Source organism: Dipodomys spectabilis, unplaced genomic scaffold, assembly GCF_019054845.1.
Source record: "Dipodomys spectabilis isolate Male_0828 unplaced genomic scaffold, ASM1905484v1 ptg000094l, whole genome shotgun sequence".
Taxonomy (NCBI): Eukaryota; Metazoa; Chordata; class Mammalia; order Rodentia; family Heteromyidae; genus Dipodomys; species Dipodomys spectabilis.
The window spans coordinates 17,483,949-17,556,037 of NW_024870771.1; the positions used below are offsets into that span (position 1 = coordinate 17,483,949).

Genomic DNA, 72,089 nt, shown 5'->3' on the forward strand with positions numbered 1-72,089 from the left:
CTTATAGTGAAGCTGCCTCTGACATTGAAATCTCTCTATAGAGGTGAAGGTCAGGATGGGTACTGAAGAGTAGGAGCTTGGGGCTGTGCCTAGCTGACTGACAGAGGTATTATAGTAGATTCTCCAGAGGGTAAGAGACTTTGCCTTGGTGGGGCCACAGTGGGACCAAGCAGGAAGAAGTTGCCCAAATGGTCTCCCTACATCAGTGTGCCTCTCCTAGGATCATTGCAATCTAGCCTGTGTGCATGTCACATGCTGATGAATTGAGTTACAGTTCCATTTGGTTCTAGACCTTCATGGACCTGGGAGATACTGAGACGGATCATAAATGGTCTCTGTTTTTTAAAACCTAGAGTGGTGGAAAAATATATATATTACATATAAATATATTATATATTTAAATTATATTAACATCTATACATCTATCTATCTATATATGTATATATATATATGGAGAGAGAGAGAGAGAGAGAGAGAGAGGCAATGTCATTGGGTGGTGCAGACCAATAGTTTAAATGGGTTAAGGTTCAGCAAAGACAGTGGGAATTTGCCAGATAGAATATGGAACAGAGACTTCCAGGCAAAGGAAAGGCTGATGTAATCTTGGCTTTGAAAGTCTCCAAATTCCAAAGGCATGATTGTTGAAACTAGAATGACTGGCTTTAATCGTATCTCTGTTCATCATACTTCCAACAAGCTAGACTAATGGCATTCTCTCTGAGCCTTAGTTTCTTCATCAGTGAAAAGGGAATAACCACAGGTACCTGACAGCAGTGTTGGCACTAAGTGAGCTGCAGCATGGAAAAATGTGTTATAAGCTCTTTGCTGCTGCTTCTACCAATGCTCATGGATTTTGTCATTGTCGGAGCTATAGGTATTAATCAGTGGTTCAGTGCCAGGGTTGGTTGGAATCTGAGGGTTCAGAAATGAATAAGACAGATCACTCCACCTTCAGGATAATCACAGCCTAATAACAAGAAGTGCTACTCACGTAGGAACTGCCATGCATGGTGCTCCATTCCCAGAATTTCCCAGATAGCAGCTCATCCCATCTTCACAGAAGCCTGAAGAGCTATTCCTACTTGTTTGCACTTTAATATTTCATTTTACTTAGCACAATATCCAATATAAACTGTTGTAGTATGCTTCACTGAAAGATTGAGATATGTAACATTCTAGAGATATTTGATCATTCTATCTTCTTATTTTTAGATTACAATTCTATGCTCCATGTAGAGGTTGTTCTTCAAATGCAGCATGATTCCAGTTGTTCTACTCACATTTTTCTCTTTTTCCAAACTTTCCATATTAATGTTTTATTGTTTTCCAGTTTTTGTAATTTTTAATTATTTATTTTTTTTGTCGGTTGTGGGGGCTGTTCCTCAGCTCTTCAGCTCACTCTACCACTTGAGACACAGTGCCACTTGCAGCTTTTTTCTGCTTATGTGGTGCTAAGGAATCGAACCTAGGGTCTCATGCATGCAAGGCAAGCACTCTACCACTGAGCCACCTTCCGAGCCCTCTTAATCCTGGTGGTCTTTCTCTGTTTATGGGCATTTGATTGACAGGAATAGAGTCTCCAAAACTTTGTGAAATGAAGCTATAAAGTTCTTGAGTCGTACAGCATTTGTAATCTGCTTTTTTCCTTTGCTATTGTGAAAAAGCAGTCTTTTCTGTCAAACCAAATGTCTCCATCTTGTAACAAGTCACTATTTTGTATTTACATTTCCTGCAGTTATTTGTTTCTTGACTTTAAACTGTAACCATCAGCTGTGTTGTTTGTAAGCAGCCAGCCGTGTCACAGATTTGAGTCCTTTCCAAGGGGGTTAAAAGAACATATCCCCCTGAGCAGGAACTTTTTCACTGAAAGAATGCTTTCTAGCTTCCTTAAATCACCCCCATGATTTCCAGTCATAGTATGTGAGCCCAACTCCTACTTGGAAGGAGGCACACCACCACTCCAAGTGGGTCATGCTGCCTGGTGTCCCTGCTTAACACTGGGTAGAGTGGCAGAAGTAAAATTCCTTGATGAGATCTCTTTTATCGTGTGTGTGTATGTGTGTGTGTGTGTGTGCGTGTGTGTGTATGTGTGTGGTGTGTGTGTGTGTGTGTTTGTCTGTCTGTCTGTCTGTCTGTCTGAGGGTTAATTTCTTGAGTGTCCCATTTCAACATTGAATGATCCTGGGTTTCTAAATACTGGGGAATCATTTTGAGATCCTCATTCTGAGACATCAGGGGAAGTTGTGTCAGATCTCCTTCTGTGGATACTCTTCCTTCAGTCCAGTTTCAGCAGCCTCAAGGCTGCAGTGGCTCCAGTGATTTTCCAGATCAGCAAACGAACCCTGACTCTTAGAGATTTCATCAGTGTGGATAGAAGAGCACCAGTGGCTGTGAGATCTAAGGATGGCAGTTCAAAGCCAGCCACTGACCACTAAGCCCTTGCCCTTCTGGGCCAGGCCAAGGTCTACTGCACCTGCTCTTAGATCTGCAGGCTCTTGGCCATTTGGTGGCTGCTACCTACCAGCTTCAGTTCGGCATGCAGGCAGTGCCAGGCTGGAGCTGTCCAATTGTCTCAGGGTCTGGCCCAGGATGGTCTGGATGTAGCCTAGGGCTGCCATGGCATCATCATGGGCCAAGCCATTTCCTGTTACAGAGGAAATCTAGGCCCACAGAGGTTACAATGTCACATGAATCCACACAGCACATGGATGGCAGCTCTCAGATATGAGCCCAGCTGGGCTGGCCCAGAGACTCATTCCACTACTCCCAATCAGGAGATGGTAACCCACTAAAAGGCAACTGTGATACTATGCCCTAAAGACAACGAGTGAAATATAATGGTAAGTGCACTCAATGCATGGGAGAATAAAAGGAAGTTGAGCAAGAATTTGGGTAAGTTGGAAGCAAAGCCTGCTTAGGAAACATGGTCTCTGAATGGAATTCTAACTAGGAGATGGAAAAAGAAGTACCAGACAGAGGCCATTGTGAGCAAAAACCCCTGAAGGTGAGTGCAGAGTTTCCGTCCTTTGCCTAACAGGGACCAGGAATTAGGGTGAGGATACAGATGGAGAGATGGACAGGAAGCACATCTTGAAGGGCCTTGGGATCCAAGCTGAGACGTGTGACTTTCTGAGGTTAACAGAGACTGCATCAGAAGGCTTATTCTGTCTGAATGGGGATGAAACATTAGGAAAACTAGGTAAGACAATAGCTGAAGGCAGGTATGCAGTTGAGGATCTGGTAATAGAAAGTCATCTGTGATTATTGCTGTCTAAAGATGGAATGGTCAGTGATGGCATTTGAGAACTACTTGAGAGCAACCGATCCAAGAGAGAGGAAGAGGGATGCTTCCAGGTCCCTAGCCTGGGTGATTCTGAGAATGAAGACCTGGGAAGAACCAGCATTCATGGAAGGGCAGAGGAAATGAGTCACTGGCTCTATCTCATATTAAAAAATAAGTGCCTGAATAATTTTTCATGCTTACTCTATGTGTTAGGCAGGTTTCCATTACTGTGACCAAAAAAAAAAAAAAACCCATGTAATTACTTAAGAGAAAAAAAGAATTATTGATTTTGGCTACTAGCTTCGGAAGTTCCATCATGGTTGCTCTTGATACCCAGAAAACAGACAGAAAAGGGGCAACTGCCGAGTGAACAGATGGGAAGGAGGAAACCAAACAAATGCATTGCCAAGAATTCAAGAGAAGGAGAAGGGCAAAAGATTCAGATTAGATGCCAAGATACTCCCAATAAGCACCCTGTGCCCTTAAGCCTAGGCTTGAATATCTAACGGAGAGTGCTTTTCCTGTGATACCAGAAGGCCTTGTTTTAATTTCTCTGTCTTCCTTTGCCAAGACTTCACATTTCATTGCCCCACTCATTTAGTACCATTTAATTAATTTTTCAATATTTCAGTGTTCTCATTACTGTTCTCTGCACACATAGACATAGGAGATGACAGAGGAGGTTCTGCTGACTGGTATTTGCAATGTGCTGAGACTGATGAATGGGCCACGAAACACACCATTGCCATCACCAATAAGAACAGCAATGGACTTGGCTCCCATTTATTGAGCATCTATGATGCACCAGATATCCTTTTATGAGTTGTAAAAACAAGGCCAGTAAACAAGGTAGATGTGCTTTTTATCTTTTTGAAGAGGCAGAAATTGAGGTCTGGAGAAAATACATGGGCACCAAAAATTACACAGTGAATGGTAAGTAGCAGTGAGATAAATATGTGGAGTTCCTAACAGTCAGGGACAGTACCAACAGGCAGACCTAAAATAGTTTCCCCTGAAGACTCTTTCCATATCAGTCTTTGCTTTGCATTTCAGGCAGAGAAGGATTTTGTATAAATAACAGAGTGCAGAGAGGGTCAGAGCAAAGAAAAGATAGGTTACGAGGCCCCGGACAATGTATTACTATTCCCAAGTCCAGTATTCTGAGTCACTGGCTCTACCTTATACTGAAAAATAAATGCCTGAATAACTTTTCATGCTTACTCAATGGGTTAGGTAATTTTCCATTCCAAAAAAAAAAATCAGGTAATTACTTAAGAGAATTATTGATTTTGGCTACTGGCTTCCGAAGTTCCATCATGGCTGCTCTTGGTAGCCAGAAAACAGACAGAAAGGGGTCAACAGAGTTGCAATATTCAAGAGTGCACACCCAAAGACCTAACTTCCTCTCACTAGACCCCACCTCCTACATGTCTCACCACTTTATCTCATTAAGACAGGTTAACGGTTAGACTTCAATACATGACCTTTGTGGAATATTTAAAATTCACACCATACCATCCTAGGACTAACTGAATGCATCAGTGTGAAAACTTCTGAATAGCTTTCCTTCAAGAACACAACTCACAGATCATGTTCTCACTTAATAATTACCAAGCACCTACTGGATTCCAAGCATTGGGTTGGGTCCTAGGAATACAATGGCAAACAATGAGCAAACTAACAGTAGATGAAAGAAAAGAGTAGAGGAGGCCACCACTGGTTTTCTCTTAGGAAGGGACACTTACAGGATGAGTGTAGACAGCAGGGTAGTTCAGAGGGGGCAGCTTGAACCAAGGCTTCAACCTCTCTCATGGGGTTCACCACTCTTCCTTGCTGCTTTGTCTTACCAACTTAAAGTCAATCCTTAAAACCCTTAGAGGGTTTGTCTGAGCTCTCCAGCTAAGACATCTCCTGCTTATTTCTTAGCTATTATGTGCCAGGCTGCCTGTTATGGGTTTTAAAAGCCTTCCCAATAAACAACGAATCTAGTATATCTCTACCTCAGGTGCTAGGGGACTTCCAGTGGGGTTCCTCTGCACCTTGTGGTGAGGGTCCAGTGGTGTGGTACGTGAGGGGTACCTCTGCAGTGGAAAATATGAGCAGGTTTCTAAGCTCTCTGGGGAAATGTAAGGTATCGTGTTGTTCTGTGTCCCCAGCACTGACACAGAGCAAGTCTTCAGTGAACTTAAGAGCATGAATAATGAATTCCTGCAGCATGCAGCATGGGGGCTCAGAGTGAGTCCAAATGACTTCTGCCTTGAATGTTCCTTAATAGCAGTGTGGGACCAGCCCTGTGAACCTGCATGATGTGATTATCAAAGCCCATGCATTCAGTCACTTGCACTAAGACAAGTCCAAGCCTACCTTATATCTGTAGTCTAGGCGGAGGAAAAGAAAACCACCCTTAACTCTACCCTACATTTCCATGACGTAACTTTGTTTTTGTCTATGATTCACTTTTTCAACAAGAACCAAGTTTAGAGTATCTGGCATGGGATAAACTGATAGCTAAAATATAGAACTTTAATCTTCTTGGTAGTACTAGGGTCTGAACTTAGGATGTCATGCTTGCCCAGCAATTTAGTTTTTGAATAAGGAAAATGATCTTGTGGAGGGGAAGGGAAAAACAAATCATTTAAATAGGGATACAGGTGGACCCATTGCAACAATGAGATGTACAAGTTGTTATGTCGAAAAACGAACTTTACAACTTTGGTGTGGGAGGGGGAGGATTGGGTGGGGGGAAGTGAGGGTATGGAAAAGGATGGGAAGGGGAAACAAAGAAGAGGCAACAATGCTTGCTAAGAAATGTACTCGTAAGTAAATTAATAAAAATCTCAAAGTGATAAACCATTATCATGGCATATTCCAAGTCAGAAATTGTCTTAAAAACTTGAACAAAGGAGACATCAGTTTCTGGTAAATGGATCTTCATTCCCAAAGTAGCTATAGACTGCACAGAGATGATCTTTAGAAGAGAGCACTAAACATCTTTTTGTTCCTACCAGAAGTTGTATTTGCTTTACAGTTACAAATTTTTCTGACATAAAGAACTCAAGGGACTTCAAAAAAAAAAAAGAAAAGAAAGAAATGCACTCGTTATCTTGCCCATGTAATTGTAACTCCTCTGTCTGGTATTTTCACAATTTAAAAAAAGATATAAATAATAAATAAATAAAATGATCTTATAGCCAGAAAATGAAATGATACAAAATAATCTATGTGAAGAAAGTTGTTCTTATCTAGAATTTTATCTGTTCTCCAATGTGGCCCTATTCTGCCCCCATGATACAGCTGTATCATTAACTCCTTAACAGTCCTTCTAGAATTTCATATGCAAATACAAAAACACCTTAAGATCTATAGAAGTCATCAAAGGATTTTTCTCCATAGATCTGTTTTGATGACCTGACCATGCATTCATAGAAAGAGGAGAACTTGGTCAATAATCACAGTGGCCCTTTGTATCCACAGGTTCCAAATCTACTGATTCATCCAACTGTGGATCATATATGTGTGTGTGTGTGTGTGTGTGTGTGTGTGTGTGTGTGTGTGTGTGTGTGTGTGTGTGTGTGTGTGTGCGCGTGCGCGCGCGCATGCATCTGTATTTAACCAAACTGACTAGCTGACTTCTTGTCATTATTACGGAAATAAGTCAATGAAAGTACTATATACTGCTCACATTGTGCTAGGTATTATCAGTCATTTAGATAATTTAAGTACACGGGAGGATACACACAGGGCTATAATGCAAATAATACTACTTTGTTTAAAGGACATGAGCATGTACAAGTTTTGGTACATATGGGATTCTTGGAATGAAGCCTTTGTGGATACTGAGGGATAATATCATTGTGCTTTCAATATGCTGCTGTGCATGCTAATACTTCATTTGGGAATCAATATTCATGCTTGAGACTGATTTATAATTTCTTCTTATACAGCAATTTTTATCAATATTATCTTTGCAGGATTAAAGGATTTGGAAACAAATTCTGATCTTTGGATCAGTTTATATAATGGGAATCATTTATCTTTAATGGTTTCTTTGCCTGAGAAAGTTCTAGCACTCATGCTTTTAATCATTAGCTCCTGAACAATAATTTTAGCTCTTTCCATGCAAATAGGTCTATTTAGATGTTCTGAAGTTGGTATTAGTAGATTATGTTCTTTTGGAAAGTACCCAAGTCATTCAGATCCACAGTTTTATATACATAAAGTCACACAATATAGTTTTCATTTTTTTGGTTCCCCCATAGTTTTGTTCTTGTTATTTATTACTTTTATCTTTGTCTTTGTCTCTTGTCTCTGATAAAACTTTTCCTTTTTTTATCCTTTTTGTTTCAATTCAACATATCAGTTTATAAATACAACGTGTCTTGATCCATCACCCCTTTCCTCCTCCTTCCCCATCTCTCTTAAGCATACCCACCCCTCAATTTTCCTAGTTCCATTTTCCCTTATTTTTGCTAAATATTATAACTGCATTCTTTTCTATTTCACTTTTCCCCCAATGACCCAGTCTCTTGTTTATTATTTATTTTCTTTTACTTCCTGCTATTGGATTCATTAGTTCATGTTATTTGTATCTTATTTGTTTTTTATCTCTCTGTTACCTTTTTATTCTTTATCCATTTTTTTGCCCAGTTTTAATCCCCTCAATGTCATTCCTTTTGTAATAGTGTGGGACTGTGGCATTTCCTTTGGGTCCTGATTTAATTTAATTCTTTAAATTCAGAACATAAAGGGTTATTTAGAGTATTTCCATTATTTTTGAAGAAATATACAACTTGGACTGGTATTTTTCTCTTTTCCCAAAGGCTCATTTAAATGACAACTGTCTCAAAGTTCTCTAACTATGTGTGTTTTTCATTTTATTGCAAAATGAACACAAAAAAAAATGCCTACATTGTTACTGCTTTCCAAAATTGTGATTTTTTTTAATTTTTTTTAAAGTTTTTTTTTATTTAATTTTATTTTATTTGTGAACATACTGTACAGAGGGGTTACAATTACATGGGCAGGATAATGCGTACATTTCTTACCAAGCATTGCAGCCTCCTCCTTTGTTTACCCTTCACATCCCTTCCCAGCCTCCTCCCTCCCCCCCCAATCCCAATCCCAATCCTTCTCCTTCCCCCCCTTCCCTCTCCCCCTCCCCCCACCTCGCACCGACGTTGTAAAGCTCGTTTTGGACATGACAACTTGTACTTCTCATTGTTGCAACAGGTCCACCTGTATCCTTAAACAACTGGTTTTTCCCCATCTCTTCCACAAGTTATACTGACATCAAATATAGTGAAAGCAGGGGTTATACTGTGGGGGAGGGACATACAAAGCAACAAAGAGATAATCTTATAAATGCATTAAAAACACATGCATGAAAGAAAAAAACCTTAAAATACATATCTAAGGGTTCATTTTCCTGACATCACATTATCTGACCTTTTCCGCTTGACTCATACATATACTAGATATTGCAAATAAGGGAAACCATGGGACCTATGTTTCTTTGGGCCTGGCTTACTTCACTTAATATAATTTTTTCCAAGTTTTTCCATTTCCTAACAAATGGGGCAATGTCATTCTTTCTGATGGAGGCATAGAATTCCATTGTGTATATATACCACATTTTCTTGATCCATTCATCTATGGAGGGGCATCTGGGTTGGTTCCATATCTTAGCTATGGTAAATAATGCTGCAATAAACATAGTTGTGCTGGTAGCTTTAGTGTGGTCTTGTTTGTAAACATTTGGGTAAATGCCCAAAAGTGGGATTGCTGGGTCATAGGGGAGTGCTATGTGAAGTCTTTTGAGGAACCTCCATACTGCTTTCCAAAGTGGCTGAACAAGTTTACATTCCCACCAACAATGACGTAAGGTTCTTTTCTGTCCACATCCCCTCCAGCCTCTGTTGATGTTAGAGTTCTTGATTTTTGCCGTTCTAACTGAAGTGAGGTGATATCTCAATGTTGTTTTGATTTGCATTTCTTTTATGGCTAGGGATGTTGAACATTTCTTCATGTGTCTATTGGCCATCCTTCTTTCTTCTTCAGAGAAGTTTCTCTTTACGTCTTTCGCCCACTTATTTATTGGGCAGTTGTTTCTTTGAGGATTTGTTGTTGGGGGGTTTAATTTTTTGAGTTCCATGTATATTTTAGATATGAGACCCTTGTCCGTTGTATGGCTAGTAAAGATCTTCTTCCAATCCGTGGGCTTTCTATTGATCTTGCTAGCTGTGTCATTTGCCCTGCAGAAGCTCTGCAACTTTGTGCAATCCCATTTGTCCAACCTTTCTTTGATTTGTTGTGTTTCCGGGTCTCTATTCAGAAAATTTCGGCCTGAGCCAAGGAGACCTAGGGTTTCTCCTATTCCATCCTGTAATGTTTTCAGAGTGTCTGCTTTGACTTCAAGGTCTTTGATCCATTTGGAGTTGATTCTGGTGCAGGGTGAAATATAAGGATCTAGCTTTAGTTTTCTACATGTAGTTAACCACAAAATTGTGATTTTTATTGTGGTTTCTTGTGGGCCATTATTGTGACTACTCCCTTCTGGACATATATCCAGCATATCTACATTTATGATTATGTTCAGTAAGCCTTTTATATTATTATTCATCTTTAATCCAACTGACCTAAGAAGATATATAATTTCCTGATATGTAGAAAGGCTAAGGAGGAGTTCACACTAGAGTAGGTGAATGGGTTCAGAAAACTCCATTGATGTCTGCATGTCATTTGCAAACAAAGATAATCTGAACAGAAGTAAGATACTCACTCCCAAATTCATCCAGTCTGTATTTCTTAATTTTATTAGTATCATTGGAAAATAAAAGTCAATCTCCTAATTGTTTATATATTGAGTCTAATGTAATTAAAAGGTCATTAAAAGTCCTTCAAAGCAAGCTCACAGTCAAGGGCCCTCTGAACTTGTCTTGCTTTTCCTCAAGCTTGGTAAACATAGGAAGAGGCTTTCTGCAAGGTGTCTTATTTGCCCCATGTCAGGATATACCAAAGAAACAGTCTGGGGTCAGCCCTGAGTATTCACTAATTAGAGTGATACCGGAGAAAAAAGCTGAAATCTGTCAACCCACTTGTACGGAACAGGCTTCCATCATACACTCCTATCTTTATCTCAGTCCCATTAAGATCATTTACCCATAGTCCCATCACCTTTTCCAGGGCTTTTGTATATTATACTTCAAGTTCTCTGAGTTCTCTTGAAAATCATTCATTGTTCCCCTAAAAACTGACTCTCAGCCAGGCACCAGTGGCTCACCCCTATAATCTTAGCTACTCAGGAAACTGAGATTTAAAGATCATGGTTCAAAACCAGCCTAAGTAGAAAAGTCCATGAGACTCTTATCTCCAATAAACCACTCAGAAGGTGGAAGTGGCACTGTTGTTAAAGTTCAGGAGTACTAGCCTTGAGCACAAAGAGGCTTAGGGATAGTGCCCAGGCCCTGAGTTCAAGCCCCAGGACCAGGAAAAAATAAAAACCAAAAACTGACTCGCTTTCTCCTCTTCCCCCTTCTTAAATTAGTATGTCTAAGTTCATTCCAATCAATATTCAGTGGGCAGAAGAAAAATTTCCCTCACACCTACATATGTATGTAGGCGATTTTGTATTGTGCATTAAAGTCACCATAAATTTTATTTCTCAAATCACATTGGAAAATTCTCCCTTTTCTTTAGCCATGGCTGAGGGAGGACAAGGTCCTATTCTTGCCTAAATGATGATTAGTGGCAATAATAACATTTGAGTGTTTACTATGAGCCACATCCAAGTACTTAGTAAGTGTTAGATTACTTAGTCTTTATATCCACTGCTAATGTCCCCATTTTACAGATTGTTTTTATGAAAGCAAGGCAAGTGGAGATAAGATAATGTGTCTAAGGTCATACTAATAGAAAGTAGTAGAGGCTTCAAAGGAATACAATGGATTCCTACTGTAGAGAGTATCCTACTATAGAGTAGAATTCCTACTATAGAGAGATCCTCCTTGCACTCTAATCTAGTATTTGATGAATGCAAATGAAGATGAGAGAAACTGAAATTTGAGATGAATTTCTTTCTGGAATTCCTTTTCTGGTGTTGCTAGTTCTCATTTCAAACAAGAGACTGAAACAGGTTCTTGTGGTCCAACTCAGATTGAAGGACATTTCTTCAATGGTGTCTCACCCCACTAGCCTCAATGTTCTGATTTGAAAAGGAGGAACCTATTTAAAAGAAAGTGTAGCCAAATCATGCTTAGGTATACTGATTAATCAAAAGTTTTGTCATTTACACCAAGTGAGAGAGCAGAGCTGAGTGGGATAAGGGTTGAAAACAAATGTGAGTTTTGCATGGAAAGGGGTATAATATTGTCTGAAAAACAGAAAGGTTCAGATCTGTAAGTTTCATGGACCTCAAGATCACTTAGTTTGTGTTATACATTTAACCTTTGGATGATCTGTTTGGAAAGCATATTATCTTTCCCTATTGGGGAATGTATGGCACCTATAACACATATTGCCCGGAATCCAGCCTTAATAAGAAGAGGAAATCTGGAGAAAATGTCTTAGTCACAGTCATTTGAAACCAAAGAACAGAAAATGACTCTACTTGAATCATTTTTAAAGATTTTAATAGAAGGAAAGGATAGGTTTTTCATCAGACAACAGATGCTCTCCCTCTCTCTTTTCTTCCCTCCCCTCTGTTCCTCTCTCCTTCTGTTCTCCCCTCCTCCTCTTTCACTCTTCCTCTCTCTCTTCCTCCTTTCTTCAGGGTCAATTCTTTCATTTTCTCTCTATATTTTGTCCTTTTTCCTCATTCTTGAAGTTTCTACTTCACTATGACTTTTTGGCTCTGATATAGAACGTTAGTTACCATGTTCGATTTTCTCTGTGTAAAACCAGCCATGTGAATTGGTTTAGGGCAATGGACCTTGGCTTCCCCAGAGCCAATATGCTGATAAGATTGGCTGAGGCTTTTGAGAAGTGGGACATGAATGAGAGAGGACATGAGCCAAAGATGTTGAAACTGCCCTGCTTCTGTGGAGCTCAAGACTAACATCAATTCAACAGAAAAGGTGAAGGCATGGAAAGAAGGTAAGTCCTTATGGCAACTTTTGAAATCTGAATCCCAGCAATGTGCAACACCAATATTTGCTTTCAGTTTCATGAGCCAAAAATTTTCTTCTTTGCTCAAGTCATTGAGTCATATATTCTGTCATGCACAGCTCCTAAGATTATTTGGAAACTAATAGAACTGTCATATTGGATTACCATTGAGCCAACCTGATTTCTCCACATGAGCTCACAACTCTAGTTTCCCCATGACCTTGTTAGACAGGTCATGCTCAGGGAATGGTGGAGTTTGGAGTGTAGGAGGGAACCACACTTTCCAGAACTAATAGTGAGATAACATGGAGGCAATAATTGGCATTTTCTATGTCTATTCATTAGTTATGGTACTTGATCTGACAATTAGCCCGATTATATTTTCTCTGCCCTGTCTTCATTAAAGTAAAAAGTATTAAGATGTAAGGAATAAAAATAGGCAGATATCCCTTCAAAATTCTTCAGTAATGTTTGTGGGGGACAGGTTTGATCATATGTAAGTCTAATGCAAGCTTGGAAAATGGCAGGTACATTTCATAGTTATTCTCTTGTGGGCACATCAACTTCAATTTTTAAAATGAGAACATTGGAGTAGTTTAGAGGTTCAAGTTTAAATTAAAACTGAAAATATCCAAGTCACTCCTTATGTAATTGTATAACTCAAGCATTTGACTTAGAAATATTTATATTTTAAAGTCCTGATTCAAATAATCTTTTGTAACATCTCGTCCTTTAAGGCATCCAAGGTACTGGTAAATCTCTGGCTTAGAACTAAGCTAGTTCTATTTGATCCTTTGCTAGTGAAGTTGTTCATTGCTCTAGTGAAATTTGAAATTTGTATAGAAAGGACAAAGGAATAGCTTTCAGGTAAATGCTTAAGTTCCACATTGAATATAGAAATAAACCAAATCCCACCAAATTCTGTGCTGACACCCATAGTCAGCACAGCAGTCTGGGCTCCATCCCCAGATAAGGGTTCTAGTTGTAGACCATGGAAGCTCTCTATGACCTCTCCTATACTGTATCTTCAAATATGAGGTAATGACTTTAGACATGATGGATAATACCTTTATACATTATAGCTAATATTAGAAGTAAATAGGTTACTAAGTGTGGAATGTATAATATATAGAGTTATTTACCATCTACTAATGAAGGTAACAAATTGTCCTTTGTAATAGAAACTTTCACAATTAATGAATGCCCATTTCCTACCAGTTTATATGCTCCCTTGAAATAATTTTTCATAGTTTAAAAATAAAATCTCCATCTCTTATGCACTGGAATGTTAACATTCAAATTAAGCAACTAAAATATCAGCTTTTGTCACTGTCTGGTTGTAGGATGTGGGACAGGCGCTTAGCCAATGTGTGCCTTTGCCTCTGCATTTGTAGAAATGATTGGGACAGACTGTCCTTGATGAGTTTTCGTCTCCTCCCAGCTGTACTGTTTTTTTTTTTTCTCTGGGAGTCTTGTAATCAGCCAAATGGCTGTGGGATATATGAGCTAATTACATCTTAATTTTAAAGGAATCTGTATTCTTCTCTAAAGAAGAAGAACTGCTGCTAGCTAAAACTAGTCACTCGAATATCAGCATTAGGATAAAAAGAAAGAGAAAGAGACAGTACATGAGAACTAATGATAGAACAACTCAGATGCTCAGATCTTGGAAATCATGCGTTCCTTAAAATGTGAAGGTGAAAGTGACTCTTTAAAAAAATATTTTGTTGCTATTGTAAAGGCGATATACAGAGGGTTTCCAGCTACATAAGTCAGGTAAATGAGTACAATTCTTTTTTAAACATGTCACCCCTTCCCTTGCTCTCTCCTAGTTTTTCCCTCCTGTTCCCATCCACAAGTTGTATAGTTCATTTTCCACATAGTATCCAGTGAGCACCACTGCTGACTCTTGAGGCATAGGTCTAGTTAAAGGAAAATATATTCTGACCATGCATCCTCTAGACATATAGCATAGCTCCCTACGCAAAGCTCTGAACTCAAGTTGCCTCCATTACTGGAAATGCTAGTGACCAATAGACTTCTATTCTGTAAAAAACAAGTCTTGCGCAATTAACAGTCCTGTGGTATTTATTTTGAAGCCAATTGCTCATTCTTGGCTCTCATGTACATGTCATGCCTACTCCCTTGCAATTCCACAGAATGCTAGTCCAGTTCCCACTTGTTCTACCCACTTGTTTTTCTTGGCCTCCTTTCCATTACCTCATGAATGGTGAATATCTCAGAAATCATAGTCCCTTAACATAGAGATCTTTATATGTTCACCTCTAGTACTGTAACGGAAAAATCTCAAAAGATACCTTTGCATGAAAGGGTAAAACAAGGCGTATACATTGCATTCTTAATTGATATTACAACACAGGAAAGCACTTGGCATGAAGAGTCAGATTCGCCCTGACAGATGGCATGGGGCACAGGCAGCTAGCTGGGCAGTGAACAAGGGCTTGCTCCATTGCAAATACAGAAACAATAAAAATGCTTATTGATTTTAAAGAGATCAGTAATGTAATTAAGTATGACATTCTAACTGATAGAGCTTTACCAAGGCAGAAACAGGCAGTCCTAAAACAGGACACTGTTTATACAAGTGTTGATCCTTTGATAGCAAAACTTCAAGAATTACAGTCTGAATTTCCTGTGTATGTGGTGGGAGGTCAGGATTAGGTCTCATGTGTATGCACAATTAGACCTAGAGTTTGAGGTGATGTGTGCCCACTGGAAATTCTCCTAGAGCTTAGAAAGCAAATGTCACAATCCTTACATTCAGTTGCCTTGGGCAAGCAAGAAAAATACCTGTCAAGCCTGGGTCTCGCCATTAAGGCTGGAGTTGAGAAATGCCCTCCAAATGCCTTCAAGTCAACATTAGCTATGACAGAAGCAAGACTATTATTTAACAGTAGCAGAAAATGTCAAAAACAAACTGTGCCTGGCGTTTTGACAAGACACTATTGAAAGAGAACCACTTTTCAGAGCACTTGTGGAACGGGTAACCGTGGGGGAGAATGCGACAATTAATATCCTGAGGTCTAGGTAATAGGATTTCCAGGCAGCTTGGTGGTTTCCTTCTGATACACATGAAAGGAGCAAGCAAGTGGCGGACATGGGCAAAAATAATCCAAATGATGAGGTTTGTAGGAACAGGACTGATGTGTCAGAAAGCAGGCACCTTGTAGCTAATTAAAATGTAATTCCTCCTTCAGGAAAGTGTACTCTTGCAGAGTGACACTATAAAGTATGAGGACCATCATCATCCTTAAGCAAAATAAGATGCAGACAGAACTCATCTCCTGTCTCTTAGCCCCTTCCTTCCCTCTGGTGAGCTCAGTGCACCCTGTGTTACTTTATCTGAGCATCCCTCTACGAGCAGCAACCCCAGAATCTGCACTGGCCACACTGCCTCCAGGTTTGCTAATCAGTATGCTGACAGACGGCCAGTTCCCAAACCTCCATCCTTAGGGACCTGCTCTTTGTTAACTAACCTGGTGAACGAAGAATGGCAAGGTGGTCAGCAGGTACAGTCGATTTGTGTTTTAGACACACATCATTTAGACAGAAACTTGAGCAAAGAGTTGGAATCCAAAGGAAGTTCCAATGTGCTAGGTCATTGCTCATGCTTTGAAATGAAAAAGAGAGAGGGAAAGGAAAGGAGCTACTATTTTAACTGTGCAGCACTTTGAACTAAGCCTTTTACATGATCACCTTTAATATTGAAAGCTCTCAAAAGGTGTTACTGCATTTCCATCTTATTGGTGAGAAACCAGAAGTTTACACAACTAGAGACACTTGTCCAGGATCCCATTCTGTGGATCAATTCACTCAAGTCCTAGTCTAGGTTTGTCTGACTCCCAAAGCCTACTCTTCTCCTTACTCTGATAAGGATCACACTTTAGTGAGACTCAATGTTTGTTGGTGTTCGGCTGTACAAGGATTTGATCTCAGTAAGTACTCTACCATCTAAGCCATACCTCCAGCTCTTTGTATGTTGTTTTCAGATAAGGATTGTGGAGATTTTGGGGTGGGGGGTTGTTATTGTTTTCTCTAGGCCTAACATTGGACTGAGACCGGGCTCTTATATAGCTGAGATCATATGCATGCATCACTATGCCCAGTTTATTTGTTGAGATAGGGGGGTCTCACTTTTTTCCCCAGACCCTTTAACTTTAACCCTTCTTATTTCTACCTCTGAAGGAGCTGGGATGACAGGAATGAGACAACATGCCTGGCCAGAATGTTCTCAATAAAAGTATGACAGTAATAATACTTACTAATTGAAGAAACATAAGCTTTGCTAGATGCACAGTCTCAATTCACAGGTCTCCTAAAAGTAACCCCTATGGGCAGTTTTGTATTATGCCAGGAGAAATGTGTCCTGCTTGGAGATGTTACAAAAGCCATTAAATTCCAATGGAAAGCCAATCCCTATGTGTTAAGTTCTACTTTCTCTCCTTCCCCGTATGAAGTTTTTCCTGCTACTAGACCAGATGTTTACCTTTCTGTCTATGTGGGTTTCCTGTCAATCTATGCTCACCCCCACAAAAAACTTTAATCCCCAAAGTCTTATTTTAATGATACTTGGAGATACTATACCTGACTATGGTATATACAGATTGTGCCTTTGGAAAGTGATTAGATTATTAGGTTAGAGGTCTCATGATTGAAGCCCACTGGCTTTATATGGAAAGGGAAAGAAACCACTGAATGGGAGCTACATACATGCTTCCATTATGATGTGATACAACCCTGTGGAGGGGTATCTTCACTATGTTGCTTTGACTTCCAGACCCTGAAAGTGTGGTCCAAAATAAACCTCTTTTCTTTATAAAGTATCTCATCTTAGGTTTTGGTATAGTAACAAAAAGTTGATTGAGTTGGGTGCTGGTGGCTCATGCCTACTAACTATTCAGGAGGTTGAGATCTGAGGATCATGGTTCGAAGCTAGCCGGGGCAGGAAAGTCCACGAGACTCTTATCTCCAATAAACTACAAAAAAAATGCCAGAAGTGGAGCACAAGTGGCTCAAGTGGTAGAGCACTAGGGACAGCACCCAGACAGACCCTGAGTTTAAGCCCCAGGACTGGCACACACACACACACACACACACACACACACACACACACACAATGTTGATTGGCATGCCATCCAAGGGGAAGGGCTATGGGTGGAGGACCCCTCCTTTTCTGTGTTCCCACCTTTTGATAGGTTTTCCTGACCTGTGTGGGAATACTGTTCTTCCTCTTATACCATCTATACAACACAACTATCTGCACAGCTCCCTCAGGCCACTCAGGATAATAATTCACATAGGCTTCTTTCTGTAAGATAGTGCCTTTGAAAAGGTCAGAAGTCAAAACGTGTTAAAATTCTTTCCTGGTCTATCAGATTTCCATATGGAACTGAGTCTATGGAGGTTATGGTGGAGTTTCTGCCATGGAGGGAGGCTTGATATTCATATTGAAGGCACTCAAGGCAGTGCAAGGTCATTACGCTTGCTAGGAAGGTTTTTCCTAACTCCCTATAGAAAACTAGGTCACAGGTGGCAGAACAAATTAATCTAAGTATGCCTGCAGAGTCCTTCATTTTTCGACTAGAAATGTAAGACTGCATTCATTCACCAACAATGCTGGCTATACTAAGCTATTTATTTTCAGGGATGGTATTAGAAATCCTCTGCATATGCACACATTCACAAACAGCAGACAGACTTGCAGGGACAGTACTATGCAGTGACAAGACACTCCTTGGCCAATAGAATGAAATCAGACCAGGTCTGAAACTGTTATACTATTCAGAAATCATGAACCTGGCCAGCAATCAAATGGAGTCTACACCTAAAATCAGAGTGCATAGAGGATATTCATAGCTGGTACAAAGGAAATGCTTGATTTAGCCCTTCATCTCCTCTTCTCCATTTATATGATAGAAAAAAGCAAAAGTAAACTCTTCTTTCTCTTCACCCTAGGACTTAGATATAAAGTTTGTATTTTATATATTTAAAAGACATTAAATTTATTGTCTTAAATCTTACAACATAAATATTTTCTTAGCTTGCTCAAAGTGAAACATTAAGAACAGAGTTCTGCTTCCCTCCAACACTGGTGGGTATTACCAGGGATCGGCAATATTTTGCTATTCTTTCCTTCCAGAGACAAGACTGCTAATCCCCCCCCCCCCCCCCCCCCCCCCCCCCCACATACACAGTTAAATCATCCAGGATGAATCCTGGTCACAGAACAGAGCAAAACTACAGCACATCACTTCTGAGCTCAAGCAGAAGGAAGTAGGTGAATGGTCTAGACCCCTTCCTTTTTTTCATCTCACCATAAATAGGGCTGTATGCTCCTAGTGAGGTAACCACAGGCCATGAAACACAGTCCTCCCGTGATCCAGGCTGTCTATGCCATGTAAAATAAACCTCACTATACAAAGCCATTGAGTTTTTAAGGATTAATGTCTTCTTATAGCAGACAGTCTGAACACTCCAGCCAAGTTATATACTTATGAAAACAAGTAGTCATTTGAAAGTCAGAGAAAAACATCAAGCATTTATTTATCACTACTTTATTCAGGAGGGGCAAAGTCCTGGACTGAGTGTTTGGATGAATTTTACATATATTCTGGAAAGACTTGCTTTGACATGTACTGACTTACTTTCTCTTGGACAGGCAGGACTTGACATGCACTAAGTTGAGGGGCACTGGAAATTCCACAGATTTGTCTTTATGAGCAGCTCTAAGGTTCATCTTCAATGTGTCAGTCTGCAAAGGCAAAATGTGCAGAGGCAAGGGAGGCCTACCCACCTAACCTCAAGATGATGGAGTAGCATGTTGTTTGGCTGTGATGTCCCGCTGGAAAAATCCCAAGCTTTTGTGCAAGCAGATTCTGTTTGAAGTAGAACCACCACTGTCATATTTTGGCTGTTCAGACATTCCCAAAAGATCCGGGAATGACATGTGATGACTATAAAGGGAATAGGAATGAGTTTCATTGGATAACACAATGTCCTAGGGAATGTATTTGAGAGACTTCTCCCCAAAAAATGGACTTAGCACTTAGGTTCTTCCATTTATTGCTCATCACTATTGAATTGGCCCTGGTTGCAAATTTCCTCAAAAAGTGTTTCTAAAGGAGAGGTGAACCTTGTAAATGAAAGTCTCATGGAAGCACAGTAGGAGTTGAGTGAGTTTACTGTTTTCAGAACAGCAATCAGAAGGATCGTTTTTGTTGTTTTTGTTGGTGGTGGTGTTGGTCATGGGGCCTGAACTCTGGGCCAGGGCACTGTCCCTCAGCTCTTCAGTTCAAGGCTAGTGCTCTACCTCTTGAGCCATAACACCACTTCTGGCTTTTTCTGCTTATGTAGTACTTAGGAATTGAACCCAGGGTCTTATGCATGCAAGGCAAGCACTCTACCACTGAGCCATCTTCCCAGCCCCTAAAAAGATTGCTTTTAAATGGCAGCATATTCCCCAGTGCTCATCACTTTTAAGGACATCTTTGGGGAAGCCACAGAACTGGCAGGTACAAATCCTCCATCCAAAAAGAGAGGAGGACATAGCTGCTACAGCAAATATGATTTAGAGTCAAATTGTCTCTTGTTCATGAAAATCCTGGTTTTAAAAAAGTGGGGGGGCTGGGAAGGTGGCTCAGTAGTAGAGCACTTGCCTTGCATGACTGAGGCCCTGGGTTCGATTCCTCAGCACCACATAAGAAAAAAGCCGGAAGTGGAGTGGCTGTGAAGCTGTGGCTCAAGTGGTAGAGTGCTAGCCTTGAGCTGAAGAGCTGAGGGACAGCGCCCAGGCCCAGAGTTCAGGCCCCACGACCGGACCCCCCCCCCCAAAAAAAAGGAAAACAGGGAAACAGTGAAAGGGAAAAATCACCTATATATGGCAATCCATTTTGACACGAGACTCATCAATAGCCCCGTCTTGCCAAGACACATTGTTATCTATCTGGTCTGCCAAAGCTGATACCTAACAACATTGTCTTCAGAACAGTTAACATAGCCTAGAAAAGTCTATCTTGTAAATCACAGCCAAAGATGACAAGTTCTCCAGATAAAAGGAAAGGAATCACACAGGAGCAGATGCTGGAACACTTGCTGGCAATGAAGTATGGATGTTTCAACTGTGTGGAGTGGAGAGGTGGGGATGTTTGCTATGTTCCAATATTTTGTAGTTATTATAAAGGTGATATACAGAAGGATTACAGTTACATAAGTCAGGTAAAAAGAACATTTCTTTTTGGACAATGTTTTCCAATTTTTTTTGAGAGCCAGTAGGACACTGTTGTCTTAACCAATATATCTCAGGTCTTAACTAAATGTAAATCTCTGAAATGCAAAGAAAGATAGATGATTAAGGAGATAATTTTATGATATAAAAAAGTAGTGAGCCAGGAATCAGTGGTTCACAACTGTAATCCTAGTTACTCAGGAGATTTTATGAAAATCACAGTTCAAAGTCAGCTTGGGCAAATAAATCCAAGAGGCTCTTATCTCCAATTAACCAGCAAAATGCCCCAAATGGAGTGCGAGTCATGAGTGAAAAAGCTGAGGGAGAGCTCTGAGTTCAGTACCTGTACCAGTACAAAAGAAAAGGGGCAAGAGAGGTTGGAAGTAAAGCTCTTGCTTCCCAGGGCTCAATCCTCAGCAAAGCAATAAGATAAAATAAAACAAAATGTGTTGGGAAAGGTTGAATTAAACCAGCAAACTAGGCAAGGTGTGGTTTCTTCCTCCTAGTACAATTCCATAAAAGTAACAGGAATTTTTTTTTAAAGAAAAGGAATCCAGTCTGGGCGCTGGTGGCTCACGCCTGTAATCCTAGCTACTCAGGAGGCTGAGATAGCCTGGGCAGGAAAGTCTGTGAGACTCCTATTTCCAATAAACCACTCAGAAAACCGGAAGTGGCATAGTGGCTCAAGTGGTAGCGCGCTAGCCTTGAGCTGAGGGGCAGCGCCTAGGCACAGAGTTCAAGCCCCATGACAAAAGAAAAAAAAGAGAGAAAAGAAAAGAAAGAGAGAGAGAGAGAGAGAGAGAGAAAGGAAGGAAGGAAGAAAGAAAGGAAGGAAGGAAAAGAAAAGAAATCCACAACTACAGTGAAAAGAAAGAAGTGTACCAGAATAAGAACTTGTAGCAGACACAGAAGGATTTTCTGAAAGGAAGAAAAAACTTCAGAACAAATAGGTAGATGGAAACTACAGCTTGAAACATGCAAGAAGAAAATTTGCTAAAAGTAAAACCAGGGACATTCTAAGCTCAGGGTCACCTAATGCCCAGAGCTGAAAATTCCTAAGGCAAATGACCTGCTGGGTCCTGTGGAAGGTGCTAGGTCTCCAACCCTTCCATACTTCTACTTCTTTTCGACTTAAGTCTGAGTAGACAGCTCAATATCTACTCCTGTGTGAGTGATTAGTGTTTGCACTCAGCTCCAAGAAGCATGGCAGGCAGTGCTCATAACCAGAGGTCAATAGGTGTAAAACTTTAAAAGTGTAATTAATATTCTCAGGAAGATGAAGTTGTGTCATCCTAGACTATAGTACAACAGAGAACAGCTAAAGGATGTTCAGGAAACAGAAACAAAAGGCTAATGATCTCTTGGAAGAATTTTAGTAAAAAAAGAATAGTGATAGTAAGCAAAAGAATACTAGAAACAACGATAGAAAGGAAATTGCCAAGAATTTAAAAAATGTCTTTGAGGGGTAAGCAGTGGTGGCAGATGCCTGTGAGCCCATCTACTCAGCAATCTCAGGAGGCAGAGATCAGGAAGAGAAAGCAGTTTGAAGCCATGCTGGAACAAAAGTTGGTAGGACCCATCTCTCCATCTCAACCAATAAGCCAAGTTTGTTGGTACTAAAGGAGAAAATTAACTAGGACTAAGGCCCTGGGATAGCATCTTGGCCAAGAAGGCCAAAACCAGATGCAAAAGACATTGTTTCACCACATCTTTCCTCTGCCCTTCCCTAGCCTCGTCTAGTTTTAGTGTCCTGATTAGGAATTAATAACTACTCAGACTTTTGTGTGACCCAACTCCCAAACACCTAATTATAATAGGATCAACCAATCAGAACACAACCCAGGATATAAGAACTCCTAGAGCTGGAGGAGGGAACATGGCTCACACCTGAAATCTTAGCTACTCAGGAGGCTGAAATCTGAGGACCATGGTTTCAAGCCAGCCAGGGCAGCAAAGTCCATGAGACTCTTACTTCCAATTAACCAACAAAAAGAAAAACAAAAAACAGAAGTAAACCTGTAGTTCAAAGTAGTAGATGACTAGCCTTGAGCCAAAGAAGCTCAGGGACAACATCAAGGGCTTGAGTTCAAGCCCCATGACAAAACAAAATCAAAAAACTCTAGATTCAGAGATAGAGACACAAAGAACCCTTCTGGGGAAGAAAGGATGGATGATTGGCAGAGTGGCAATAGTAACAGCAGCTTTCAAGCTAGATACATCTTTTCAGAATAAAGAGCTTCACATTTATCTTTCATTGTCCTGGACTTCATCAAACTCTTGAGACACAAACCCAAGGAGGCCACAGCAGAATGGAGCTGCAACACTGGTAGGCCTTGTTTGCCCTGAGCTGTAATTTGCAATAAGCAGGCTTTACCTCCTTCAGGGCTGCAAGCCTGGTGGTCTTCGTAGGCTACTGAGTCAAAAGGGCTATGGGGGCCCTGCCTGCTGAAAGTAACAGCATAAAATTTCACCTACATGGGAGGCAGATACAAAAGAATTTGTAGAGTCTGAGTTGGCATGGGCCAAAACATGACTAGGGCATGGTTTAATTGGTAGCAAGTGTAAGGCCTGGAGTTCAAACCTCAATAGTGCTTCCCCACAACAAAATGTCTTTGAACAAGGTTTACTTTGACATATTGTAGTAAAACTTGGGAATGCCTAGACTAATGATATATACCTTAAAAGGAATTTAATCAGAGAAGGAAAAGGATTCCAATTAAAATTCCGAAAGAACAAGGTCACCTGGAAAATTACCTCATTTCACTCTTTCTACCCAATCTTGAGATTATTCCAGGTGACACCAGTATTAATATGAACATCTGGTCACCCCAGAACTATATGTGTCTATTCCACTGCTAGTCCTCTTCCCCTACTTCAGAAAACTAAACAGTTACTTAGATCACTTGTTCAAGCTCATCAGGATCTAGAATTGTTCTACATTCCTCTCCACCTGCAAACTCCACACTTTCCATCTTTCCATAAAACAGTGATTCCCCTCTGACATCCCATGATGTCTCACATGATCTCTTGATAGAAGTCTCCTATTCCCTTTCACATACCTTGGGACAAGGTGACCGACCCATAAATCCCAACTACAGTCAGTCTCCCTCACCTCTCAGGGCTGAATATACTCCTGAGCTGCAGAGTCCACTTAGCCATGGCAAAACCATGTCGGCTCTTCTGCAAGTAACTGACCTGAACTTCCACCTGGGTCCTCAATGGCTTCAACACTAGCAATTCTCCATCCCTCATAAGCTCCTATCTACTCTTCATTGGTGTCCAAATTTCCACCTTGCTTTCAAAGTCCTTGCACTGTTCCCAGCTCTCCTCACTCCCGGTAGGGGACCAGGTACACAATCAGACTTCCTTAAAGATACTTTGTGAGCTATTAGTATACAGTGATTGGTTTTATTTTCTTTCTTTTTTTTTTTTTTTTTTTTGTCGGTCGTGGGGCTTGAACTCTGGGCCTGGGTGCTGTCCCTCAGCTCTTCAGCTCAAGGCGAGTGCTCTACCACTTGAGCTACAGCGCCACTTCCGGTTTCCTGGTGGTTTATTGGAGATAGGAGTCTCACGGTCTCTCCTGCCCGGCCTGGCTTTGAACCGCGATCCTCAGATCTCAGCCTCCTGAGTAGCTAGGATTACAGGCGTGAGCCACCAGCGCCCAGCTTGGTTTTATTTTCTTTTTTGGTGCTAGTTCTGGGTCCTAAATTCAGTGCCTGGGCATTATCCCTGAACTTTTTTGCTCATGGCTAGCACTCGACCACTTGAGTCACAGCTACTCCTGGGCTTTTGGTAGTTAATTAGAGATAAACAGTCTCATGGACTTCCCTGCTGAACTGGCTTCAAATTGTGATCCTCAGATCTCAGCCTCCTAAGTAGCAAGTATTACAGGCATGTGCACTCAGACCTACAGTGAAATAGTTTAAACTAAGATATAACCTTAGTTATATCACCTTCTCTGTAAACCTTAGACTATGTTTTCCCAGAATATGCTCCCTAGGTAGTCTCATCCATTCCCACAGATTTCTACCATATGCTGATGGCATCCACATGCACACTCAGTCATCCAGACTCAAATATCCACGTGCTTGCACACCTCCACCTCAACAACCAAAGCTCATTGACTTCACCTGCTCACGTCTCTGCATTCTTGTTTTGCTTAAGAAAACACACATCCACTTATTTTCCTAAAATAGAAAAATGAAGGCACTTGTGGCTCTTCTTCCTTCACTTTCAGGCTGAAGTCTCTAAGTTCAGATGAGTTTACTCTAAAATGTACCTCCAAGTATCCCTAGCTTATCATTTCCAGTGTCACTACCCCTCACATTTTTAACTTGACACGCTGTATTTAACACAGAACTACACTGGTGTCTTGCAGCCTAGGCTATACTTAGGGAACTGAAAAAATCCTAATGCTTGAGGTACTGCCTTAGACCAATTATCCCGCAGTCACTGTGGGTGGAACCCGGGCATCTCCATGATTCCAACATGCAGCTACATTTAAATTTCCAAAAGGGGAGGTATGAGCCCACAAATAGAAAATGCAAGAAAAATAAAACCAAATCTAATCTAAGAGATTGAAACCTCTTCAAACAACTAAAAATAATTAATAAAAAGAAACTACAACTAAACAAATCTGAGTGAAACTGAAAACCCAAGAGTAGAATCGTGGAAGATTATTAGAATAAAAGGCCATCCATAAAAAGAAATGAAATTGCTGGACACTGGTGGCTCACACCTATAATCCTAGCTACTCAAGATACTGAAATCTGAAGATGAAGGTCCAAAGCCATCCTGGGAAGAAAATTCCCCTTGAGATTTTTATCTCCAAAAAGAGCAAAAAAAAAAAAAAAGCACAGGGACAGAGCTCAGGCCCTGAGTTTAAGCCCCATCCAAAAAAAGAAATTATACTGCAAGAATATCTTTACCAGCAAAACATCTGACAAAGGCTTAATATCCAAAATAAACAAGGAGCTCAAGAAATTAGTCCTCCAAAAACTAGTAAGTCAATCACTAAATAGGCAAACGAACTAAGGGGAGTCTTCTCAGAAGAGGTAAGAATGGCAAAGAAACACATGAGGAAATGTTCATTATCCCTGGCCATAAAGGAAATGCAAATCAATACAACCCTGAGATTCCATCTCACCTCAGTTAGACTGGTCAACATTGTGAATGTGAAATGTTGGCATGGATGTGGGGAAAAGGAACCCTACTGCACTGTTGGTGGGAATGTAAACTAATACAACCACTCTGGACAGCAGTCTAGAGGTTCCTCAAAAAGCTAAACATGGATCTTCACTATGACTCAGCCATACCACTCCTAGGCATCTACCCAGAACATCACTAGCCAGGATACATGAAGATACTTGCACATTCATGTTCATTGCTGCACTATTCAGAATAGCCAAGTTATGGAAACAGCCCAGATGCCCCAAGATAAATGAATGAATCAAAAAAATTTGGTATCTATACACCATGGAATTTTATACATCCATTAGAAAGAATAATATTATGTCAATTGCAAGGAAATGGATGGCTCTAGAACAAATCATGTTAAGTAAGCGAAGCCAAGAGAGAAAAATGGCACATATTCTCACTCATATGTGGAAGACAGAGCTAAAAATACCCTGGAACATGATAAATTATATAGGACACTAGTGAGACCACAGAAGGAGACTCTTAGGGGAGGAACACAAAGGTGCAATGCCTATGTGCCTCTAATCATATAAAATAATGTATATCAAAATGAACTCCAAGATATGGAAACAAGGTTTTTCATTGTTGTTTTTGTTTTTTTGCTTGTGTGTTCATTTTTCATGTCTTTGGAAGGGTAAGGTGAGGTTCAGAAATGGTGGAAAAAAGGGTGAACAAATGTAGCCATGGTACTCAGTAGACACTATGTTGAAAATGAACTATACAATTTGTGGGTGATGAGAGCAGGGGAAAATTGTGAGGAAAGAAATGACAGTGTTCAAAAAGAAATGTACTTATTACCTGACTTACGTAACTGTAATCCTTCTGTACATCACCTTTATAATAACAAAACTTCGAAAAAATTTAAAAAACAACTGTCTGCAATGTGAGATGATAGAAGACATACAGGTAAAATTCTTCAACGTACCAAAGGAAGAAAAAGAAAATGGAAAATCTAGACTATTCCAGCCTGCTAGCTTGTTCTTCAGGAATGAAAAACATTTTTTTCAGACAGACATACAGTCTACTACTCAGACCATCACTGGAGAAATTGCTGTATACAGAATATACTTCATTTTATAAGTCTGTACTGAGTAATCTGGAGTATGGGTTCCACCTAGAAATATAAAATACGTGAAATATATGCACCGTTGAGAAGTCCTGTGGTCTTGCTAAGGTAAAACAGCGCAGTGCAAACTAATTTCACAACAAAAGTACTGTTGGGCATTTCATTTGAATTGTTTCCTTCTGTTTTTGTAGAATTTAATCCCAATTTTCAGCTGATCAAATTCCTCTAACTTTAAATAAAAGCAAAGAAACACTTCCAATATAGTGATATTAAAAATATCACTTTCATTGCAAAAAGGTATCATGTATTTATATATTTATCAAAATATTGAAACTATTTTGTTTTGTCAGATTTATATTTTCATGTTTTACAGATAATCTAGAAATAATTTTAGAATTCCAATGACAACTGTTCAATCTCCCCAATACTATATGTAGTTTTCTCTCATAATTTCTGAACAAATTCAACCACACATACTAATTTTATAAGATTGATCCATAGTACTATATTCTAAGACTTGGCATAAGGAAAAGAAAAGACTCAGTCAAGTTGATAATTACATATTTAATACATTTTGCTTTTAACAGCAATTTTCAAAGTAAACGCATTGTAGACCTTATAACTTATTAAAGATTTCATAATGCTTACAAAGTTGATTCTAAAAATATACTGTATTTTTCTAAATGAATAACATTATCTGGAAGATAGAATAATAAATTATAGTAATATGTTTATCATCACTATAGATAAGCTTGTATATACACTCAAAATGAAATCCTCTTAGGATCTTCGTATTTGTGCTGAAAACAGAAGCAGATCAAGGTTTGGCATAGAAGATCTCTGTTTGAGAGCAACTGTTTTAAAATCAAAATATTTAAAGTATCTACTGGACATTTGAGGAAAACAGGAGCCCATGCACACACACACACATACACACTCTCTCACTTATGCACATGGACACACACTTGGGAAAGTACTCAGAAGACTGCCCTCATGCATCAGATAATTGTCAACAGTTTCAAAAAGGAAAATTGTCCGGGGCTGGGGGCGGGGGGGGGGGGGAGCAGCTAAGAATATGTTTAAAGCATATTTAAACAGCTGTAATTAGCAAGATATGCCTAGAATTGTTATCAAATCTTCAACATGCACAGAATGTTACCACAATACATTCTTCAACAGACCTGAACTGTTCCCTGGTGGACATGAACACACAGGGAATCATGTATTCATCCATCCCCCACACGGCACATGGTAAGGTTGCAAATCCAGGCATTCCACTGACAACGAGTGGAACTGCTTTACAGAGTATTTTGCTTTATAGAATCTGATAGATTGCAGAGCCCAATAGAATTAGAAACTTCATTTTGATTTGTTGGTTATTTACTGTGTCCCTTGTGCATAAGCAATAAGATTCTGCATTGTAAACGACAGCTCTGATCACTTTACACTCTGTGGCACAGGAGAAGGTCACTTTGTATTCCCAAACCATATTTATTCTCATTAAATTCCTTAACTTTAAATTGTGTGTACATTTCCAAATTTAGTTTCAAGACAATTTAATGTTGATAGCCTCACCTGCAAACTACATATAGCTCCAGTAAAATCTGTAAAGACAGAAAATTATTCTTTGGGATCTCTCCAGTAACAGGTTTAAACCTATTGTATGGAAGAGAATATATTAAAACACTCTTTGAAACAACACCAAAATAGTAACTAACCAAACATTAGGGCAGTCCTGACTCATACTGCTGTGATTACAAAAATAAAAAGGCACAACAGCAACCACAAGACAAAATACCAGCTACCCATTTGCTTTTTGTTTGAACTGTGTCTTTCTTCTTATTTCCCTAAGTTCATGAATTTTTCAAAGCATTCTCATACTCATGACCATAATAGAATATTTTGGCACATTAACATTGTGATACAATGGTATGGTATGTTTTAAAAATTAATTTTAAATTTTCATCTAGTAATCAACATATTTTAATGTAGTGCACATATACCTTACAGTTATTGAGGTCAAATGCATAAAGGTTTTTAATTGATTTACAGATGAAGCAATCACAGATTGCAGTAACAATGTGTGTGTGTGTGTGTGTGTGTGTGTGTGTGTGTGTGTGTGTGTGTGTGTGTGTGTGTGTGTGTGTGTACACACCAATCAAGGAAAAACTGCATATTGGCAATTTTACAGTTCCAAGTTTTGTTGGTGTATGTATCATTTACATGCCATTTTCTTCTTTGTATATAAAAGATATGCTTTTGCCTTCTTCATTCTTGATGAGATTTTTCTGCAATAACTTTACATTCATACTGCAAAAATTAAAAGGTCAAAAGGTTAATAGATTAAAATCTCTTTGTATTACAACTTGCAAATAAGCTAACATTGTCTTCACAAAGCTCCAAAAATTAATACATATGTCCACTTTATTCCTCAGTTTCTGAGAGTTAGATAATTAATAGGATTCAATGAAAAATGTGATAGGGAAAGAGCTCTATTTTTGTGTTTACGTGTGGTGCGGGGGATTGAGCTCAGAGCATTATAAGACACTCAACTACTCAATTACATCTCCATTCCTGATCACATGCTAGAAGTGCCAAGACCAGAATAAATATGAGTTTTCTGCATTGTACACAAAGAAATCAGTATAAGGCTGGGTATTAGTGGCTCACACCTGTAATCCTAACTACTCAGGAGGCTGAGATCTGAGGATCACAGTTTGAAGCCAGCCCAGGAGGGAAAGTTGTGAGACTCTTATCTCCCATTAAATCACAGAAAAAGCTGGAAATGGCACTGTGGCTCAAGTGGTAGAGCACTAGCCTTGTGCAAAAGGAGCTCAGGGAAGCATACAGGCCCAGAGTTCAAGCCTCAGGACCTGGATGAGGCATCCCCCACCCCCCCAACACACTCACACATAGCAGTAGGGTATTGAGATCAACTCTGTGACAGGAAAGGAAGCATGTTTCTTTAAGGTGCAAAAAAGCAAATCAACACAGCAATGTCAGCACAAGGCTGAATTCAGATGATTGTTTCAAATCACTTAATCATTCAAAGGAAAAGTTTTATTACTTTATAGAAGTTTTCTATCAAAACAGTAATATTAAAGTACAACTATAAAAATCAATAGCTATAATTGAAAATGAAAGAAGCCAACGTGGAGTTTCAATTTGGTGGCCAAATTATCAAAAAAGATAGCAAAGCAAACCAATAACTTCACCCAGTTGGCTAAAATGGTCAAAGTGATAGGATTTATGAAATGCTGTGGCTTCCAAATATTACTCTCCAACCTTGGCCACCATGATGTGGTTATCAGCAGTATCTTTCTCTTCATTGCAACAGTGATTAGATATCCTGTTTTATTCAAGACAGTCTGAATTTATAAATATTGTGTTTATTACCAGTGCCCCTTTTCACTTTTAAACCTGTTCCCTTGGATGGAATAGAAACCTATAGATAAGGGGCTGGGAATGTGGCAAAGTGATTGCCTAGCATGCATGAAGCCCTGGGTTCGATTCCTCAGTTCCATATAAACAGAAGAAGCCAGAAGTGGTGCTATGGCTCAGTTGGTAGAATGCTAGCCTTGAGCAAAAGAAGCTCAGGTCTTGAGTTCAAGCCCCAGGACTGGCAAAAAAAAGAAAAGGGGAAAAAAAGAAACCTATAGATAAGTTAAAACAAAAAAAAATCCCCATATGGTCAATAAATCATATCACCCTATCCATAACATATTTTGGCTTTTTCTCTAGTAACTCCTCAACCTTTAATACTCCCATGATTAAATTATTTCAAATGAGTTATCTCAATGAAAGAACAAACCAGAAATCAGAGAATGTTGCTTTCATAAACTGCTCTCCCTTGAAGACACATGGTTATTTAGAGAAAATTGTCATATATGTCACCTGACATGGCTTTATTTTTATATGTGTCACACTGAAAAGGGTCTAAAGGAGCATCAGCTTACCGTTGCCAGTTGTCGACCGATGTTTCCCATTGTAATGCTTCCAGCAAAAAATATACATGGTAACCAAGAACGAACATACAGAAAATCTGGAGATGTGTATCTAGAATAATAGAGAAAATGAACCCAGAGAGGAAATGAAAGGACACATAAGATAATCACAGTGAAAACAAATTATTCTGTAAACTAGCCAACTCAATTCAAAAATCTCACTTCTGGATTCATTTATCATTTACTTACACAGCCCAACAAGCACAGAAAGAAATAATACTTACTGATAAACACCGTTATAGACTAGCAGTTGTGTGACCACAGTTGCCAAGAAAGCAATTCCTACTCCAAGGCCAAAGCCACTTCTAGATCTATCAAAAGTCCACCACAGTCCAATGGACAGAGCAGCCAGGGTGAGAGACAGCTGCATGTTGTTATCAAAATCCACCTTCTGAGATCAGTGTTAAAGAATCATGTTAAAACTTGTAGCTAACGAATATCACCTGCTCATTCTTCTAAAATAAAGAGATGGTACTGTGGAATTAATTGCTTATTCTTGAGTACATTAAGACTTTCAGTATAATATATGAGCTTCCGTAGAATTAAAAGTATTCAATTCAAAAACACCAAATTCAGAAGACACTACTTAATAGATCCCACTGAACTGTACCCCCTCCAAAAATAAGTCTATATATATTTCTAATTATAATTTAAGAAATGACTTCTTGACTAAACATGCAACTTCAAGCTCAGAACACTAGTATTGCTGAAGGAACACACTTTGGTGAAAAGGGAAACCAGTACTATTTCTCAAGAAGGGGTTTAGAATTACTTGAAAATCATACAGGAACTTTGAAATAGAAGAGTTGACAGCTATTTAACAGGACAGCACATTCTCTGTATGATTTACTGACAGACACATTTTATAATAATGCAGTTCAGAAACAAGAGTACCAAGGACACAGCATCCCTTTCTATTATGTCAACTGTTCTAGTTTTAATTTGTTGAGGATAAAGCCTTGAAGTGAACATTATCTTGCAACCTGCCAGGCTATTTTGGTGCCTGAGACTTTCTAGCATAGGACAGTTTGCTCAAATGATATTTTATTTCTGTCACCTACTTAAGCATCTATTCACCAATGTACCGCCCTTTCATACTCCAAAATCTATGGGCAAAATGAAGCTTTACAAATTCAATTTGCTCATTTCTTGCTAGAGGATTACAGTAAAAGAATTAATTTCAAGTGTCATTAAAAGGGCATTATCTATGTCTCAAAGGCCACATTTTGGCTTTATAACCACCTCCTTGCAGGGGATTACATATCTCACCAAACTACCCGGCCATGCTACATCTAGAGAGAAGTCAAAAAAATGCGTATCAAGCCGTTTTTTTTTTTCCCTCCTTTAACACCATTGTTTACCAGCAAGCCCACACCGAGAAAACCAGCCTCATGAACATGCATATATAGCTTAATGGGATCTCAGCATCTGAGGCCTGTGTGGTACTCTATCAAGGATAGTCCCTTTTTAGGCTTGATTTATCAAGAAACCAACAGTTCATGTGGATATATGCTTTCTAAGCAAGCATTTCTCATGATTCAGTTTAAATTCCAAGGAAAGGTTTTGAGTGTTGAAACCTTTGTACAATAACATTTATATATAAAGAGTGTAAGGCCCACCTCTGCTCAGTCAACTTGATTCAGCAAAATAGGGAAGCTTCCAGTGTAAACAAATAAAATATATCAATCTTAAAAGTAGTACTTTATAATTTTCTAAAGTCTAACCCAATATAAAAAAAACTCTATGCCTATAAATTTTGTAAACAGATTTTGCTTAAAGGATAGAAAACAGCTAAGTTTTCTGTATTAAGTATTTCACTGAGTAAGAGCAAAGAAAAAAGTGAACAAAGCAAAAAATATGTTAATAAAGCTTTAAGATTTAAAACATAAATTTGTATTTAAAGCAGAAATCTTAAAAATAGAAATCATAGCCACACACCGGTGGCTCACACCTGTAATCCTAGCTACTCAGGAAACTGAGATCTGAGGAACATGGTTCAAAGCCAGCCTGGGCAGGAAAGTCCATGAGACTTTTATCTCCAAATAACCACCAGAAAACTGGAAGTGGTGCTGTGGCTCAAGTGGTAGAGCACTTGCCTTGCGCTGAAGAGCTAGGGATAGCACCCAGGCCCAGAGTTCAAGCCCACAACCAAGAAGAAGAAGAAGAAGAAGAAGAAGAAGAGGAAGACGAGGAAGAAGAGGAAGAGGAAGAAGAGGAAGAGGAAGAGGAGGAAGAGGAGGAAGAGGAAGAAGGAAGAAGGAAGAAGAAGGAGGAGAAGGAAGAAGAAGGAGGAGAAGGAGAAGGAGAAGGAGAAGGAGAAGGAGAAGGAAGAAGAAGGAGAAGGAGAAGGAGAGGAGGAGAGGAGGAGAGGAGGAGGAGGAGGAGGAGGAGGAGGAGGAGGAGGAGGAGGAGGAGGAGGAGGAGGAGGAGGAGGAGGAGGAGGAGGAGGAGGAGGAGGAGGAGGAGGAGGAGGAGGAGGAGGAGGAGGAGGAGGAGGAGGAGGAGGAGGAGGAGGAGGAGAAGAAGAAGAAGAAGAAGAAGAAGAAGAAGAAGAAGAAGAAGAAAAAGAAAAAGAAAAAGAAGAACAAGAAGTTCCCTTCTAGATATTATAGCCTAGGATTGTTCTCTTTTTAAGCACTCCTAACCATAATGTTTATTTTTTAGAAAATCCTAAATTTCAAAAATTTCACCAGGTTGGAAAAGTCTTCAATACAAAAGGAAAAGGAAAATCAAAATAATAACAGCCTTGGAAAGATTTTTAAGTGTATTACAGGAGAGGTAAAACAGGGCTCAGGAACTCTTTAGAACCCGGGTTCCTAACTCCCTCCATGGACTCTGTTCCTATATATCTCCCAAACAGCTTGATACCTTTGATAAGGAACACAGGATTGAACTTACAGCATGATCCACCTCAGGCTCACACTGTGACCCTGTGCCCAATGCAGAGGCCCATTTGTCTTTTTTTTTTGGGGGGGGGGGGGGTGAAGCAACCAGAGTTCCACTCTTTTCTCTGCTCCATTCCCAAAGCTCCTACCAGCTTCACTGTCTAAACTACATCTTCTAGAAGAACAAGTCAGGAGTAGCGGTTCCAAGATTTTTCTCTACAAAGCAAAGTCATGAGGTAGAAGAAGATAGAGAAGAGGAAGTAGAAACAATAAAAGGACTAAAACCTTCTGAGGGCAGGATCCATGCTCTAGGGGGGATTTTGTTTTCTTATCCTGTGGGCAGAGGCAGAAAGGTAAAGGAAAATGGTAACTACCTTACTCATCTTTAGAAGACACTATAAAAAAACTAATCATGAAATAAAATAGAATTTTTGAATGCTAAAACTGTATATATATATATATATATATATATTTATATTGAAACTGTGTCTATGTATAAATATATACATATATACACATATATACATATTAAGAGGAAAAGTAGTTACTTTGGGCCTGGTCTAAGCTGACTATTTCTACTTACATCACTTTTAAGTCAGTAACGTGCAACAATCTGGAGGCAGAGGCAGAAAGATCACCTGGGCAACACAGTGAGACCCTGTCTCAAAAACAAAGCAAAACAAAACTAGGCACATGTGGCTAGCTCATGATTATTCTAATCCTAGCTACTCAGGAGAGCAAGACCTAGAGGATCACAGTTCCTAGCCAACCTGGAAAAGTCCTTAAAACTCTATCTCCAAAAGTAAAAGGCAAAAATGCTGGGCTGGAAGTGTGGTTCTAGTGGTCATGCCAGCAAAGAACTCATGAAATCCTGAGTTGATACTCTAGAACCAGCAAAGTGAAATGAGACAAAACAAAGCAAAACAAAAACTATTTAGGCAGCCTTTTGGTCTAGATTAAAACCAGCAAATTAGTTTGTTTCTTTAAAATTATAACTTCTTTAAGTTACAAAAGATAAATAAATAATAAATATGAAATGGTACCCGAAACCACCACATATCCTTATTGGCAAATCCTAAGTGGAAAAAAAAAGCCGGGGCGGGGCGGGGGAGTGGGGTGGGGAATCCTTTGAAAATGTATCTGCTTAAATCTTAGAATTACCAAATCTTAATGGAAGTAATTAAATGAACTTTACAACTTGGGGGGGGAGGGGCATTGGGAGGGAGGAGAAGTGGGAGAAAAATGAGGGAGGGGGTAACAATGTTCAACAGGAAATGTAATCACTACCTTACATATGTAACTGTAACCCCTCTGTACATCACTTGACAATAAAATTACTTTTTAAAAAAACCTGATTGAGACAAACACATATGTTTTAATGTGAGAAGTCTAAGTGATACTGAAAAATAGATTTAATAAGGCCCATACCCTCAACTATAACTGTACAACAGCTACTCTAATGTCTATCTACACAGCCCGCATTGTTTTTATGACTTCTTGGGAACATTACAATTTACTACAGTGAAGGTGCAAGGGGCTGTTTAACCTTTGGTTTGTTGCAAGCTGCTTTATTATTGCGCATTTCATTATAGTGTAAAGGATACAGCACTGGCATGATTTATACCAACAAAGACAGCTACACACCGCATAACACTGGACCACTCTCTTTTAAATTTATGTGGTTCTCCTAGATGCCTGTCAATGCAAGGGTATAATAACCCAATCACAGCTGTGGAAGAAAAGAAAAAAAAATTAAGTCATCTCCAGTATTGTTCTGGCAACAATTAAGCTACAAAAAATCGCTATAACCACCATTTTAAATACTTCTATCAAAAAATCAAGTTACTTAACATCGTCACTGACATTATTAAACTTACCTCCCAAAACAAAACCAAAAAAAATGAGAATAGCTCATTGAAGAAAGCACTGTAAATGACAAGAGGTTTTTAATTCTAACAGACAAAACACTCTTTAAGTGTGTGGTCCACAACTGAACAGACAGGACTAAACTGACAAATGCTACTTTTCTGCTCTGAATGTCTGTGAGACTTGTAAAGCACCAAACGATTTAACAGTTAAACAATATCCTCTGAAATTTCTACAACCCTAAGATATGCTATTAGATGCAACCCATCTAAAGAGAAGATAGAAGCATGAACATGTAACAAGCAATTTATCATATATATTATGTCCAAATGCTCCTGGCTATTGTGTTATGTAGATTAGTTTTGCCCCTATCAGCTGCTTGTCTTAGTTTTCTGCATCTTCCACCTTTTTCTGACACTCACATTTTATTCTTCTAGTAAGACCGAGGTCATACGGTTTAAAGCAGGAAAACTTTCAACAGAAATCTATGTGTGCATTTCATTCTGCATACAGAAAAATCTAAGGCACCTGGCATACAGGAATACAAATATAGAGGTAGAATTTCAGTCCACCATTAAAAGGCATGAAGAAAGCATCTTAGTATATTTCTTAATTTGGGAAAGAACATCTTGAAAGCTACCTGTGTACTTACACATAGATCAACTGTATACAAAACAGCTATGACTATAGAGTAGTCTCATCCAATCAAAGCAGTCTCATCTAATCCTTAACTCAAATACCTGTCAAATCTTAACATTTTTATTCATGTAGAAGAAAATGTAGACTATGTTATTTGTTACAAAAATGCTAGTGAACCTAGACCTTATTCAACAATTTATGTAGAGAGTACACTCTACCGATTAAATTTAACAGGAAATAGGTAGGCAGATGTGATTTCCTAATCTTTCTCAAAACAGAACTGTACTGCTATTAATTCTATAATAAAGTAATACTAACCACTTCAGTTGAACAGTATGTTAGAAATATCCAACATCACCTATGATGTCTAATGGAATTATACCAAATCTAAGTGTACAAAGGTCAGATGTGCCTCTCCCCCCATGGAATTGGCTAGCTACATACATCCTACAAGTGCTGAATTCAATCATCAACAGAACCAGAAACTAATATATTTTTCAAATCACAGGCTAATAGACCAATAGGACAGCACTGGAAAGAACTGTCTAACCAGTTCTATCTAGAGAGGAGATGCTGGAATAATATACACATTTTCCTATTTGGGCTCAGATCATCAAGAGACAAATCTTAGCAATGCAGACCTCCAGCAGCTATTTGAAAATTTAAGTTTCATGATTAAAAAAAAAAGACAGTTTCCTAAAATCTTGTGAGACATCGTATTTCTAAATTTGTAAATAAGTAAAATAACAATAATCATGCCCAATAATTAAAAATATCTAAACATTATTTCTTTTCTCCTTACTGAAGTTAGAAAACTAAGATCCCATCTGTCAACCTCCCTCTTCCTCCTCCTCTCTCCATAAAACATATGTAGTTAGATACACAGATCAATGTATCTGCAGTTATCAATATTATTTGTATCTATATATATCTACATCTTGCTTTCTTGTTTCTGAGTAAAATCAACTAAGAGGAAGCATTCCAAGTCAATTTTGCTCAGCAGTTGATGCCATAAGTAAAGAATTATCACATAGAGAATACTGACGTGTGTGCAAAGATATAAATCAGTAAAATTGACTATATTCTTATTTGTGTGATGTCAGACTCACAAGTGAGAGACAACTGAAGAGAGAAAGCAAAACCACAAAAAAGGAATTTAAACTGTCACACTGCTAACCTTGGGATTTGCCAATAAAGATCAAATCCATTGAGTATACATGGTTCTTGGTTGCTCACTGAGAGGGAGAATTCAAAGAAGCTTGTCACTTCCCATTAAATGTCTTCTTTCTTTCCTTTCAATAAAGGCGCAGCAGAGTCTGATAGCAATAGCACAGTGAGGCTGCACTGTCGGAAAGCTCAGCAGAATATTTCTGAGCTTCTCTTCTACTTCCTGTATTTTTTTCTTTTTAAAAGAGACTTAAAATCATGCCTGTGTAAAATCATAGGCAAATATTGTCTGCTTAATCAGATAGTTTGCTGGTACAAAATCACATTTCTTGTAATATTTTTAAATGACTTCCTAGTAAGAGTCTGACAAGACCAAAGACAAAAGAAGTTTGTAGAACACCAATCGTAAGCCATCACATTTTCCTAGCACTGTGCTCAATGCAGGGAGGCACTAAAAGGAACACAGTTAAGCATTTTGCAAGAAGGGCTGGGGAAAATGAGCCATTCCATCTGTTACCCTTTCATGGAAAACTATGAAAAATGAGGACAGATAGGGTTATATTTTTATTCAGCAAATACTTACACCTCACAACATATCTAATTTTTTTTGCTTGACAGGGAAGTAAAAAGAGCAAATCATGATCCCAGTGGCTAAGTGAGCAAACTCTATTGAATATAATGCTGTGGTCAGCACTGACAGGGTTCTGAGGGTTCCAGATCCTCCTCTTCCAAGTATTGCTGGGAGGTGGGGTGGTGGCTGTCAGAAAGCTTCCCAGAAATGGTGATCCTAGGGGCAGCAGCATTGAGCAAGCGACTAGTATACAGTGTTCTCAGCAAGCAGAGACATTTGAGAAAACACAGGGAAGACTGAGAACAGCTGGCATTACTAGGAGTTGAAAGCCCAGGCATGAAGGAAGCTTCAGAGTTCAGAAAGATCCAGAGAAAGATAAAAGTAGGCAAAGACCTTAATGTAAGAAGACTACCCTACCACAGTGAGGAATCAGAAAGAGGTCAACATTATATCTGTTCTAGAGAGGGGCAACCGTTCTTACAACGGTGAGTACAAAACATGAGTGGAGGAGGTATAAAATAACAAACAGAAAGAAAAGAACTGGTAACTCCAAGCATCTAGGTTAAGAAACAGATGGTGAGGTAGTGTATCTCTTGGGAGGTAGGTGAGGAAGGAGAGTGAAAAGAATGATCTTATAGAGCTAACTCTCCAGGAATGGGGTAATGATCAGCATGAAGAAAGAGGAAACATATTTTCTTTTTAATTATTACTTTCAGAAGTATGGACTCAACTTGGCTACTTGTGGATTTTGTGGCAACTTCTCTAGAAATCTTTAGGATGAGTCTTTTGTGGCCCTTGGGAATGAACAAGTTTTCCAATTCTAACTCTATTCTGCACCCATAGGGAGGTAATCAACTCATAACATCAGCAACTTTAAATGAACAACAGGTAATTGAGAAATGGAAAGGGCATCAAAAGCTGTTCATCAGGCTTCTCTAGCTGTCCTGGAGATTCATCATCATTTCTGTCAAGGACTGTGCTATAGGTAAGTAGAAATAAACAGCTGGGCGCCAGTGGCTCACGCCTGTAATCCTAGCTACTCAGGAGGCTGAGATCTGAGGATCATGGTTCATAGCCAGCCTGGGCATGAAAGTCCATGAAACTCTTATCTCCAATAAAGTACTCAGAAAACCAGAAGTGGTGCTGTGGCTCAAGTGGCACAGTGCTAGTCTTGAGCTGAAGAGCTGAGGGACAGTGCCCAAGCCCAGAGTTCAAGCCCCATGACCAACAAAAGAAAAAAAAAGACAGAAAAGAAAAAAACAAATAACCAGAGGCTCTTGTTTACAGGGAGAAAATGTTGAGTCTGGATGCAGACCCTCCAAAAGATAGATACTTGGTCTAAGAATGTCATCAAAAGATGACCATTAGTTTTTACTAATGATGTTAAGAACCTCAATGGTTTTGGAAAATACATATCAACATAAATACCACCCAAAAATTCACACACACACACACACACACACACACACACACACACACACACACACACACACACACACACACACAAAACAACTATATTTCTTACATCACTTACTTCTTTTTTTTCCTCATATTTTCCCTGAAATGACAATCAGGACTGGAGGAAGCAGACAGTATGCCGAAATCCATTTTCTACCTTGGAAACATTGATAAATCTTTACTTTCATCCATCCCAACAAAACCAGCAGCACAGTGAACTGGAATCGAGACTTGAGGATACTTCTACTTTGTTTTGCCCAAGTATAGCACACACTTACAGAAGAAACTGTCAAGCAAGAACTGTAAATGCAACTCTACCAAGTAAAAAGTTTGAGGTTAAGTGTAACAAACTTAGTAGAACGACAGTGAGGACAAAGTGGCAGTGCTAAGATTTGGAGCCTTTCTTCCTAAATCTGAGTTTATTGAAAAAAGAGTCCTTGTGACAGGGACACAAGAAAGAGCAGATGAACCCCATCTCTCTATGAGGTGTAAGGAAAACTCAAACTTCTCTGCCCCAAACCAGAATATATACCACACACCAGCAGATTCCATCCAGGCCTAACATCTTGAGTGAAGGCTTGCAAAGAGGTGATCTGAGTACAAAAAAAAAAAAAAAAAAAGGAACCAGCTCTCTCTGTTCTGTTCCCCAGTATATGATGCTACCATACACTGGCCCTGGTCCAGAGCCCTCATCTCATTGATTTCCTCTCTTTATCTCAGAGTTCTTATTCCCCAAACCAGACACAATACCACCATCTCTGTCCCAAAGCTGGTCTACAGAATCCTGGGGTTAAGAGATGTGCTGACATATCAGTAGACCTGTAGTAAGTCATCTTGCTCCCCTCTGCCTTCGCTTTGTAAGTACTGAAAGGCATGTTCTCCCAAATCCAAAGGCTTCTATTGGCAGCCCGCCAGAGCTTTACCTTTAAGGAAAATAACAAAACTAGAATAAGCTATTGATTTTTCTTTTCTGAATCTAAATGCATGAGGACCAGCATACATTAACAAAGAGTGATAAAAATGTAACTATGTTTTCTTGTCTTTGTCTATTTGGACTATTTCTCTTAGAAAATGATAATCCTGGAGAAGCTAAGAATCAATAACTTTATGGTTTCTCTTTTAAAGTGAATACTGTAATATTTAGTCTTCATTATAAAAGTCATAGTAAACATTACCATGACAATGTCTTCTGATCCATGCAACGGGATTACATGATTGTCTAGCAGGTTTCATGAGATCATTTAAATATATATCACAAATCAGCCTCACCTTTGGACACACCTTTGGACTTCTAAATCTAGGATGAAAGATAAGAGGACCTACTTCCTGTGTGAGATATTGATATATATTAAATATGGGCATTCAAAAATGCAATTTTTCTATCTAAACCAGATTATATTCTGCAACATGTTTATGGCTACCTTCTATGACTTTATGTATTAACTTATTTGTTTAAGTCATTAGAAAAAGAGATTTTCATTATGGAAGCTCAAGATCAATAAAGTATCTAAAATGTTCAACTTTATCCATTGCACACTGTCTATACAATCAAAACACAAGCCAGAGTAACTAAAAGCATAATGATGATTTTAAGGAGAGTGTGCCTTGTTGATTTCTGCAACATTTGTTATTCTCACGGTACATTTCAAAACAAGATATAAAGGATAAACGCATACACAAAAATCTAAAAAATACAACATGAAGCTTTAAACTCTAATATTTTTTTTCATTTTTCAAATTTTTATTTGTTTCAAAACCAAATTGTAGTGGCCATCATCACAATCACTTAAAATCTAACTTAAGTGAAGTGATGCTAAATGTCTCATCCTAAAGGAAGCCAAGATTTATTTTTTGAAAGATAAAATTTTTAAAGTTCACAGGTCACATACAAATCACAAAAGAGTACATACTCTATGATTCTATTGACATTTTAGAAAAAGTTAAAAAAAAAAAAAAAAAAAAAAAAAACAGTCTTTAGTGAGAGAAAAGCAGAGCAGTGTAGACTGAGGATGAGGTAAAGAAGAGATGAAAGATGGCATTAAAGAGTTTGAGGGATGGGCTGGGAAGGTGGCTCAGTGGTAGAGTGCTTGCCTTGCATGCATGAGGCCCTGGGTTCGATTCCTCAGCATCACATAAGCAGAAAATAAAAAAGCTGAAGTGGTGCTATGGCTCAAGTGGTAGAGCGCTAGCCTTGAGCTGAAGAGCTGAGGGACAGCGCCCAGGCCCAGCGTTCAGGCCCCACGACTGGACCCCCCAAAAAAAAGAGTTTGAGGGATGAGAGAAATGTTCTGTAGCTGAATTGTGGCCATAATTACATGACTGTATCTACTGCCTAAGGACATCAAGGTTTTCACCTACAGGTCCATTGTTCTGAATTTAAATTATACCCCAAGCTGATTAATTTTTTTTAAAGTTTATCATTCAAAGCACATCCACTCATTTGTCCTGTCTCCTTCCTGCACACTGCAGAAATGGCCTACACATACCTGAAGCTGTGCCACAGCATGGGGGTACCCACCACGCAGAGGAAAAGATGCTTGCAATCACATCGGGTGGAAAAAGTGTCACATTTCTTTGAATCTGAAGCAAATTTAACACTAATGCGAGAAATACTCCAATAAAAAACAAAACTACTCCTCTAATCATCAAGTTCACACTCTGGCTAGTGACAGATGAGATATATGGGCCACATTTTTTGGGTCCAGGTGACTCCGTCTCTCCTTCTGCCATAGTTTCATAAGTCCAAGCCGTAAAAAGAAAACAAAATTAAGTTAAAAAGAAGCTTGCCAGCTGACAAGTCCAGTTGTCTGTTAATCAAAGTGGACCGATATTTCAATGGTACATCTTGTCCTGAAGTAGGACCTACCAGAAATCCTGCAAGAGAAAAGAAAAAAGAAATCAATATGTGTCTGATACATATATACACCTTTTTCTGATTTCTACACTAGTTAATTTAAATACATACACAATGAAATATATGTATGATTTATTTAAATTAGCTATTTGCTGATTAAGAAAATATTTTAATAGTAATTTTATAATATGTATGCCATAATTTTTAAGTACCACATTTAGATTACTAGGCCAGAATAAGTAATCCAAGAAACACAAACATTAGAATAATAGTAAAAAAAAAAAAAATTAGCCCCTCCTCTAGAAAAAACAAACAATTAACCTGAAATACTTCCAACAAAATCTGGAAGATGCCAGGGGAGGGAGGGCGAGATGGGAAGGGTAAACAAAGGAGGAGGCTACAATGCTTGATAAGAAATGTACTCATTATCTTGCCCATGTAATTGTAACCCCTCTGTATGGTGTTTTCACAATTAAAAAAAAATTTGGAAGATGACAATCCAAGGTATTATCTATCTAACTCTCTAACACACATTAGTTACAACGGAGTATTTCATACTTTACAGAAAAGCAACATAATATATTCTGACCAAAGATACTGTACTTTTCACAATAAAATGGGACTTTTTTCTTGAGGCTGTCCTCTGTAGAAGAACAAAATGACCATTTGAACGTTTTAATGCTTATATATATTTAATTTCTCCATAAAAGCATTCTATAAATACCAGAGCACCAAGCACCAATATATACACCAACCACAGAAGCCAGACCTGCCCCGCTCTCCCCAGAGTCACAGCTGTGACCCATACTACTTTCACAGAGACTGTCAAATGTTGCAATTGTGGCAGTCATGGTAAGCAAGCCAGAAGAGGAAGCAGTAAAAGAGGAGGCCTATGAGTAACTTAATGACAATACTTCTACAGAAGTTTTATCCTCATGGCCTGATTCCCACAACCCAAAAACATTCTACCACAATCAGTCTAGGTAAAGTGACTGTCAGAGTTTGAATGTTGTTTTTACCCACGGAGATCCACCAGTTCGGGGCTTGGTCTTCACAGTGGTAATGGTGGGAGGCAGAGCCCTGGCAGGCACTTTGAGACCCCCAACCTCTCTGCTTCCTGTTTGGTAATGTGATCTTGCCCTCTCACCAGCACTCTAGCCATCTCTTGTATAGCTGCCAGAACAGAATTGATGCTGGTATGATACCCTTGAATCTCTGAAACAATGAGCAAAATAAAGCTCTTTTCTTTATAATTAGCCTGCCTCTAGTATTTCATTATGGTAACACAAACCATACAAATGTAGTAATCGTTGTGTGTGTTTCAGATAAACAACATGTGAAGCTTTTTGTATGTCTTTCTAAGCACTGATATAAGGAAACTTACTTAACCTTGACACACACTTGTAATCTCAGCACTTTTAAGGCTGAGGCAAGAGGACTGGGAGTTTGAAGTACTAAGCCACATAACAAAACTCTGCCTCAAAAGGTAAAAATAAAAACAACCCCTAAGAGGTGAGCAAAGTATTGTCTATAACAACCACTGTGAGGCAAACATTAAAGGTTAAGTCACCAGGAACACAATCTTGGCAGCCAGACTGCAAAGCCCTTGTTCTTGTCATGACATTCACCTTTCCAAACTTGTCACTTATACTTTTGTTTGTCTTCTATGAATACTAACAGTTTTTAAATGGGAAACTACCACACAGGCTATTTTTTGTAAGTTACTTTCATCCTACCCAATTATGGATATCTTTACAAGTTAGTACATAAGTGACATTAGTTTTGACTCTCAAAGCAATTTATTTAAAACTACCAACAGTACTTCTACTTGCTACCTGGTAATTATGTGTATAGTTGCTTTACAGTTAATAAACTTTTTATGTAGGCCTTATTCACTATTACACCTCCACAGAGCCTCTGCTTAGTCCACCAGAGAGTTCCACACATACATAGTCCTAATTGTTTAATTAAACTGGGCTCACTCTTCTGGATTCAGCAGGCCTTTCAGAAGGCAAATTTAGAGCCTAACCATTTATAATTCATTGAGTTTCTAGTTCTCAAGCCACTTCACAAATAAATCTTGGAACTTATATTCAACGAATGGGGCTAGCAGAAATAACAACTATAAAAAAGAGAACATAGTGCTCCCAGCTTTCCTAGCCTATCAATCCTATATGATAAACACTTAACAGAGAACACCAGTCCTTAAAACCTACTTATTCTATAGCATAACTGAGCTCCACAGCTTACTAGAATGTAGGAAATAGTGTATATTACAAACAATCTGTAGGAAAAGAAACTCTGAAAATGCCCAGAAAACCACCACCTGGATCTGGTATGGAATTGATACAATCAGCCTTTCATGTGTTCTGGATACTCATCAAGGTTTACCAGCTACAGAATTCACCCTCATCATCATTGTTGATAAGAGTACCATTTTGAGAGCTTACTCTCTGCCAGACACAGAGTAATTCATCCTCAGAACAATCCTAATGGGAGGAATTGTCATCCTCATGTTACAAATGAGAAAACTACATCAAAGGGATTTAGCAAATGAGTACTGAACATGCAGGATCAGAACTGGAATGTTGGCTCAGGTCTGATTCTAAAACCTATTCTATTTTCCTAGTGCCCAGAGTCCAACTACACCCTCCTCAATTAGTTAACCCTTTTTCTTTTTAATTAACATGGATCTATATAAAATCAGAAGTTACTAAATACTTTACTGGCACTATATTCTCAAAGTATGAATGCCAAAATAAGCAGGAGACTATATTGTAGTCCAAATGATGAGAATAAACACATAACACCTTGAGGTATACTAAAACAAAAAGTGTACTAATTTAAAAAGGAGATCTTGTGTGTGTGTGTGTGTGTGTGTGTGTGTGTGTGTGTGTGTGTGTGTGTGTGTGTGTGTGTGCAAGTCCTGGGGCTTCAACTCAGGGCCTGGGTGCTGTCCCTGACCAGCTTTTGTTGAAGGCTAGTGTTCTACCACTTGAGCCACACCCAACTTCCAGCTTTTTGCCAGTTTATTGGAGATAAGAGTCTCACAGGCTTTTCTGCCCAGGCTGACTTTGAACAATGATCCTCAGATCTCAACCTCCTGAGTAGCTAGGATTACAGGTATGAGCCACTATCATCCAGCAAAAATGGTATTTTTAAAAATTCAAATGGTTACCATAAACATTAATTGTTAAGAGACTGCCTTTCAGAAATTCCAACAAAGTCCTTCAGAAGGCACAGCACCCAATCTATGGCTAATGGAGTAAAAGAGGATGGATTTAGCAAATCACTTGCTTCCATCTGTGAATTATTTCAAAGGGGAATTAACAGCAATGGATACTTTATGTTTAACAGTACTTTCTAAGGAAACAAAATAACTTCGGTTTTGAAGCTATTTCAGTTTTTCTATCCCCAACCCTTCATCACTTTCCAGGACTTGTCAGAGTACTGTCATTTGGAGCAGATTAATTCTTGAATGTGTGTAACTGATCTAATCCTTACATATCATTTAGCATCCCTGGTTCCTGCCCACTAAATACCAGCCTCCCCATTTGTGATAACCAAAATTGTCCTCGAAGCACATCCAAATGCCTCAAGGGAGGCATTGTCCTCCAAGGGAGAGCCTCTGATTGCCAGAGCCCTATTTCCTCACTCTACTTCAAGGCTAGTAAAGACTTTCTAAACTATTTTTGTTTCTTGTCACCAGTATTTACTCCATCTTTCCTGGTAGTGCTTCTTTACAATTGCCTACATTACCCCACAAGTTTTCTTTTAAAATAACATTTGATGTTTATTTGAATGAGATCCAAAGCCAACTTTGTGTCTACACAATGGTATAATTACTGTGGACAAAAATAGAAGCTACAGGGCTTTAGAATCATTGTGTCCTAAAATTTAAGGAATGGAAGGGAATCAGGAGATCATCTATTACAGAGGGTTTTATTCTTGAGCCTTGTGCAAAACCAACAAAAATGTACATGTGTGCACTTTCCAGAAAAGAGAGTCCTTATATCAAGGACTCAAAAAACTCCAGTATCCAAATAAAGTTAAGAATCAGTGTTCTAAACATTTTCTCACTTCACCAGTAAGGAGAATACCACATGAAGTGATCAAGTGAAATAACAAATTGAAGACTTTACCAATGGGTCAGTAGTTTTTTCCTTTTTTGTGGGGGAAGAGGGGTACATGGAATGGATGTATTGGATCTTCCCATTACAAGTATGCACTGCAGACACGTGGTAATGATCAAATTCATCAAATGGATAGCAAATTCCACAATATCATACAATGAAACCATAAAGTTGATTTAAAAATTCATTATCTATTACACACTAAAGGAGTTCTGTAACTTATACTCCCTAGTGCCATTATTATAAATAATCAGAAGAATAGGTGGGTACCAGCAGCTCACACTTATAATCCTAGCTACTCAGGAGGCTGAGATCTGAGGATCAATTGTTCAAAGCCAGCCTGGGCAGAAAAGCATGTGAGACTCTTATCTCGAATAAACTACCAAAAGCTGGAAGTGAAGCTGTGGTTCAAGAGACAGAGTACTAGCCTTGAGGAAAAGCAGCTCAGGGATTACATCCAGACCCTGAGTTCAAGCCCAAGACAGGACCAAAAAGGAAGAAAAAAGATCTGAATAACAAACATGGCTTGTTTGTTTTTTCTAATTATTGGCATCATTTTCTTAAAGCATACTTATACATGTAAATATTGCTAACAACAATAAGAAATTTGATTCTCCATTTTTTAATCTACATTTGAAAAAAAATAGATTATTTGAAAAAACTACTGGTCAGGGAAGAAGTTTCAGATATAAACACTGCTTAAAGGACAATATCACAATGGTTCCTGATAATCTTGGTAATAAAAGCTGATGCTTTAAATTCCCACTTTACAAAATCAAGTAGGCCAAATAACTTTCTAAGAACACACAACTCCTTCCCAGTAGGCACAATCACTCTAACTCTAGACTTTCTTTCACCTCACAACATTTCCTCTTCTGTAAATACGACACACACAAACACACAAAATCACACATTAAAAGTTTTTAAAGTTATACTGGTAAACTGCTATACATTCCAAAGGAATGTTTTCAACAAGGTAAAACAAAAACCTTTCTACGGGACATGAAAAAATTCTACCTACATACCTGCCTACAACTGCCATAAGACACATGACTGAACAAAGAAAAATACTTCACATACCTTGGCTAGAACAGTGACAAAGCATCAAAAATAGAAAAAATATTATTCCATGTGTCTACCTGGTAATGAATTGATATTAATATTTGAAGGTAAATAAAAAAGGGATATAAATGATTTTGGTTGTTTGGATGAAAATTGAAGTTTATGTTAGCACAGAATCAACTTAAAGGCAACAGGCATTTGAAAATTAACACAAAAATAGAAAACTTCAGAATCTGTTGCATTTTAATGAATGCAATATCCCCTAGAGAACCAGTTGCATTCTAACAATTGTAATACTCCCTAGACCCAAACAAAGGTGGTTATTTTCCAAACAGTCCTCATTTTCCAAATATATTACTAAATCATAAAGCTGAATGACTACTTCTTTTTCACCATATGCTCTCTTAATTTAGAATATTATCCACAAAACAGAATAAGCATTAAGACTAGAAAGACACACAAATCAATGGAATAGTTTAGGTCTCCTTAAAAGCATGAGTATAGGAATAACAGGCTAAGTGCATTTAAACTTCTAAGAAGAAAAATGTTTGCATTGAATACATTGTTTTTTTTCCTCAACACTAAAATCCAAGATGTTAATCAAGAAACATTTGAATTCCTCTACTACTTTTAAATATCGATCTCTGTCTCTAAAAAAAACTTAGCCTACCATTTGGGGCTAATTTTCTGGTAAGAATGAAAAGAAGCTTTTTGAATACTGGAACTGCATTTTATTATTTCCTTTTCAGTGCAACTATGTGTAAATGCAACTATTGTCAAGTTTAAAAAAGAATCAGCCTCTTTCCCAAATATACATGATTCACAGATTGGTCATACTAGACATGAACCTGAGTATGAAAACTCACTATGTAACAACACACTGTCAAAACACAGTACTGAACACAAAGTCCAGAGAAAATGGGAGTGAAGGGGGGAGCCACAGGATTAAAAAAAAAAAAAAAAAAGTACATTAGCTATTTTTCTCCCTATGGGACCCTGATTAGAGAAGGCATCCCTTTCATACATTTTCATTTGGTTAACTATCAGTGCTAAACCTCAAAGTTAGAAAACATAATCTAGCCACAGCTCAGCTGCCTTCATTTTCTACACCCAAGACTGGATGGAGCTTGTTTTCCTTGCAATCTTCAGTACCACTACAATACTGTTGCTAGGCAGTTTCGGGGCCCAGCAAGCAAGTCTATGGGTTCCTTCTTGAATCATCCATCAATCCTACAAAACATCAAGCTCTTCACAGTATGTTTTTCCTATGCCATCTAGTGAGTACTATTCTTTAAAAACTTTTTTCATTAATAACTGGACACGGGTCATTATTGTTTAAGTTTTAGCCCCCCTCTCTACACCCACCCCTATCTTGGGCACTGCTTTCTTTTCCAGATGGTCACATCCCGCGGACGACCTTAAAATCCAAGCAGCTAACACCAATCGACTTCTTAGCCCTGGCAAGAGTTTTCTTTGGCTGTACCCACAAGATCTGCTCCCAATGTACGCAGTCCCAATCCAAACAGCCAAAGTCCTCAACTCAATGTCATATCATTTTGGTGGATACAAAGTTTACTTTGATATCAGTCCTAATGCTGATCCATCTCCATCGCAAACCTGAGTCTTTCTTTCTCCCAGGCTACAAGCTACCCAAGTCTTGACAGCTCTGTTTGACAGCTCGCCAAACCTCCACCACCATCAAAACCTCCAGGGTCGCCCTTCCCGCGGTCCTTCAGCCCACTGTTCAGGAAGCCTGGGCCTGCCCTGCGGCCTCCCCCCGAGCCGGAAGTCCCCCCTAGATCTCTCCCAGGTGAGAGGAGCCCCTCCATCTGCAGGCCCCACCTGCGGTCCTCGGTCCCCCACACCTGCCACCAGGAATCCCAGCCTGCAAAACAGCATAAGTACTTCCTCTTCCCAAGGGCTACCCTCGTCCTCAGGCTGCTTGCCTCGGCACCACGTCACCTGCGCTCGGCTGGGAGACTTCCCAACTCACCCCCGCCTCCGCCATCTTCTGGGACCTGCCCCCTTGCCCCCCGTGCTCCACCTCTTCCTCCTCCCCTCCCACAAGTCCGCCCAAGCCCTACTCCGCATGCGCAGCGGACGCACACCGCGCCGGCAGTCGGGGCAGAGAGACTTCCGGTTCCCGCTGGCTCTCGCTAGTTTACTAGTGAGCCGGGGCAACAGAGCTTCCGGTCTGCGGGAGATTTGGGGGCTGGAAGGAGGCGTGGTCAGGCTAGGTGGTGGGAGGCTGCGGGATCAGCTGTTTGCTGACCCGGCGAGACTGGAGTTGTGACCCGAGTCCCGACGCTGCGCCCGCGGGCGGAGGAGGAGAGTCGTGCGAGGACTCACGCAGACTCAGGGTGAGGCGCCGCCCTCTGCGCCTCCCTGGTTCACCCGGGAGGTTGCGGGCTCCGGAGCGCGGGTGACCAGCTGCTTCTTCCCTCGGTGGACGCTGGCTGTCAGTTCCTGGCTGCTTTGCCCTAGCTTTGCCCGCTGCCCGGTTTCCCTCCCTGAGCAATCACAGCTTATTGCGGGGAGAGCACAGTCGCTGTTTGCCTGGCATCCCCCCCCATCCTGCACCTGCCGGCCGTCCTGCCTGAGGATGGCCAAGCTGTGCGGTGTCACGGAGGCTGCTTCCGGAGAAGGCCTTGGGGGTGTCGTGGTGAGGTGGAGAGAAGCCCTCATTTGTCCCAGGTAGCGCTTCCGTGGACGTGAAGAGGCCAGCCTTCCAGAGCAGGAACCAGTCCTTAGAATTTGAACGTGAACTTTCGTTTTGAATGGAAACGGCACGATCCGTGCGCAGACCAGCCACTTGTAAACGCTAAAAGCATTCATTCATTCACAAGCAAAGTTCTGTTTCTGAAGGCTGAAACAAAGTCTCTCTCCTGATTATATTGTGTGGCAGAACTGTCTCAGATCGCCTTTTCCCTGGCTTACAAGTGAGGCTAGATTACCGTGATTTTAAGGAAAACGTTAGATGAAGTATGGGCATAAAAGTTTCATAAGAGTGTTAGTTGGTTGAACTACGTTGTTTGTTTTACTTTGGTAAACGATAAGATGGATTTTTAGGTTTATAATCTTTTCATCACATTTACTTCTACACGGTGCAGGAGAAGCTAAATTTGCCACAAAATTCTAAGCAAAATTTACTTGAACTTTTTTTCTCTGGCTCTTAAAGTCCTGTGGGTTTTTACACTAGTAGTTGATGACCTAGGTTTATTATACTGAATAGGTGAGGGCTTTTAAAAAGAAAAACACTCACAGATGAGACGACTTTACAGTGATGGAGATCAAACCCAGAGTCTATCTTATACATGCTAGTAAGCACTTGGCCACTGAGCCACAACACCAGCCCTTCCATGACTCTTATAATAAAACAGCATGAGTCTTACATGTCCCTCTCATGCTTATTCCAACCCACCATTTTCAAGCCCTATAAAACTACCTTAAGAAAAATCATAATTGGAAAAGAAAAACATAATGGAAATTTACTTCAGGTTTGAATTTATTAATTGCACCGAGGGATAGCCCTGGAAAGTAAGAACTATATATGGAAGCAGTTTATGAGTGTTAACATCTAATGAAGTTATCCTCATTGCACTACAAAGCAGAATATAAATTCCTGAAGAGAAATACAAAGAGCCCTTGTCTTTGCTTAAGCACCAGGATAAATTTCATGGAAGAGATTGGTCTCGCAATTCTGGTCATTGAAGATTTTATATATATATGTATATATATGTAAATATATATACATATATAAATATAAATATGTATATATATTATATATATGAGAGAGAGAAGGAGATGCTATGAATTGTGGTGGGAAATCAGAGTTGGAAAAACATGAACTGCAGAGTCTTCATGAAGAAAAATATTTGATGAGACATATAAGATTGGAGATCAATTCATAAACTTTGACTAAATTTCTGTTATGTCTGAAACATTAAATTATTTAACTGCTTGATTCCAGAACATAAAAACTTTGAGAAGGCCGAATAACTTTGAAAGAAGTTGGTCCGGTATTATTAGTGGATCCCTGGTGAAGGATTCTTGAAAACTGAATTGTGTTTTGGCACTGTGACAGTCTGTATCCAATAAATTCATTTTTCTAGACTTTTGTCTTCTCTGCAAAATGAAATGGTGGTTCAGATGATTACTAAGGTCCTCTTTCCTAGTAGAAATGTCAGTGATTTGAGAATTCTTTGATTTCTTTCCTTTGTATGTTGTTTAGTCTCCCAACTGAACAAACCAGAAGGTAAGTTACAAAGCAAAAAAAAAGAAAAGAAAAGAAAACCTTCTTTAGCTAGCTAATACAAACATCAGCAAAGTTTATTTGGATTCTTGGAAGCATATATTGTTAGACTAACACTAATGACTGCCAAAGGGTCAATGTCTTACTAAGCCTTATAATAAATTTCTAACAACCTGAACTTTGGAAACCTTATGAAATTAAAACCATCTAAATCATTTTAAAATAAATTATGGTAATTTTCCTACTCAATAATTGGGCTTGGAAATACTAGAAAAATGTCCTTTTTATTTCTGGTTTTATTTTAATGTTTTGATGTGGGATACTGCTTCTGTTTGACCCCTAAAATTGACAGGCTGGAAGCTTGGTGCCATTATAGTAATGCTAAAGAGGTGGAACTTTTAGGAGGTGGAGACTAAAGGAAAATAATTAGGTCATGGGAGCCCACCCTCATGAAGGTTTCAATCCTGTTCAGAGTAATTGGGATTTGTTAGGAGTGCATTCATTACCAATAAAATAAATCCTGGCCTGCTCCCTGGTCTTTTCCTGATTCACCATGTAATCTTTCCTTGTCACATGAGCTCCCCACGTAATACCATCCACAATGTTTTGATATAGGCAGAGGTCCTTATCAAGGGCTGAACAGTGGAGCCATCTGACCAGCATCCAAAATTAAGCTTTCCTGTAAAAATACCCAGCTTTGGGTATTTTAGGCCAACACCACAAAACAGACTAAGGCAGATACATATAATCAAGAGGTACCATTAAAGGATTGTGCCTGCTTAAAATTATAGGATGGATCATTTATCAATCTATTCATTCCTTCACCACTGTTGTAAGAATGTAGCTGGCACCAGACACCAGGCACTGGACCTTAAGAGGAAAGCTCAACAGACAAGCCTTATGGTGTAATGGGGAAATGCAGCAAATACAGTATATAAAGACACATTGAGACAAGTGCTATAAAGATGCTGCATCGCCATACTGAAACAGTAGGTGGAGGGAGATAAAACTACATGTGCTTGCAAGAGTGACTTGAAAATAGAGAGGAAGTAATGCTGCAATAAACATAGTTGTGCTGGTAGCTTTAGTGTGGTCTTGTTTGTAAACATTAGGGTAAATGCCCAAAAGTGGGATTGCTGGGTCATAGGGGAGCTCTATGTGGAGTCTTTTGAGGAACCTCCATACTGCTTTCCAAAGTGGTTGAACAAGTTTACATTCCCACCAACAATGAATTAAGGTTCCTTTCTGTCCACATCCCCTCCAGCATCTGTTGTTGTTAGAGTTCTTGATTTTTGCCGTTCTCACTGGAGTGAGGTGATATCTCAATGTTGTTTTGATTTGCATTTCTTTTATGGCTAGGGATGTTGAACATTTCTTCATGTGTCTATTGGCCATCCTTCTTTCTTCTTCAGAGAAGTTTCTCTTTAAGTCTTTCGCCCACTTATTTATTGGGCAGTTGTTTCTTTGAGGATTTGTTGTTGGGGGGTTTAATTTTTTGAGTTCCAAGTATATTTTAGATATGAGACCCTTGTCCGTTGTATGGCTAGTAAAGATCTTCTCCCAATCCGTGGGCTTTCTATTGATCTTGCTAGCTATGTCATTTGCCCTGCAGAAGCTCTGCAACTTTATGCAATCCCATTTGTCCAACCTTTCTTTGATTTGTTGTGTTTCCAGGTCTCTATTCAGAAAATTTCGGCCTGAGCCAAGGAGACCTAGGGTTTCTCCTATTCCATCCTGTAATGTTTTCAGAGTGTCTGCTTTGAGTTCAAGGTCTTTGATCCATTTGGAGTTGATTCTGGTGCAGGGTGATATATAAGGATCTAGCTTAAGTTTTCTACATGCAGCACAACTATGTTTATTGCAGCATTATTTACCATAGCTAAGATATGGAACCAACCCAGATGCCCCTCAGTAGATGAATGGATCAAGAAAATGTGGTATATATACACAATGGAATTCTATGCCTCCATCAGAAAGAATGACATTGCCCCATTTGTTAGGAAATGGAAAAACTTGGAAAAAATTATAGTAAGTGAAGTAAGCCAGGCCCAAAGAAACGTAGGTCCCATGGTTTCCCTTATTTGTAATATCTAGTATATGTATGAGTCAAGCGGAAAAGGTCAGATAATGTGATGTCAGGAAAATGAACCCTTAGATGTGTATTTTAATGTTTTTTTCTTTCATGCATGTGTTTCTAACACATTTATAAGATTATCTCTTTGTTGCTTTGTATGTCCCTCCCCCACAGTATAACCCTTGCTTTCACTATATTTGATGTCAGTATAACTTGTGGAGGAGATGGGGAAAAACCAGTTGTTTAAGGATACAGGTGGACCTGTTGCAACAATGAGAAGTACAAGTTGTCATGTCCAAAACGAACTTTACAATGTTGGTGGGGGGGGGGCTGGGGGGAGGGAGGAAGGGGAAGGATTGGGATTAGGGGGGGAGGGGGGAGGCTGGGAAGGGATGTGAAGGATAAACAAAGGAGGAGGCTGCAATGCTTGGTAAGAAATGTACACATTATCCTGCCCATGTAACTGTAACTCCTCTGTACAGTATGTTCACAGATAAAATTAAATTAAATTAAAAAAAAAAAAAAAAAAAAAAAAAAGAAATGTACTCATTACCTTACTCATGTAACTGAAACCCCTCTGTACAGTATTTTTACAATAAAAACATATATGAAAATGAAAAAAAAAAAAAAAAAGAAAATAGAGAGGAAGCTGCTGAAGGCATGATGAAGAGCAAATATGAAGGCACAAAACTTGGAAACTCTTGCTGCCTGCCAGGAATTAAAAGGAACATATTCTCACTGAGAGTAGGGATAGAAGTTAGCAATTGAAAAGGGAAAAAAACTTACAAATAGAGGTTGTGTATTAATATCACGGTTAACCATTGAAAGTACTATGCTGAATTTATTTTTACTTCAAGTGTCTATACCATTTTGATATGGATACCAAGTAGCAATTGAAACACTAAGGCAAAAAGTGGTAATCCTCAATCCTAATATATGTAGCATCTGTAAATCTATTAAAATAATGTGCATGCTGTGTACATTCAGCTGTGGGATCCACCCTCTGTATATTCTGACTTAATTGAGCTGAAGATAGGACTGAGACTCTTTTTGTAATAATTACCTTGTACAATCTTGATGTAGTCATATAGTAGTCCTAATGCAGTCAGGGTTGAGAATCATTGGCTTCACCTTAATTTGTTCAAGGTTACTCGGCCACTAAGTAGGCAACAAAGGAGGCAACCTATATCCATTCAATACCAATTCCTGTGTTCTTAGCCACTCATTAGGGCTCCACAAAGATGAATGAGTCAGTCCTTATACCATCAATAAATTTGCAGCCTAGTAAGGTAGAAGTCTCAGTAAACCACAGCAGGCAAGCCCATGTAGACAGACACAAGTCAACTTCGAAATCTCAACGAGGTCAGCTGTATTCTACTTTAACCTAGATTGTTGTGAAAGTCAGCCAGCAGCAGGGAATGTAGATATGCAGATATTGCAGTAGTCAGCTGAAAAATGGTATAGTGTAAGCATGAACTGAGGCAATAGGAAGGAGAGAATTATAAGAGCTTCTTGACCACTGATGTCAGGGTGGCTCAGAAGTTTTGAGTTCAAAATATATTTTAAACATTTAGGTAGAAATGTGTACTGGAGCAGTATGAAGGTGCATTTAAAGCTCAAGTGAACCAATGAGGCTACAAATAAGAGATCTGGACTAACTGATCCTTTTCTTTTTTCTTTTTTTGTACCTGTCCTGGGGCTTGAATTCAGGGCCTAGGTGCTGTTCCTGAGCTTTTATGCTTAAGGCTAGTGCTCTACCACTAGAGCTTACAGCTCCGTTTCTGGCTTTTTTGATGTTTAATTTAAGGTAAGAGTCTCACAGGCTTTCATGCCTAGGCTGGCTCTGAACCAGAATCCTCAGATCTCAGCCTCCTGAATAGCTAGGATTATAGGCGTAAACCACCAACTCCCAGTTGGAATTACTGATATTTAAGAAGGTAGGTGAAGCCATGCCTTGTATAATGTATATGTTGCACACAAATTTCATTGGAAAAGATCATTGAGATAGGAGAGGAAAAATATTCCTGACCTTGTCATACTTCAATATGTCAATAAAGCTATTATTTATCTGCAGTGATATTGAATACAGTCAATTCATGATTATCCATGATGGGTTTTTAATACTTCCCAGACTTTCTCTGGCCACAAGAACTTTAAAAGATGATACATAGCCTTGGAATGCAACCTGATTTTAAACATTGGCTAAATATTTAAAGAGAATGCTTTATGATGCATTCACAAATACAATGACAATATTCCAATACACTATTTCCACACATAATTTTTATACACCTATGGTTTTATCTTAAATTATTTTGATCATAAGTTCACTTAAGCCTACAATAGTTACAATATTCTAAACATAAAGCTAGATAGAAATTCATAGGCTTCAATATGTCCATAAAACCAAACAAAGCATTTGTAAGAACATTAAGTAAACTATAAAAAAGTAAAAGAACTTCTCTTGAAATTGATGTTCAAAATAAACATTGAAATACTTGCCAAAGAATTCAATGTTTGAGACAAAAATACGCTCTTCTCTTACTATCATGCTGAGTGACTCAATTATTTGACAATTTCTCTATGAAGCTTTTTTTAGTGATATTTTATCATATTAATTTACTTGAGATGGATTGAATGCTTATCCCTAAAACAGTAACAGTAAAAATATATTTCTTATTTTATAATTCTTGAAATAAACACAAATAGAAAAACATGTTAAAACATTAAAAAGTTGCAAGCTTTTATGAAAAACATTTACATTTGTGTTCTCATGTCAAATGTATAGATACAATATGTTTAAATTATATTACTTAATAAATACCTTCAGTTATGAAAAGAATAGCAATAAATATTAAATATCCATAACAAGCATAAATGAAAATTCAATTATAAATGTCCAAATGGATATGTTTATTAGCATACGATCACCCCTGCTTTTCAAAAAATCTAATCCAAGACAATTACAGCCCATTCTTTATTTATTTGTCTTGCTTTGTAGCCCAGGCTGGCTACATAGGAACTTCATTCTTTTGCCTCAATCTCCCAAGTGCTGAGATTACAAGTGTGTACCACCACACTCAGCTATCTGTCAATCTTAAGAGAAATTGCATGGCAATACCCTACATATTTAACATGATCCAGAACATGCTTATATTAATATTGTAAGGGTATCCTATTATTCAAGTCACATCATGTCAAGATTCTCCACATGGACTACTGAGAATATACTTATGCCCACTAAAGATTCACAAGTGCTACTTGGAGAAACACTATCCTAGATTGTCTAGTGGTTTAGGTTTTTGAGGCCTTGTAAAGTTCTCTACAATCCCACCAAATATATTCCATAGAATTTATGTTAACATGCATTGGATAGGAGGAAAAGGGTAGGAAAGACAAATTGGACTTTTGTACTCATTTTTGATAGGTATGGAATTTTAAAAATTAAGAGATTTTCATTATGGGAATTCTGAGATTTTTAGTATGCACACAATTTGACTAATGGTATGTTTGTCTTTTCTCATCTTCAGAGCATTTACAGAACTAATGTTGACTCTATTTATATATTTTTAAGTAAATTACCCAGGGAAAGTTTAAGTAATGGAAGTTGTAATTTTCAGTGAAAGTATTTATAGAATCATCTATCATCAGCATGTATACAGAAAGTAAAAGAATCAGGCTTAGGACATTATTTTATGTGTCTTGTACATGATTTATAATTTGGGCTCAACAAATATTTGTTGAATTAATATTCTGTTGTATTTGTTATTTTGTTTTCTATTGTGATGGTTAACCTTGATTGTCATCTTGATTGGATTGAGAAGCACCTAGGAGATTTGTAAATCAAATCTCTAGGTGTGTCTGTGAGGGCATATCTAGAAAGGAATAATTAGGGCTGGAAGGATTTGCCCTGATTGTGGTGGGACCCAAATGAATGAAAAGAAAAAGAAAAAAGAAATGAGTCCACTTAGGCGGGCTCCCTCCCTCTTCCCCCTCCCCCCTCTCTCTTTCTCTCTGTCTGTCTCTCTTTCTCCCTGTCTCTGTTTTTCTGTCTCTGTTCACCATAAGGTGGATAGCTTCCTCCTCCCCATACTCTAGGCACTATAATCTGCCTCACTATAGACCCAGAATCAAAAGAATTAAGGACTATATACTGTGGGCTGAACTCTGGACCTGGGAGTCAACATTAAAGTTCTCTATGTCAGATTATCACAGCAATGAGGAAAATAACTGAAACATATGCCAGTAGTACTTGCTACCATTTTGGTTTCATAATCTACAGATGATACATAGCTTTTGAAAAAAAAATGTAGTCACAAAACTATTTTTAGGTAGGCTTCTTACATAACGAACCATTTCCTGAAAAATCACAAACCTATTTGTCACAGAATATGCAAGATTCAATATGGAGGCATTAGTCATATGTAGATATTTAAGTTATTTAAAATTAATGGAAAAATTATGCTAGCCACGTACATGATTTTATGGGAAGTTTATAGATTACTCAAAGATTTACTGGAGAGTACTGTATTCAATGATAGTTATGAATTTATATATAAATATATTCATGTAGATTATATAATATATATCTACATATGATACATTTGCATATATAAATTTATGGATTAGATATAAATTTATTCTCAAAAAATTGACAAGGTATGAAGAAAATTTTCAAGTAGAAAGGATATAAAATCATTACCTACCAGCTAGTTTCCACCTAAAATATACAAACTCTTTTCATGTAATAAAGACAAAAAAAAATAATGCAAATGAGCCCAGTGGTTTTAGTTTTAGGACAAAGACTAAGGCTGTCATTCTCAGCTTTGTCTCTAGCCTTTTCCAGGACAAGTCAGTTTTGAAGGGCAGTTAGGCTTCTTAGCAAGAATCATAGGTAGGTGTTCTCTAGAAAGTCCGTAGCATGTGATATTAGGAAAATTATAATGGTAAACCCACTAAAAAAGTGCTTATTTAAATATATTTTTAAATTGTCTGAATAGTATCAATGAGCTGAAATGGTAAGAAGGAATCAGCAGGCCAAAATCAAAGGGAAAATTGGACCCAACCACTGAAAAGTAAGCACAGGGAAGAACTACACTTGAACTGAAATTACTTGCTGGCTTGAGAAAAATCAAATTCTGTTTTGATTGACTTTCCAGACAGGAGAACTGATATAAAATCCTAGGACCTCATTAGCTGAGTCACATTTCTCAAAATTAAAGGCCAGAACCCAAAGGACAGCACCCTAAGCATATGTATAATCAGAAGTCAAATTCCTCCCTATCTACAGGGGGAAATGAGCAGAGATGTGAAAAATGAAGAAATGAAAAGGAAGTACCCGTGACAATCAGTCACAAGCTGCTCCTCAGGCAAATTTTTATCCTAAATTTACTCTTATCACAGCATATACCAAAACTCCATGTCTTTAGTTTTCTAGAAAATGGTCTTAGATTAATAAAAGTACCTGTAAGGTGAATTCTTCTGTTTTCACCAATATAGTTCACACCAACCACATCTTCCAAAAACACCTTCTATGTGTTTCCATTGCTTTTAATTCATGTCTATAGGAACAAACTTCCCTCTTATTTTCAGTTATCTGTTTACAAATTTTGTAATTTCAATGATACATCTGACAATATCACAATGGACTCTTGTGGACACCAAGTCTAATGGGGAGTGAAAGGGTAGAAGTTCCTGGGACAGTGAGCCGCAGGATGTGAGTGTGCTACATATATCACTGTACCTCACTAGGTCACAATGCTCTCATTTTCTTTTGAAGTACAGTGTCTTACTTAATCACGGTATGAGGTAGTCAGGAGACACTCAGGGTGGATTTACCCAAGATATACTAGTAGTAGAATTGATGTAGATATCAAATCTTCTCATATTTAATTCTGTACAATTTTTTAAAATAGAATTTACGTGGATCTAAAAATTATGCTTTAGTCTCTTTTTCTTGTAGTGACAAGGACTGACCCCAAGCTTCATGCGTAACCACTAACTATACCCTCAGCCCCAAATCTTTTAAAGGATCTAAAATACTTTTCTGATGTATTAGCTTAAAAGATTCTGAGAAGTTTTGTAGAGTATTCTTGGTATATCTATAGATAAAGCTTCCCCACATTTTCTAATATGCTTGGAATGTTCAATATAAATTATTTGCCTCATAACTCTATACTGAAAACATTACTGATGTAGCCTACTATTCTGTAGGAATTACAAGTATAAGATGGTTTCATAATAGGGATGCTATGTTCTTGGACAAGTCTATAAACTCAAGTGTTTTCTATAAGTACCAATCTGAATCTTACTATATGGCACCAAACTCTACCATATCTAAATGGATGGTTGTAGGATAATGAAATGATTCAAAAGTGACTAGCAGTTGATCTAGTCACAAGCAGGAGAACCCAGCGAGTTCTCATGGTTGTATGTCCTTAGTCTGAAATTATTAGCTAGATCAATGTAGGTTACTGGGGAAAAAATGCCACATAGCTAAAGGCAAGAAGTAGGAATGGGGACAGATTTGGAACTATGAAGCTCTAAAAGAAGAAGTCAGTGAGAAAGTTTACACCTTTTCGTGGTATAACCTTTTAGGGTATTTTTGGAAGGTTCTGTTAAGAAGCACTGACAGCTAAAGACAATAAATAAAGTCAAATGTTCCCTGTAAGGCTTTGTAGGCATCATCAGGCAACAAATAAACTAATCAAAGCCCAAACTAGGTCACCACGGATGAGCAAGCAAATGAAAAACAGTTCTAACACAAAGTCACTGAGGTATAAAACATCAGTGAGAAGACAACAGCAAAGATTATAGACTATAAACCTCTAGTCAGAGAGGCAATGATAGAGACCAGGAATAGAGAAGTGACACTAGCTATTCATTATTACAAGGTCCCATACAATTTGAGGTCAAAAAACATAACAAGGTGTGCTCTAAGAGATTTCTGCTCTGGGACACACCTCCATTCAAGCTGACTTCACACTGGGGGTTTATATAGCTTTCAATCTCTCCCAAAGGCAATTTATGCTGTATAAATTGCTAGTTGTCTAAGAGCATGCATTGTTTATATGAGCATGATAGAAGCAGAGAATTTTAACTATGCATGAATGTGTGTATATATTAACTGAAAAAAGGATTTTTATTTTATAACAGGTAGAGAACATAAAGAAATAGCTATCAAGCTAGGTGATGTGATAGAAACTGAAAGACTTGGGTTTAGATTTGTTCTGAAATTTGAACTTGTCCCAAACAAAACCTAGCCAAAGAATTTCCCATGAAAGGCAGGTGTTGGTGACTCACTCCTGCAATCATATCTAGTGAGAAGGCTGAAATGTGGAGGAATGTGGTGGTAGGTCATGATAATATCTCAGCAGGCAGACAGAGCTGAGATTCTGAGAGCCTGGACAGGCAGCTGAGCCAAGAGACTAGAATTACAAATTAATTATGAAAAGAAAAAGAACAAAGAGCTTGGACTGCCTGCATTCATCAAGGCAGTATGGCTAGACACATCAGCAGATGAAGAGTCCAGATGTAGACCCTTACACAGCCAGGCATCATTGGTTCTTGTCTCTAATCCTAGCTGCTCAGGATGCTGAAATGCAAAAGACTGAGGTTTAAAGCCAGCCCAGGAACTGAAAGTTTACAAGATGACATCTCAAAACAATTTAAACTAAATTTTAAAATAACTAGCAAAAAGTAGAGCTGGAGAGGTGACTCAGGTTACAGAGTGCCATTTGAGGTGGGGGGAATGTGGTCAATGGTGTTGAGTCCAAACACTAGTACCACAAAGAATTCCTCATGTAAATATAAAAATTACATGGAATTATTTTAAATTTAACCCCCTTTTTTAGAATCTGAAAAGTATTGCCTTTGTTAAGTTTAGGAATTAATGCTTTGGTAATGATTAAAGAGTTTTTTTTAGAGGTTTTTGTTTGTTTTTTATGAGTACTAGGGATTGAACTCTGGGCTGGGCATTGTCACTGAACTCCTTTTGCTCAAAGCTAGCACACTTGAGTCACAGCTCCACTTCCATTTGTGTGTGTGTGTGTGTGTGTGTGTGTGTGTGTGTGTGTGTGATTAATTGGAGATGAGAGTATCAAGGGCTTTCTGCCCAGACTGGCTCTGAACTGTGATCCTCAGATCTTAGCCTCCTGACGAGCTAGGATTACAGGCATGATGCAACCAGTGCCCAGCTCAAAGAGTGTGTGTGTGTGTGTGTGTGTGTGTGTGTGTGTGTGTGTGTGTGTGTGTGTGTGTGTGTGTGTGTGTTTGCCATTCCGGGGGCTTAAACTCAGGACCTGGGCACTGTCCCTGAGCTTCTTTTGCTCAAGGCTAGCAGTCTACCACTTGAGCCCCAGTTCCACTTCCGGCTTTTTCTGTTAATGAACCCAGGGCTTCATGCATGGTAGGCATGCACTGTACCTCTACGCCATATTCCCAGCCCAAGAGAATTTTTAAAACAGACTTTCATAAACAGATCTTAAATTTATAAAATAATTTTAGTATTAAATCAAACCGTGATAGCGTCAACATCAGCTAAGGCTTGCCAAACTGAGAAGTGGCATGTTTTGTTCACTGATGGCCTGAAGATGCCCGGTAATGCTTGGTATTCTCAAAGGGCTCAGTAGATGCCATTGCTCCCCTGCTATTTTACAACTCCATACAGTGTCCTTTTTGGATATAAGAGCTCAATTTATCTGAGGAAAGATGTTTACACAGTTGAGAACAAAGCATTTTGGTCTTTGTTTTCTACTGTCAGCTAGGTATTCTTGGACAAGATATATGACAATTCTGATCTTCTGACTTGACAGTTTCTGATTACCTCATCATTAAAGTGCGTCCTGTTGTAAGAAATATATTTGATAAGGTGATAAAGGGCCACAGTTTTATGAGTATAACTCTTAAGCACTTTGATATTATCTTTGACAAATGATCTCTCTGTTTCTGTTGAATGCCTTCAGGGTTGGAAATTCTTTACCTCTTGAGAAAAATACTCTCACCTTTGCATAGTTTTCAACATGAAAGTTTCTCCTGGGGTTCAACTGGATTCAGCTTCTTTATGTCCCTCACCTATTTCTATTCCATTCTATATGACAACCACCTTAAATTGTTAAATCCTTCTTGCTTCTAACTCCCCACAGCTTCTTGTCCTGGATAAATACACCATGTTTCAATAGTAATTTTCCATGTGTTTCCCTATGCCCTTGCCTCAATGGGGCCTTTTTCTGCACATCTTTCTATCCATCAGAATCCAGTTTGTAGAGTTACTTCTTCATCACATCTTTCTCTTGAGTATTTCTTTGTTTTTCTTTTTTTCTTTTTTTTTCTTTTGCCAGTTGTGGGACCTGATCTCTGGGCCTGGACGCTGTCCCTCACCCCTTCAGCTCAAGGCTAGCACTCTACCACTTGAGCCACAGCGCCACTTCCGGCTTTTTCTGCTTATGTGATGCTGAGGAATCAAACTTAGGGCCTAATGCATGCAAGGAAAACACTCTACCACTGAGCCACCTTTCTAGCCCTGTCTTGAGTATTTCTTTTACCACAATACATTTTTTGACAGTACCTTCCACTCACTATTAGGTTATATAGAGCTGTTAAGTTTAGGCAACTCTGAAATCTTTTCCATATGCATAAACCACATTTTCTCTATCTCATTCTTTTATCAATAGGGTGAAACTTGAATGTCAGGATTTTTTCCCCCACTAGGGGTAAAGGATAGATGCCTAAACACAAGAGTTGTTCATTTCCATAGTAAATTTCTTCTTTTTAAACAGGTCCACGTTACTATCTCTCAAGATCTCATTGACATGAATTTCACCATTCATGGTACTCTTTTCCCTCTCAGTTTTGTGTCTTTCAGCCTCCATCAGCATGCTATCATGCCACCAGAACCTTATGCCAAATCTTAGAAGACATTTTAGAAATTACAGCACAAGGATGTGAGGGCGATCTGTCACCCCATTGATCGCCAGGGTTGATTCGGCTGATCTGGCTGGCTAGGCGGGTGTTCCCTTCCTCCCTCACCACTCCATGTGCATCCATCCTGAAGCTGTGCACTCGGTCGAAGAGGAAGACCATCCCCGATAGAGGAGGTCTTCGGTCTTCTGTCAAGGGAATATGAGTAGCTGCGCTCCCCCTGCTAGAACCTCCAAACAAGCTCTCAAGAAATTACAGCACAAGCACAAGGGCTGTGGTAGTTTCTGGAAACTTGCCTGAAAGATGACATAAATCCATTCACCAAAAAGAAGTCTGCTTATAGCAATTCCAAGTATGTGCCCAGCTCCCATGCAGAGTTGTATCAGAGAAATTGACAATCCATATAGAAATTCAAGCTAAACACTTCCTCTCCATCAACTCATGCTAACTCCATAGCCCAAGGATTACAAATCATCCCTTCCATGATTTGCTCTAGAAGATATCCCAGATACAAAGCCTGCCTACATAGATTTCACCTCTGTTTCGAAGATATTTGCTTATTTTCAGTTTTTCTTAATTCTAAAGATTCCTAAAAAGTTGACACGAGTTCTATCTTATCCCAAAAGCCTTTTAGTGTCTAGCATATGTAACTAACTTAGGTATAAGTGGGCTATATATATACACATATATATATTATATGTATGAGTGTATGTGTGTGTGTTTATTGTAAAAATACTGTACAAAGGGGTTACAGTTACATAAGTAAGGTAATGAGTACATTTCCTATTGAGTATACTCCTCTATTTTTCCCTACCTCCCCAACTCCTCCCCGCGCCACCCCCCACCCCCCACAAGTTGTAAAGTTCATTTTAAACATAGTGTCTTGTACATCTCATTGTTACAATGGGTCAACCTGTAACCCTATTTAAGAATTTTGTTATTTCCCTTCCCCTCCCCAAATTAGAAAAATGTATGTATGCAATCCAGGGCACCAGAATCAAATACAGTGAATATAAGTGGGTTTTTTTTTGTTTTTTTTTTTAATGTATTCCTCACTGTAAGGTCTGCACAGGGACACCTCCCTCCCTCTTGGCTAAGTTTCCACCCAGTATCTGTTACCTAGGTAACTGGCAGACCTGGAAGCAGTCACCTTCTCTTCCTGCTAGGTCACATCCTGGCCACCTCTGGTCACATGCCTCCCATATGACCTTAGGAGGGTCCCAGACCCTGAGGTCACATCCAGATCCAGTGTGGCCACACCCTTCCCCCCACCTCACCTGGCCACACCTCTTCCTGTCCCTGGCCTAGATAAGTCTTGGCCCAGAGATGGGTTGCCCACCCCCACCCCTTTCCTTTTCAGCCATGCTTCTCCACCATGAATGGCAGGGGCAGCAGTTAGGTAAATAAACTTCTTTTCCTGCCTGAATAGCGCGTGGTGTTCTCCTCATTGGCTACCTAATGAAACCTATTTAATATACCTTACATATGGTGCCATGACTCAGATGGGTTTTTTGAGATGAAAATGTTAGAATTTCCTAACCACTCCTTTTCCGAGAACCGAACTTCCTTGAGACACCATGTGAGACTTTTCACCAATACCATTGCTGACCTTCACATCCACATCCACAGCACTTCTCTACTCTGGTGAGTGAAACTACTTTCTATGGCTCTCTGTTGCTCAGTCTCTGTCCAGATGTGGCGCCATGCCAGAGAGCTCCTACGACCTTTAGCCGAAAAGCCGGTCACCTCCAGAGCCAAGGATGCTTGGATTTGGGGGGTTGGCCATTTCTCTTAAGAGGGCTCTGGGGGAAGTCAGGACGCCGCTTCTGCCTGGTTGGCTCTCCTTCACTCACCAGACTGACTCTCCTACACATTTAATAGGGTGCTGCGAGTTCCACCCGAGCCATGAAACCTCTTTGAAATGCCTCCTGTGCTCCCTGGAAAGCCAGAGTGCCTAATTTTTTAGGCTGTTCTCAGATTTAGACAGTTTTTTTTGCCTCTGCAATGGTAAATGGTCAGAAGTCTGTTTGCTTTCAGGCTCTATTTGCTTTCTGTTAATCATGTCCAACTTTATCTATCTCTCCCTTTCTCTTTTCTACAACTTTTTGGCTTATGTACTGAAGAGTGTGAAGCAGGCTGGGTTCCAGGGACCCTCCCTCTAGGTCCTCTCAAAGGCTAGCCATTCTAGGTTTGAAAATTGTCAAGAGTTTCCATGTGTTTAGGTTTTCTTTGCATTTTTTCTGAAATTCACCATCTTGAGTTCGCCATCTTGGCCACATGGTGGGTTAAGGGTTGGGTCTCATCTGACTCTTAACCTTCCACCAAGCTTACTACTCCACCTACTTCTGCAGCCTCCCCCAAGAGGCACCCCCATTTGCACAGCCTCCCCAGTGAGGTACACCCTCTTTTGTGGCCTCCCTGCAAGGTACCCCCTCCTTTGTGGCCTCCCATGTGAGATCCCCCCTCTGTGGCCTCACCTACAAGGCCCCCTCCCCTGAGGAGCACCTCCCCTGCCTTTGTAGTGGGGGTGGAACCTGAAGCTCCATGTGTGCTAGAAGCAATGCACCCTCACTGTCAAAATCTTTAGCTCTCTCTAGCATTGTCCATGTGGCAGATGTGCCATCTTGGCATCATGGGAGCTCAGCTGCTATTTCCCACCAACTTGACTTCGCACCAACCTCAACTTGATTCTGTGTGTGTATGCCTATGTGTGTATGTCTGTGTCTGTATAAACTTGTTATCTGGCATTGTAATCAAGTTATTTTGGCTTAAATTGTCTGAGATTCCTGAAGTTTGTTCAGTTTGGATACGTAGTTCAGTGCTAGCCAGTCTACATGCAGTCCAGATCCAGTCCATCTCTTCCAACTTGGAAGACAGGCCTCACTCCTGCCTAGACCATCCTGACTATCTCCACCATGGTAAAAGTAGACTGGAGTCTCGTTTGGTCCATCACATGCAGCTGATTTCCTGGTGAAAGATTGCTTTGGATTTGTAAAAGCTAAGGCTCTTTCTAAAACTTTGGTTAACTTAAGCATTGTTAGGGTTACCAGAAAGCAATCAATACCATATCTGTGCTAAAATTCTCATCACATCTAATGAGTCTTGTCATTGCAGAATATTTGGTCAATTCTTGATAAGGACCAGGTAAGTTCTAGTTATTCTATTTGATCTCCTTGTTGCTTTAATTGGAAATAACAAAGGGTTTTTGTGGCAAAGATTGTAATTCAAAGCCAGATGGGGATGAAAAATCCCTAAGACTCCAAATCGCAACTAACCTGCAAAGAGCCAGGCTGGAAGCATGGCTCAAGACTCTTATCTCTAACCAGCCAAACACTGGAAGTGCTATTGTAACTCAATGTGGTAGAGCACTAGCCTTGAGCAGAAGTGCTCAGGGACAGTTCCCAGGCCTTGAGTTCAAACCTCCTTGAATACCAACTGGGACAAGCCATCCCAGCAATGAGCACCTAGACTCAGCCAGTCTGGGGAACAAAGGAACATGGAGAGGAGTAAGAGGACATGATGTCACATCAGCTACTTTGTGCCTGCCCTTTCAAAATTAACCAGAGCCGGGAGGTCAGTGGAAGTAGTAAGAAGCCTGCCCATCCAATGTCTATACCTGTCTACCTATTAACTGGACAGGAATTTATATTCTTGCCTTTGTTACCTGACTTCTCCTCTATCTAGTCTCCAGATGTCAGAAGTAGCTAGGGACATTTCTACCAACATTTTCAGCCCCAAGTCCTTCCTCTTGCCATTTATTTGCTCTCTAGTATTTTTTTTTCAGTCCCTCAATGCCTCATGAGACTTCTCCAGAGTTCATCCAAGAGACTTGCCTCCTCCAGACTTCATTTAAGGACTCAACGCCCAAGTGACAGCTGCTGCCTACTGCCTTCCCCCAGAGGGGACCTCATCTCAGCCTTTTACCCCTGCTGTCGACACCCAATGCAAGCAGGAAGTAGCCAGAAAGAATCTTCACTCTTTTTCATAATTATCAAAAGGCTGGAATGTAAGGTCTGCACAGGGACACCTCCCTCCCTCTTGGCTAAGTTTCCGCCCAGTATGTTACCTAGGTAACTGGCAGACCTGGAAGCAGTCACCTTCCCCTCCTGCTAGGTTACATCCTGGGCCACCTCTAGTCACATGCCTCCCATCTGACTTTAGGAGGGTCCCAGATCCTGAGGTCACATCCAGATCCAGTGTGGCCACACCCTTCCCCCCACCTCACCTGGCCACACCTCTTCCTGTCCCTGGCCTAGATAAGTCCTGGCCCAGAGGTGGGTCACCCCCACCCCTTTCCTTTTCAGCCATGCTTCTCCACCAATGCATGGCAGGGCAGTAGTTCAGTAAACTTCTTTTCCTGCCTGAATAGTGGGTGGTGTTCTCTTCATTGGCTGCCTAATGAAACCTACCTATTTAATATACCTTACACTCACCTGTCTGGTTTTACAAACCAGAGTTAGTACAGTCTTCCCTGTCTGGTATATTTAGCTGTAGAGAGCCCAGGAACGAAACAACTAAGTGGTTTTGCTTCCCTCTTAAACTTTTAAGTGTCTAGGATTCCTAGATTCCTTAACCTTGAGAACATTTCTGCTGAACACATGAACATAAGCCTTGAATGACTTAACACATCAGTCCTGAACCGATTCCATTCCACACTGTTCATAATGAATACTTGTACTCTACACCCTGACTGCCTTCCAGTCTGCTCTTATACCTAACTGACTTTGATCTTTTATTTTCCCTTCGTTCCTTACACCTTATACTTCTCACCCTTTGACTGTGTCTTTTGGTTGCCCCACCTCACCAACTGGGCTCTTTTCTTTGGATACCTACTTTTGGGTCTAACACTCACCAGGTGTACCAATTATCCATTCCTTGCTTCACATCAGGTAGCAGATGAGTCATTTTTTCCATCACATACTATCCTTCAGCAATACTTTGTTAGATAATCAGTCAACCCAGATTCACAGAAAAGAGACAGACACCACTCATCAATGAAAGGAGAGTCAGAGAATTTGCAGAAAGGTTTAAAAAACACTCCATTAGGATGAGCTCAGTCCAGCCAATGGAGTATAGGCACCATGCCATACAGATATGTTACTTCTACCTCCTCTGCATCACTGTGAACTTCCTTTCACTGACTTCACTCTGAATGTTAGCATCTAACATTCCAATAAACTGATGTTGCTACTCATCTTTAACCATGATTGCTGTTTTGTTTTTCTGCTTAACTCATCAGAGAACACCCTCTGAACTATTGTCAGTTTATCAAGCTTACTTCCATTGCTTCCATACCATTGTGTAGCCAAAACTCTGAGAATATTTCATTCCTTTTCTTAGAATCATGGTAAATGGAATGCTACTAATCCTTCTGGTCTTTGGTCTGTACAAGCACCTTCACACACACACACACACACACACACACACACACACACACACACACAATATTTTCATCATAATAATGCTTGTCACCCTTTCTTAGCCTAAAGAAGCTTATGATAGAATGAGTAAATATCAGACAGTCCTGAGTTTTATTCCTGCTCTCTTCATTTGGGTAATCTTGAGAACATTGTTTCACCTTTTTGAACTTCAGTGAATTTCATGTGATAAATGGGGATGACTATGAAATGAACTAAAAGATTATATGTAAAAAAAATCAATGATCTTAAATACTCATTAGTGATAACTTAAAATTACTCATCTCTTGTCCTTTAACTGAATAACTGCAGTTAAAAACTGCATTAATTTCTTCATCATGTTCTTCAGTAATGAAGCACCCTGTGTCTCAACAAAAAACTTTATAATACTGCATTTTCTGGTTCCCTTGTTTTTGCCTAGCTTTATCAACAACTATGGAAAGATCTACTGGAGCCATTGTATTAATTCATTCTTCATCTTCCTTTGTAAACATTCTAGCCCTAGTTAGATAAGAACCTTTGGAGGTACATCAGAGATAATGCACATTTCTTCTCCATTGAACAACTGGGTGTCAGAGCCAAGACTGACTGTTGTCTGAATTCTGCATACAGCTCCAAGTCACCTTCCTACACAGAAGCTAATGTAGAGGAATGTTGCTTGTCCAGAATGATTGCAGTGCTTGCAAGTATATAATTAGTCACTAGTCAGTGTGTAAATACTCTGTAAATTGCTTTATTTGTTAATGTGAAAAGCTCTGCAGAAATAGGAGGTATTATAGGAGCCAGGGCTGAACATAGGAGATAAGGCATTGTGGGAGAAGAACAAGTGGCTGAGGCATCAGTGTGTGTCATGTATCCCTCTGCTGGGACTGAGCTTATAACTTCTCCCTCCTCATTTTCTAAGAACATTGACTCCCCTGGGTGAATAATTTAAAGGACAAATTGCCACTCTTCAGGTACCAAAGCCAGCTATAAGCTAAAATTAAATTAAATCATAAGGCCTTACAAGAAACTGAAGGAAGAGTTGGAAGTATAAAACCAAGGGAATCCAGAGCTAAGGATGAAATATTAGTCTGAACAATGTCATTGCCTCCCCATGCTGATGAAGTGAAAAACTGGAAACCACCTGGGTACAGACTTAAAGGACCACTATCAAATAGCCATTGTGAGGTACTTGGCAGTGGCTATTGCAGTGATTTCAATTCCAGTGGGGTGTTAGAGGGAAGTATGAGAGAGAGAGAGAGAGAGAGAGCATTAGATCATCAGGTCCTTGCTTTGTAACTGACTAAGCTAGATGACCTTGACCCAATCACTACTCAATCTAGTCCTTCAAGATTGAAATAGATAAAAGCAGATATTGTAATTGTATTTTCCCTATCAGCTCATAGATAATGAGCTAGTAAAGTCAAGTATAAATAACCAATTAATATCTAAAAGGCCTAGTATTTGTGCAGAGCATCAGCCCTAGCTGATTATTATTAAGTTTCTCATGTTATTCAGGACTCCAATCTTGTAACAGAGAAGCCACATTTTGAGAGGTCAAATAAGGAGTCTTTATTAGAAAGCTAGTGACTGTGAACAGACAGATGTCTCCCCAAAAACTTGCCCCCTCAAATACACTTAATACTGTTAGGAAACAGCCATGAGGGTAGGAGAGTAAAGAAAGAACAGAAAAATAATCTCAACAAACCAGATCAACTCTAATGGAGAGTTAAAGAGGGACAGCATGGTGGCCTGAGGAAAGTCAGGAGACATGAGGCATGATGTAAAATGGTGATGAGGTTGTAGAGCCTAAATAGGATCTTGGTTAAGGGGCAGGGTCATAGGGCATTCAAGAGTTCCAAGAGTCTTTTGAGTGTATGGTACAAGTCTGGGGGGTCCAGCAACCTATTGTCCAAATCTCCACCCTTGCCTCTAAGAATTCAGCCATCCCCATCACCTGGGGGTGGGACTTCACCTATAAGAGGTTTTGAAAATTCCCTGTTATCCACCACATTGTCAAGATGATGCCAGTTAAATCCAATTCCTTAACAACCACCATATTTCAAAAATGGAACCAGTTAGATGATCCATATTTCACTCTATACTCCTTAGTAAGGAGCCAGGAAATATGGGGGCATATTTGAAAACAGAAAACCATGTTTTCATGCTGTTTCATCCCAAAGGAAGAGAATGTTTATATGGTGGCTTAGAGGGTGGGTATTGTTAGGTCTGCCTGGGAGAACAGCCCCTCCCCCTTCCTCTTCATCTGCCTGAAACCAGTGATCACTTGACTGTCAATCAGTTGAATGTGAGTCAGCAAAGTATCCCAGACTCTGAGGTAACTTCCTCATCCTCTGAGGTCTTTTCCTGAACCACCCCGGTCACGCCTCCCTTGGACAGTGAGAGGTTCTCCAGGCTCTGAGATTACTTCTGAATCCACTGTGGTCCCACCTCCCACCTTTCCCTATATAATCTGGCACAACTCTAGACCCCTCTTCTTTTTTTCTCTTTTTCCTTCCCTTGGCTCTCCACTTGCCTCCATCTCATGCAGGTTGGCAGTTTGTCCCCCCCCAGACTCTTTTCTGCCTGAACCAGGTGGCAGTTTCCTTTTGGCAAAACTTACCTTAAATACCACCTTGTGTCCAGGAGTCAAACAGCACTTAAACTACCCAAGATTGGCTTCTGAGAATGGAAATCAAAATACTTTTTCTAAAATAAAACTCCAAATGCCTAGTCATTCTGTATCAATGAAATAAGGGAGAATTGTGGAATGGTTCCTTTATTTGATCGATACACAGAAAGGACATTGGCAAACAGCTTGGCAGGCATGTTGTGGCATGCAGTTCTACAAAGAGTATAAGTCTACAGAACAAATATTTGCTAGGGTGCTAAGATCTAGAACATTGAAAGCCCTA

General features: G+C 39.4%; 1 protein-coding gene across 5 annotated transcripts; it reads right to left on the reverse strand.

The window, feature by feature from the left end:
- Positions 1-27,153: 27,153 nt before the first annotated feature.
- Positions 27,154-49,559, reverse strand: Insig2 (insulin induced gene 2). Of its 5 annotated transcripts, none has more exons than XM_042685196.1 (6): positions 49,525-49,559; positions 42,349-42,356; positions 35,386-35,510; positions 31,121-31,287; positions 30,849-30,948; positions 27,154-29,202 (listed from the first exon to the last, which is right to left on the reverse strand). In XM_042685196.1, the coding sequence occupies exons 3-6, from the start codon at positions 35,428-35,430 to the stop codon at positions 29,161-29,163; spliced, it is 354 nt and encodes a 117-aa protein (XP_042541130.1). In that variant the 5' UTR covers positions 35,431-35,510; positions 42,349-42,356; positions 49,525-49,559; the 3' UTR covers positions 27,154-29,160. The 5 variants fall into 5 exon arrangements, with proteins under 5 accessions (XP_042541130.1, XP_042541127.1, XP_042541128.1 ...); XM_042685193.1 differs by having other exon boundaries at positions 41,969-42,356; XM_042685194.1 differs by lacking the exon at positions 49,525-49,559 and adding an exon at positions 49,374-49,441 and having other exon boundaries at positions 41,969-42,356.
- Positions 49,560-72,089: the final 22,530 nt, after the last annotated feature.

What these genes read in the sequence shown, in the direction of transcription:
- Insig2 (XM_042685193.1), bottom strand. Translation starts at nt 42,212, where the DNA reads ATGGCAGAAGGAGAGACGGAGTCACCTGGACCCAAAAAATGTGGCCCA. An exon ending in GTATAAATCATGCCAGTGCT is followed by an intron (nt 31,288 to 35,385) that starts GTATCCTTTACA and finishes CACTGATCTCAG; the next exon opens with AAGGTGGATTTTGATAACAA. An exon ending in GTCTATAACGGTGTTTATCA is followed by an intron (nt 30,949 to 31,120) that starts GTAAGTATTATT and finishes CTATTATTCTAG; the next exon opens with ATACACATCTCCAGATTTTC.